The 66,925-nt window shown below is 30.2% G+C and overlaps 3 protein-coding genes across 5 annotated transcripts in view; 2 read left to right on the top strand and 1 right to left on the bottom strand.

Annotated features, from left to right (window-relative positions):
• Nucleotides 1-11,813: 11,813 nt before the first annotated feature.
• LOC111617817 (KAT8 regulatory NSL complex subunit 3-like) lies at nucleotides 11,814-50,399 on the top strand. Of its 3 annotated transcripts, none has more exons than XM_023359128.1 (13): nucleotides 11,814-12,115; nucleotides 24,821-25,044; nucleotides 27,564-27,722; nucleotides 31,273-31,447; nucleotides 34,254-34,355; nucleotides 34,646-34,774; nucleotides 35,237-35,455; nucleotides 36,328-36,399; nucleotides 39,659-39,733; nucleotides 40,638-40,859; nucleotides 43,748-43,948; nucleotides 47,596-47,722; nucleotides 48,559-50,399. In XM_023359128.1, the coding sequence occupies exons 1-13, from the start codon at nucleotides 12,008-12,010 to the stop codon at nucleotides 50,079-50,081; spliced, it is 3,336 nt and encodes a 1,111-aa protein (XP_023214896.1). In that variant the 5' UTR covers nucleotides 11,814-12,007; the 3' UTR covers nucleotides 50,082-50,399. The 3 variants fall into 3 exon arrangements, with proteins under 3 accessions (XP_023214896.1, XP_023214895.1, XP_023214897.1); XM_023359127.1 differs by having other exon boundaries at nucleotides 48,556-50,398; XM_023359129.1 differs by having other exon boundaries at nucleotides 11,815-12,115; nucleotides 24,824-25,044; nucleotides 48,556-50,398.
• LOC111617818 lies at nucleotides 40,904-43,531 on the top strand. The gene is made up of 2 exons (XM_023359130.1): nucleotides 40,904-41,127; nucleotides 41,282-43,531. Exon 2 carries the CDS (start codon nucleotides 41,335-41,337, stop codon nucleotides 43,348-43,350), a length of 2,016 nt encoding a protein of 671 aa, XP_023214898.1. The 5' UTR covers nucleotides 40,904-41,127; nucleotides 41,282-41,334; the 3' UTR covers nucleotides 43,351-43,531.
• A 14,395-nt stretch (nucleotides 50,400-64,794) lies between the features above and the next one.
• The window catches only part of LOC111617815 (kynurenine formamidase-like), a 54,527-nt gene continuing 52,396 nt past the window's right edge, over nucleotides 64,795-66,925 (bottom strand). Inside the window, exon 13 of the mRNA XM_023359123.1 lies at nucleotides 64,795-66,257. The gene's annotated coding sequence lies outside the window, so the exon portion shown is untranslated. The remainder of the gene's footprint in view (nucleotides 66,258-66,925) is intronic.

Genomic DNA, 66,925 nt, shown 5'->3' with positions numbered 1-66,925 from the left:
AATTCCAGTCGGCAAATTTAAATTTTCGCCAATGCTGTGGCGCTGCAATCTTTGACTATGTCCTGGGCTACTCAAATATTTTACGTTTCTGATACTAAATTAACTTCTGAAGTATAATTTTTTATTGTTTTAATATTTTTCAATATATTTATTTTGTACGTACAAAATAAAAAAATAATTTTTAACGCTACAATAGTCTTTGTTAGGCTTAACATCGACGAAAATTCAACGCGAAGCAATATGCAACAGAGAAAAATGTCAAGATGGGATCAATTAATATATTTTTTCGTTTATAATCGGTTATCCGAAACATCGATTTTCCGAACAACCCCAGGCCCCAATTGATTTTGATAATCGACGCTCTACTGGATACATATAGGCTACATGCATACAAAGCCAATAAAAACGATTTATTCTAGCAGATGTGAATGATCGAACTGTGGAGATTGGATGGATGAATTGATGGAATATTTCGGCGTTATCCCATAGAAAGTCCTCTCGAAAGGCATCCCTTGGTATCCAAGGGATGCCTTTCGAGAGTACTTTCTATGGGAATCTGGTTTCTACTTAGGTGTTAAACACGAAAAAACCTGGAAAACATAAAAGCAGCCCGTTGAATCGGCTTGAACCCACAATAAATTACTAGTGTTTAATGGTTTTGTCTATTCGGCCACTAATGGACTTTCTGTGGAAATCGTCTGCTATCCAAATAATAATGAATACAGTATTTTGAAAAATATATTAGGTTCTAAGATCTGAAACAGAGAAAATATTCTGTTTCAAAACATTGAAAAAATCTCACAAAATTGTACTTTGTGATCTGGATTTTCTGAACATACGATAACGGGTTTCTGAAAATGCTTGGTGTAATGAAGAACGGGCCTGGATATATCGAACGGTAGTCCGTCTGATATATCCGAACGGACTACCTCCGAAAAATACCTAGAAATTTTTGACTCGTCCGGATTTGAACCAGGGTTCCCCAAAACAATAGGCTGCAATCTAAACCGTTCAGTCATCAGGCTAATGAATCTGGATTGCGTGGAAATAATTGTGCATGAGCAGAGCTGCAAGTGTAACAAGATCCATTGGCGATCTATTAATATATATATAGGCCATTACGATGATATAACACCATAGAATTTGAACTATGCCAGTTGCATGGCTGAGGTTGTTATGGCATTAGCTTATCTCTAGGAGAATCGAGAACATCACATTCTTGAACAAAAAACTGAAAATTGACTAGTTACAGGTTTCTTTGCTCTCTGTTAGGTCACCAGGTCCCTTGAATGAGTTAGGTTTGGCACATTTAATAAAATCAAAATAGAAGGTTATAAACGTACTGTACTGTACAGCTTACACTTAGTATGCGCACATACCATTACAAAAATTCCAAATCAATAGACAATTTTCTGACCGATCATATCTTTTCGTTTTTGACGAGACGAGAACGAGAAGAGAAGGGATTTCACGACCGAAGACCCCAGCATCAAATCTAGACGGTGGAGAAACTCCAGGAATTTTTCGGGATTGGTCTGTTCCGGATATGTTAGTTCCATCCCTCGTTGACTTGCAATCTCATTACGGGCCTGAATGTACCCATAAAAGGCCCGAAAAAATGTCCTTTTGTTGTCCACAGGGCAGAAAGAACAAAAAGAAAAAAAATATATATCATAAAATTTTGATGTCTATTTTATAAACTAACTTTTAGAATAAAGTGTTTGCTAGTATAATACAACAAAATATTAATACACAAATTGAAAAGAGCTTTTTATAAGTCTATGCTCAGAAATATTTTCGTAACGAATTATAGAAATCATGTTTGGAATACTATTTTTGAATGCGTCTTTTTGTGATTAAATATATATCTTAAAAAGGTGTAAAATGTGCGTTTTGAATTATCATCATCAAAAAATAAGTACATTTATTTCTTTAGTGTAAATTTCTGGCATTTATGGTCTACATTTAAGTGTATCATAAAAACAGTAAATTTCAGAAAGGGTACTTTCCACGATATAAAGTCGTAGTTTATCGTGGTACAGTACTTCTATAAACACGAGCGAAGTCGGTTCCATTTGATGCAAAGACGACACGCTTTCACTCTGTCATACGAGCGGCGACGATTCAATATTAGGATATGATTGAGCAGTTTTTTATATTCAAGGAATAAATTTCCTACATATGAACTTGCTAATTAACATCCCTGAACGAAATTAGATAGATGACTGGCACGACTCTATTGCCAACAGGAAAAATACTGTATAATGTACAGGGGCACTACTAAAAAACTGAGAAAATTGTGACGAAAAGTTGCAGACCGGCATTGTGACGATGCCACAACAAATAATCGGTTGTTAGAATTAGTTATGTGGCCAGTCCATTTGCCATGCCCAAACCCATGACCAACTGCCAGGGTTTGGTGGTGGTTTTATGCACTCGGCTACCGGAACGCGCTTATTAAAATTAAGAAAGTACTGCTTAGAAATAAAAAAAACCCGAGTGGATAGATGTAGAAAATTAAATACTTATACAGTAGATTTTTCACAGGGTAACACTCGTTTTGCACACAGGCAAGTGCGATATGCTACCTGTCGCAGTAATTATATAGCGAATCTCTTTCTCGTTATATCAATGTCGCAGTAATTAAGTAAATATAATAGATTTTAAAATTATATTTAGTTTATTTTGTTAAAATTTTGCGAATAGATGGCGCTACGTGAAAATCAGCACATTTAATGTAGATAAAAATTAATTGATTTACAGAGATTCAATAGACATTTTGGGTGGGATGTACAAAATTATTTAAGTTAGGGATGCGTAAACGTAACTGCCGAGTTTCGTAGCAATTGGTCAAACGGCCTAGGCATGTATAGCGCAACAAACAAACAAACAAACAAACATATACACAGATCATAAAATATAGTTATATTAACGGATAATTTATTCCACTTTTCACTTAAAAATATTATTTATAATGCTGACTTAATATTATATAATTAATATTTAAACAATTTAATACAGTATACTATTCGCCACTTAAACACGAAAGATTTATTATATAAAAGTTGTTTAATTATTTAACTATATCTGAATAAGATTAATATTTATATTAATTTATAAAATCTAACGTACGAAATTAATTAAGAGCGATTTTAGAATAAGAAGGAAAAAGGAAGAAGCTTATTTTTCACTTAAAATGGCAACGATAGGGGAATTTTAAGTATGGCGTAGGGACTTAGGCTTTGGTTTTGTTGGGCTTAATTACTGCGTAAATAAGTTTAAGTAAGATTTTAGAAGTGAATATTTCAAATATATGATCGGAAACTAATCGTGATTGCAATAAAGGACTTTAAATTGAAGGAAGAAGTCGAATAATGTCCTACGCTTCACGATTTGTTTCTTTTGTGGCTAATTCCTATCCGAAACAACAATATAAAAAGATTCCTGAATATGGAAGCGATAGAAAAACTTCAATTTCTCAGGTAATTTCTTTATATATTCTCTTAATTATAATAAAAATATGTTAATTACAATTAATTTAAATTGTCATTTATACACTTGTATGGGTTAATTTGAATATATAGTTTGATTGTTAACATTTTATATTTTTTCATTATATAATCATATAGTGAAAATAGCATGCAGAGTAGTGTTGATGAATTTGCTATTGACAATCAAGAGATTTGTCATTTTTGCTTGGTTATAACGTAGTTGTCGACCACCAGTTTATCCCTTTTGTCAGTGTTTTTAAAGAATTTGATATTATTGTATAAACATTTATTTAATGAGCCTGAATCAATTATGGCTGACTCTTCGGCGGAAGGAAATAAGTTATTTTACAGTTATATTAAATTAGTGAGTGGCGCTACTGTTTCTTTGCCCAAAAAGAAACGTCTGAACTTAATAATATATAGGTTGTATGGTATGAACTTTCTCAAGAAAAGAAACTAGATGGTTATTTGAGATTTGTGGGATTTTAGAAATATTTGTAATCTTATAAAGTCCCACAAATCTCAAAGAATCATCATCAGCCTTACTATTTTACAAAGATTTGTATTCTTTGTAAAATGGTAAGGCTGATGATGGTTTTATCATACACAGCTTTGTTTGTTTCTTACCAGCAATGTAGGGCTTCTTCTGCAAAAGGAAAAGATATTCAGTGTGGTAAGAAAAAGACAGAGATAGGAAATAAATAACCAGAAAAATTATTCTCCTTAATAATTGCATGAAAAGTCAATAAACCGACTGATAGCAACTGTCATGAGTACATTGTACTGTAATAAAAGAAATTAACAAAACAAAACATCGCACAAAGGCATATAACAGGAGACACTCGTCATTCAATATCAAGATTCGTGACACATCAAGATGTAACACATCATAAATATAGGTGTAGATTTATAATATGTCCCGTAAAATATTTGACCTTTCTTAAATTGTGATGTTAAAGAGTATAAAGCTAAATTGCCATATTCTTGACAGTGTTTATGGCAATAGCTATCATAGATATCATACATCAAGATATCATACAGAGATGACATTAAATTTTGTTTATTAAAGGTATTTAATATAAGCATTGTGCAATATTAAATAAGAATAAAGTTAATGAAATAAGTTAAAGAATTTTTAGTTTTTTATGTTGGGACATTAGTTATTCCCCATTCTAAAGGTTGGCAAGGCGTAATCTTTAATCCATTAATAATTATCACAATAGTCACAGAAATGTAATTTAATTAAGCTTATGTACTTAATATAATAATTTGTAAAAGATTATTCATGCTTTATAAATTTGCATGATTTTAATCCGAAAGTGAGAGTTATACAGTGGGTGATTGGTTAACAAACATAATCCATTCCAAGACTTTGTTCGTTATCCGAATTGTTCGTTAATTGATTTGATTTACCATAGGTTTTTATGGGAATTTGATTAATTTGTTCTGGAGTTGCCAAAAAATAAAAAATATATACTTTTTACTACGTTTATTTATATGTAATAGTAAAATACGTATATATGCAGTCTTGCATATATACGTATTTTACTATTACATATATACGTATTTTACAGACTCTTTGTGGGGGTTAAAGAGTCTGTCCAATGTCAATTGCTTTTCTCTTTTCTTCAGGATTTTTCAGAAATAATTAATAGTATTGTAATTGTAGAGATCTCCAACCCCATTAACCTTATTCTGGTTTGGATGCCACTTGGATGATCGTTGTTCTGACATCTCTGGAGTTCTGTCGTCAGATCAGTTTCAGGTTCCATTATGAGCTCTAAAATGCTCTTTATATCTCAGGTGTGATTTTCATTACTCCATTAGCAGCTTGAGACTTCTTGATATATCTTTCACTGCTAAGATTGTGCCTACTGTAGACCTGTTCAAGCCATACTGCCTAGCACCATCAGACATCTTGTGCCCACTTTCTACCTTGGCTATTGTCTCTTATTTGGTTTCTATTGGTGAGCACAGTTCTTGACACTCCTCTTTTCAGGCTCCATAATATTATCAGTTTCTTTTTTAAATAATAAGTTCAGAAAAGTACTTACAAAAATTCAGAGAACAGAAATCAACTAGCCCACAAAAATTATTTAAATGCAAGGCCCAGATGAAATTCAAAATTTGGTATTAAAATGGTGTGGTGAGAAAGCACATTAATTAAGTTATAGCTATGCCAGCTAATATTTACTGTAAAGCGGTAGTAGCTCTTACAAAAACAAGAGTGAGACTGGATTTTTTATTGAAGTGGTATTAAAACGTTAACGAATATCTGGTGGGACAATTAAACTTTCACCTTTCGTAAATAAACCCTGATGCAAAACTTAACAAGTACTCATCTGACAGTCTTGCAAAGACTTTAAAAAATTATTTATCAGAAAGATAAATAAAAAGCTGGAATTACAAGGGAGAGTTTCAAAATTCGGAGGTATACTATCCGATCGATATCGGGTTGAGTGTCGATGTTCACGTCTCCTGCACTCCGAAAGATTTAGAATTGTTACCTGAAGTCAAGGGAAAATCAATCAGTATTCGTTATTTTCTGTTGCATCTTTTTATGTTTGTTCAGTAAAGTGTTCGTTGTTTGATCATAAAAATCTTTCGCAAAAGTGTTAGTTATCTGAACTGTTCATTAACCAATCACCCACTGTATATTGAATTGATTTGTGTTGTATCATCAATGATTTTAAACTTATAGTAAGTTTGTTATTGCAAAAATGATAAATAAATATGAGTGAAAACCATTAAGTTATGAGTAGTTCTAAATGATCAGATACAAATATATGTAGTATGCTCAAGATGCCTGTGGAAATATCTCTAATGTGTTTAGGTGGAATGAGAATGATTCGGATTTTTTAAAATACATGTCAACTATGTACTGAGTCACAATGCCTAAGGTGGTGATATTACAGTCGGTTTGTGATGTGTCTTTTCATGCATTTTGTGACATGATGAAAGTGAGATTTTGGAGTATGGTTCAACAAAAAGTGTTCTGTATCGAAGAAAGATTAAACTTTGTGTTCTTTTGAAGAAGACACCTCAATAAACTCTGGAAATGTTATCTGCAGCTTACAGAGTTCACTTCTTACCCTACATGAAAACACACATGAAAGCCTGAAAATTTGTCAACACAGATGATGTGATTGCCACTGTGAAAATTGCACTTTAGATGGTTGAAAATGAGGGGTTCCAGGATGTTTCCAAAAAAACTATATGACTGCTGGATGAAATGTGTTGCTGCAGAAGGTGAATAATTTGAAAAATATGAATGTTTTCATCCATTATCCACAAACATCATCAGGTCATGAGTCCGTAAGACTGACTACATATACAGGAATCAGAGTTGCCAATTTTTGGGAGATGATTTATCTGCCCCAAACACCTATAGTAATTAGTTTGAAAGAAAATCGTTTTCTTAGGTAGTGAGCAAAATTTCAAGATTTTTCTATAAAGCAGTTGCTCAAATATAAGTACAGTAGAGCATCGATTATCTGAATGCCGATCAACCGAAACGTCAGTTAATCGAAAGCACTTCACTCGGACTACGTTGTGCTGAATTGAATGATTTTGATACTAGATTAACTACTAAAGTATAATTTTTTTGTTTTTATATTTTTCAATATATTTATTTTGCTTGTACAAAATNTACAAAAAGGGACATAATTCAATAAAATATATATTATATTTATCAAATTACTGCCACAATAATTTAGCGCGAAATAGATGCGTTAATAGGTCGTTAATGCGACAGATAGCACATACCAGTTGCCTGCGTGCAGTGTAGCAATGTTTTGTCCCCTTTTTCGTGTCGGTCATGTATCTAACATCGTTTGGGGGAAAATTTTTGTATTGAAATAACATGAATTACGGTACAAATCGGAAGTTCGTATATAGCCAACTTCACATAAACTTCATTCTGGGATACATCCTTCCTCGTACGTCACTCAAGTGTCGAGTTGCCGTAACCAAATAAACAAACGAATTCTAACCAGCGATTATTTATTGTGGCATCGTCATGATGCCGGGCTGCAACTTTTCGAACAGCGGAGGGCAAGGCTGTACACGCTGCCATTGCAAAAAGAAGTGTTCCACAAATAAATGCAGTTGTAAAAGCAAGGGACTCTTGTGAAATTCAAAATGTCATAACAGTTTAAGTTGTTGCAATAAATAAAATTGTATAACGTTAATCACATAATGTATGTGTAAGTTTACTATTGCGTATTATTTTTCTTTTCTGATGAAGAATGCAGTGCTCGTTTTAGGTTCAATAGTTTATTTACATGTGTTGTTACTTAAGCTTTCTCCCATTTTAACTACCGTTCTTCTTCCGAAGGTTTTGGAGATTTCTAACCTTTCAAGTTGTTTCGATCGAGGCACTATTTTCTCTCGATGGCGTCTGTTTCACTGTTTAGAATTGTGTGTTTACTACATCGGGCTATCTCCTTATAGATGTAACAGAAGGCCTTGTGCTAGGTGACTACCACATCGTGTGATAGAATTGCCTAGGCTGAAACATTCGGAAAGGATAAATATCTACAAACTGTTCGGGATAATGACTGCATGAATATAGATAGTCCATTTATATGTTACTGTAGGCCTATAATCATACAATTTAGCAAAATCGCTATAAAGGAAATTGCCTTCAACTTTGACGTTAGAAACAATAATGTAACGAAACGATGACTTCATCTATGTTTATACATAATATGTTTTATATTATCATCCTGTTATTGGACGCCGTTTACTAAAATCGTTATAAAAAGTTTTAATTGGCAAAAATTTGAGCTTTTGTAATTTTGAGTAACATTTTGAATAAAATTCATTTGTTTCCATGCAATTTTATCTTTATAAACATAAACTTAACCGCTCGGACATTCAGCCTTCATAATGGTAGTCTAAATCCTGTATCTATCAATAAAAGACCTAAAAGATTGAATTGGAGAAAACTGGTTTGAAATGAACTTTATTACACTTACATATAGTAGAATTTAGCAAAACTTTTGTAAAAGTTTGGTGGACATCAAAGCCGTTTAGTTTGAATTCTTACTAGTACCTTTTATTTATATATATACAGTAGAGCGTCGATTATCCGAAAGTCAATCATCCGAAACGTCAATTATCCGAAAGAATTCCAGTCGGCAAATTTAAATTTTTGCCAGTGCTGTGGCGCTGCAATCTTTGGCTATGTCTTCGGCTACTCAAATATTTTACGTTTCTGATACTAAATTAACTTCTGAAGTATAATTTTTTATTGTTTTAATATTTTTCAATATATTTATTTTGTACGTACAAAATAAAAAAATAATTTTTAACGCTACAATAGTCTTTGTTAGGCTTAACATCGACGAAAATTCAACGCGAAGCAATATGCAACAGAGAAAAATGTCCAGATGGGATCAATTAATATATTTTTTCGTTTATAATCGGTTATCCGAAACATCGATTTTCCGAACAACCCCAGGCCCCAATTGATTTTGATAATCGACGCTCTACTGGATATATATAGGCTACATGCATACAAAGCCAATAAAAACGATTTATTCTAGCAGATGTGAATGATCGAAGTGTGGAGATTGGATGGATGAATTGATGGAATATTTCGGCGTTATCCCATAGAAAGTCCTCTCGAAAGGCATCCCTTGGTATCCAAGGGATGCCTTTCGAGAGTACTATCTATGGGAATCTGGTTTCTACTTAGGTGTTAAACACGAAAAAACCTGGAAAACATAAAAGCAGCCCGTTGAATCGGCTTGAACCCACAATAAATTACTAGTGTTTAATGGTTTTGTCTATTCGGCCATTAATGGACTTTCTGTGGAAATCGTCTGCTATCCAAATAATAATGAATACAGTATTTTGAAAAATATATTAGGTTCTAAGATCTGAAACAGAGAAAATACTCTGTTTCAAAACATTGTAAAAAATTGTACTTTGTGATCTGGATTTTCTGAACATACGATAACGGGTTTCTGAAAATGCTTGGTGTAATGAAGAACGGGCCTTGATATATCGGACGGTAGTCCGTCTGATATATCCGAACGGACTACCTCCGAAAAATACCTAGAAATTTTTGATTCGTCCGGATTTGAACCAGGGTTCCCCAAAACAATAGGCTGCAATCTAAACCGTTCAGTCATCAGGCTAATGAATCTGGATTGCGTGGAAATAATTGTGCATGAGCAGAGCTGCAAGTGTAACAAGATCCATTGGCGATCTATTAATATATATATAGGCCATTACGATGATATAACACCATAGAATTTGAACTATGCCAGTTGCATGGCTGAGGTTGTTATGGCATTAGCTTATCTCTAGGAGAATCGAGAACATCACATTCTTGAACAAAAAACTGAAAATTGACTAGTTACAGGTTTCTTTGCTCTCTGTTAGGTCGCCAGGTTTCTTGAATGTCACTGAAAGTTAGGTTTGGCACATTTAATAAAATCAAAATAAAAGGTTATAAATGTATTGTACAGCTTACACTTCGTACGCGCACATACCATTACAAAAATTCCAAATCAACAGACAATTTTCTGACCGATCATTTCTTTTCGTTTTTGACGAGACGAGAACGAGAAGAGAAGGGATTTCACGACCGAACACCCCAGCATCAAATCTAGACGGTGGAGAAACTCCAGGAATTTTTCGGGATTGGTCTGTTTCGGATATGTTAGTTCCATCCCTCGCTGACTGGCAATCTCATTATGGGCCTGAATGTACCCATAAAAATCCCGAAAAAATGTCCTTTTGTTGCCCACAAGGCAGAAAGAACAAAAAGAAAAAAAAAATATCATAAAATTTGATGTCTATTTTATAAACTAACTTTTAAAATAAAGTGTTTGCTAGTATAATACAAGAAAATATTAATACACAAATTAATAAGAGCTCTTTACAAGTCTATGCTAAGAAATATTTTCGTAACAAATTATAGAAATTATGTTTGGAATACTATTTTTGAATTCGTCTTTTTGTAATTAAATACTGTATATACCTTAAAAAGGTGTGAAAAGTGCGTTTTGAATTATCATCATAAAAAAAAAATACATTTATTTCTTTAGTGTAATTTTCGGGCATTTATGGTCTACGTTTAAGTGTATCATAAAAACAGTAAATTTCAGAAAGGGTACTGTACTTTCCACGATATAAAGTCGTAGTTTATCGTGGTACAGTACTTCTATAAACACGAGCGAAGTCGGTTCCATTTGATGCAAAGACGACACGCTTTCACTCTGTCATACGAGCGGCGATGATTCAATATTAGGATATGATTGAGCAGTTTTTTTTATATTCAAGGAATAAATTTCCTACATATGAACTTGCTAATTAACATCCCTGAACGAAATTAGATAGATGACCGGCACGACTCTATTGCCAACAGGAAAAGTACTGTATAATGTACGGGGCACTACTAAAAAACTGAGAAAATTGTGACGAAAAGTTGCAGACCGGCATTGTGACGATGCCACAACAAATAATCGGTTGTTAGAATTAGTTATGTGGCCAGCCCATTTGCCACGCCCAAATCTAGGACTAACTGCCAGAGTTTGGTGGTGGTTTTATGCACTCGGCTACCGAAGTGCGCTTATTAAAATTAAGAAAGTACTGCTTAGAAATAAAAAAAACCCGAGTGGATAGATGTAGAAAATTAAATACTTATACAGTAGATTTTTCACAGGGTAACACTCGTTTTGCACACAGGCAAGTGCGATATGCTACCTGTCGCAGTAATTATATAGGGAATCTCTTTCGCGCTATATCAATGTCGCAGTAATTAAGTGAATATAATAAATTTTAAAATTATATTTAGTTTATTTTGTTAAATTTTTGCGAATAGATGGCGCTACGTGCAAATCAGCAAATTTAAATAATGTAGATAAAAATTAATTGATTTACAAAGATTCAATAGACATTTTGGGTGGGATGTACAAAATTATCTAAGTTAGGGGTGCGTAAACGTAAATGCCGAGTTTCGTAGCAATTGGTCAAACGGCCTAGGCATGTATAGCGAACAAACAAACAAACAAATAAACAAACATTTATATATACAGATCATAAAATATAGTTATATTAACGGATAATTTATTCCAGTTTTCACTTAAAAATATTATTTATAATGCCGACTTAATATTATATAATTAATATTTAAACAATTTAATACAGTATACTATTCGCCACTTAAACACGAAAGATTTATTATATAAAAGTTGTTTAATTATTTAACTATATCTGAATAAGATTAATATTTATATTAATTTATAAAATCTAACGTACGAAATTAATTAAGAGCGATTTTAGAATAAGAAGGAAAAAGGAAGAAGCTTATTTTTCACTTAAAATGGCAACGATAGGGGAATTTTAAGTATGGCGTAGGGACTTAGGCTTTGGTTTTGTTGGGCTTAATTACTGCGTAAATAAGTTTAAGTAAGATTTTAGAAGTGAATATTTCAAATATATGATCGGAAACTAATCGTGATTGCAATAAAGGACTTTAAATTGAAGGAAGAAGTCGAATAATGTCCTACGCTTCACGATTTGTTTCTTTTGTGGCTAATTCCTATCCGAAACAACAATATAAAAAGATTCCTGAATATGGAAGCGATAGAAAAACTTCAATTTCTCAGGTAATTTCTTTATATATTCTCTTAATTATAATAAAAATATGTTAATTACAATTAATTTAAATTGTCATTTATACACTTGTATGGGTTAATTTGAATATATAGTTTGATTGTTAACATTTTATATTTTTTCATTATATAATCATATAGTGAAAATAGCATGCAGAGTAGTGTTGATGAATTGCTATTGACAATCAAGAGATTTGTCATTTTTGCTTGGTTATAACATAGTTGTCGACCACCAGCTTATCCCTTTTGTCAGTGTTTTTAAAGAATTTGATATTATTGTATAAACATTTATTTAATGAGCCTGAATCAATTATGGCTGACTCTTCGGCGGAAGGAAATAAGTTATTTTACAGTTATATTAAATTAGTGAGTGGCGCTACTGTTTCTCTGCCCAAAAAGAAACGTCTGAACTTAATAATATATAGGTTGTATGGTATGAACTTTCTCAAGAAAAGAAACTAGATGGTTATTTGAGATTTGTGGGATTTTAGAAATATTTGTAATCTTATAAAGTCCCACAAATCTCAAAGAATCATCATCAGCCTTACTATTTTACAAAGATTTGTATTCTTTGTAAAATGGTAAGGCTGATGATGGTTTTATCATACACAGCTTTGTTTGTTTCTTACCAGCAATGTAGGGCTTCTTCTGCAAAAGGAAAAGATATTCAGTGTGGTAAGAAAAAGACAGAGATAGGAAATAAATAACCAGAAAAATTATTCTCCTTAATAATTGCATGAAAAGTCAATAAACCGACTGATAGCAACTGTCATGAGTACATTGTACTGTAATAAAAGAAATTAACAAAACAAAACATCGCACAAAGGCATATAACAGGAGACACTCGTCATTCAATATCAAGATTCGTGACACATCAAGATGTAACACATCATAAATATAGGTGTAGATTTATAATATGTCCCGTAAAATATTTGACCTTTCTTAAATTGTGATGTTAAAGAGTATAAAGCTAAATTGCCATATTCTTGACAGTGTTTATGGCAATAGCTATCATAGATATCATACATCAAGATATCATACAGAGATGACATTAAATTTTGTTTATTAAAGGTATTTAATATAAGCATTGTGCAATATTAAATAAGAATAAAGTTAATGAAATAAGTTAAAGAATTTTTAGTTTTTTATGTTGGGACATTAGTTATTCCCCATTCTAAAGGTTGGCAAGGCGTAATCTTTAATCCATTAATAATTATCACAATAGTCACAGAAATGTAATTTAATTAAGCTTATGTACTTAATATAATAATTTGTAAAAGATTATTCATGCTTTATAAATTTGCATGATTTTAATCCGAAAGTGAGAGTTATACAGTGGGTGATTGGTTAACAAACATAATCCATTCCAAGACTTTGTTCGTTATCCGAATTGTTCGTTAATTGATTTGATTTACCATAGGTTTTTATGGGAATTTGATTAATTTGTTCTGGAGTTGCCAAAAAATAAAAAATATATACTTTTTACTACGTTTATTTATATGTAATAGTAAAATACGTATATATGCAGTCTTGCATATATACGTATTTTACTATTACATATATACGTATTTTACAGACTCTTTGTGGGGGTTAAAGAGTCTGTCCAATGTCAATTGCTTTTCTCTTTTCTTCAGGATTTTTCAGAAATAATTAATAGTATTGTAATTGTAGAGATCCCCAACCCCATTAACCTTATTCTGGTTTGGATGCCACTTGGATGATCGTTGTTCTGACATCTCTGGAGTTCTGTCGTCAGATCAGTTTCAGGTTCCATTATGAGCTCTAAAATGCTCTTTATATCTCAGGTGTGATTTTCATTACTCCATTAGCAGCTTGAGACTTCTTGATATATCTTTCACTGCTAAGATTGTGCCTACTGTAGACCTGTTCAAGCCATACTGCCTAGCACCATCAGACATCTTGTGCCCACTTTCTACCTTGGCTATTGTCTCTTATTTGGTTTCTATTGGTGAGCACAGTTCTTGACACTCCTCTTTTCAGGCTCCATAATATTATCAGTTTCTTTTTTAAATAATAAGTTCAGAAAAGTACTTACAAAAATTCAGAGAACAGAAATCAACTAGCCCACAAAAATTATTTAAATGCAAGGCCCAGATGAAATTCAAAATTTGGTATTAAAATGGTGTGGTGAGAAAGCACATTAATTAAGTTATAGCTATGCCAGCTAATATTTACTGTAAAGCGGTAGTAGCTCTTACAAAAACAAGAGTGAGACTGGATTTTTTATTGAAGTGGTATTAAAACGTTAACGAATATCTGGTGGGACAATTAAACTTTCACCTTTCGTAAATAAACCCTGATGCAAAACTTAACAAGTACTCATCTGACAGTCTTGCAAAGACTTTAAAAAATTATTTATCAGAAAGATAAATAAAAAGCTGGAATTACAAGGGAGAGTTTCAAAATTCGGAGGTATACTATCCGATCGATATCGGGTTGAGTGTCGATGTTCACGTCTCCTGCACTCCGAAAGATTTAGAATTGTTACCTGAAGTCAAGGGAAAATCAATCAGTATTCGTTATTTTCTGTTGCATCTTTTTATGTTTGTTCAGTAAAGTGTTCGTTGTTTGATCATAAAAATCTTTCGCAAAAGTGTTAGTTATCTGAACTGTTCATTAACCAATCACCCACTGTATATTGAATTGATTTGTGTTGTATCATCAATGATTTTAAACTTATAGTAAGTTTGTTATTGCAAAAATGATAAATAAATATGAGTGAAAACCATTAAGTTATGAGTAGTTCTAAATGATCAGATACAAATATATGTAGTATGCTCAAGATGCCTGTGGAAATATCTCTAATGTGTTTAGGTGGAATGAGAATGATTCGGATTTTTTAAAATACATGTCAACTATGTACTGAGTCACAATGCCTAAGGTGGTGATATTACAGTCGGTTTGTGATGTGTCTTTTCATGCATTTTGTGACATGATGAAAGTGAGATTTTGGAGTATGGTTCAACAAAAAGTGTTCTGTATCGAAGAAAGATTAAACTTTGTGTTCTTTTGAAGAAGACACCTCAATAAACTCTGGAAATGTTATCTGCAGCTTACAGAGTTCACTTCTTACCCTACATGAAAACACACATGAAAGCCTGAAAATTTGTCAACACAGATGATGTGATTGCCACTGTGAAAATTGCACTTTAGATGGTTGAAAATGAGGGGTTCCAGGATGTTTCCAAAAAAACTATATGACTGCTGGATGAAATGTGTTGCTGCAGAAGGTGAATAATTTGAAAAATATGAATGTTTTCATCCATTATCCACAAACATCATCAGGTCATGAGTCCGTAAGACTGACTACATATACAGGAATCAGATTTGCCAATTTTTGGGAGATGATTTATCTGCCCCAAACACCTATAGTAATTAGTTTGAAAGAAAATCGTTTTCTTAGGTAGTGAGCAAAATTTCAAGATTTTTCTATAAAGCAGTTGCTCAAATATAAGTACAGTAGAGCATCGATTATCTGAATGCCGATCAACCGAAACGTCAGTTAATCGAAAGCACTTCACTCGGACTACGTTGTGCTGAATTGAATGATTTTGATACTAGATTAACTACTAAAGTATAATTTTTTTGTTTTTATATTTTTCAATATATTTATTTTGCTTGTACAAAATAAAGAAATAATTTTTAACGATACAATAGCCATGATTATTATTATTAAAATTATAAAAATTTTCGTTAGGCTTAACATAGACAAAAATTCAATGCGAAGCGACATGCAATGGAGAAAAATTTAAACATGGGATATATTAATATACTATTATTGGGATATACTAATATACTATATTAATAATGTATTTTTTTTATACATAATCGGTTATCCGAAAAATTGACTTCCCGAACAACCCTAGTCCCCAATTGATTTGGATAATTGATGCTCTACTGTAATTAAAAAGTGCAAAAACTGCCAAAAAACTGTATTTTCTTCTCCTCCTTTTGTTTTCATCTGGCACTATAGACACTCTTAGAGAAAAACTACTGGGTCTAAAAAGCTCAAATTTTAAACATAAGCCTTTCTTGTTATCAGTAAGGTGATGGCCAAACTTCTGGGTCAATAGGTCAAAGTTCACTGGGGTTTCCATAGAACTAATTCAGTTTTACATCTTAATTGTATGCTTATTAGGATAAAATTACATGGAAACAAATGAATTTTATTCATTCATTAGTTGGCACTAACCAAAATGAATATTGAAAACGTTCGGTTAGCAGCAGATTTGATCGGCAACATGTTCAGTTGGCAATCACTGACTGCTGACTGATCTTGTCTTATATAATATTACAGTTATTAAACAAAAACAATTGATATCTGAACAAAAATATCTGAGATGTAAAAAAGTTTTGCCAAGTAAAAATTTATGACAATTTAGATAACAGTTAAAATTTTTCTTAGGAGTTTTTCTTTGGTAAAGATAAGCTTGGCACTCGGAAGCAGTACTCACAAGATTTTTGCTTGTATTATTATTTCCTACATTTTGCCTCCAAGCACCAAGCTTATTTTTACCAAGAAAAACTGTTAAGAAAAATTTTGACTGTCGTCTAAATTGTCATAAACTTTTACTTGGCAATTTTTTGTCTCAGATATATATTAACAAAACCAAACAGAACAACTTTAAGCAATTGAATACATTTAAATGCAAAAGGTTTAAAGTGATTTGAATTGCGCATATGTGCATTGGTACAGTGTTACCAATCTAATACATGGATGGATGTTCATATTAAATAGTTTTATTGGTTTGGGTATTTGGTGTGTTTTTCATTACATACAACCAGTTTTTGGAAGAAATGAAAGTTTTCTAAATGTATATTATAGTCAATAAAAAAGGCAATAAGAATCTTTTACACAAAATTTTTTTGAACATACCATGTATATGAATGAATGTATTCAATATATTTCAAACAAAAAACCTGTGATAAAATAAACTTTGTATTTGATAATAGTATTTAAAGCATTTGTTGAATGATTAGTAATTTTACATTTGTAAAGTTTCAATTTTTATTTGTTTAATATGCAATGATAATATGTAAAAATAAAAAAACATGAGCGCTTGAATGAGTGTAACATCAACTCTGTTAGCATTTTTTTTCTACAAATGTAAACAAAGAAATTTACAGCTATATTAAATTTTATTATTGATCTTGTTTTTAACTACAGGATTTAAAGGTTTATTTCTGAAATATGATCCAAAATCATAATTTAAATTTTGGAAAGTTAACTCTAAGTAGAAAATCCCATTTTATGATGCCTTTCATCTTGCCCTTCTGGAGGGATTGGTCAGAATGTGTCAATGTCCTGTTCTTTCAGTATTCTAAAATCCTGAGAAGGCATTCTGTAATGTTGGAAGCATTTGAGTTATAGTAAAATAGTTTTTTGTACACATATTTTTTCTCATAACTTGTTAACCACATATACTGAAGTTCTACTCCACATTGTATTGTACTGATGCATTCAATCCACTTCTGTTACTAAGCATACAACAGTTCTCTCTCTATTACTAATATAAAAACTGTCATCTGTGTGTGTGTGTATGTATATATGAATTCCTTATAACTCCTGCAATTTTTGTCCAATCCAAATGAAATTTTGTTACATTCATTTTATGTTCTGATGGAAAGTACAGACTACTTATTTTGTGGAAATGTAAGCTATAGATAAAACTTTTTATTGATTTTGGATAGTGATTGCACTTATGCTGCAGTGATATCAGTGACCACATGACATTCATGCTTGATGAGGAAATTTCCCTTAAGTTGCATTTTTAAATATTTTGGTAAATGGTATATTTTGAAATTGCGTCATTAAATTTAAACTTTAAAAATGGTAGCTGCATCGTGTCACTTATACAACAAATTAAAAAAAAACTCTTTCCATAGTGACCATGTGACATTCTATTATCCAATTGGAAGTAATGATCTAATGAGCCCATTATTTAGAAAGTGTTATAGAAACTAACATATACATCTTTGTTTTATCAGCATGAAATTAAAAAGACTTGCTATTTTGTCAGGGAAAAAAAATGCTTAGGGGAGAGCATAGGAATAAAATTGGTCAGGTAAATTCTAGATCCAAAAGAATAAGAACAATTGAGACCTCTGAAGGTTGTGAAGTCCAGCTTGAGAAACATCAAGTAATAATGGCACTTTGTCAAGGGTTGCAGAAACAGCATCACAATGTCAAGCTTACCTTGAAGTTCTTCTCAATTCTCCAATCTCTAATTTCTCATAAAAAATATTCCGTCATGCTTGATGGGAGAATTTCTAGTTATTGTGTAAAACCGTGTCGGTGATTATTTTTGTCATTTTTGAATACTGTATAGTTCATACACACAACAAGGCAATCTTCATTGTAAATTTATTCAATTTTTAGTTGATACATGTACCTGTTTTTTTGTACATGTTTTGGGCTTGTGTAGGCCCCTCCTCAGCCAACTAAAATTATATAATACATACGAATTACAACATATATAAAAAATTCCTTTACATATGTAAGTGAAATCGTAACATAAATTTCTTACATAAAAACTTTTTCATAATCATTACAGAACATACCTTAGGAAAAATTCCAAAAAAGTTCGAAGGCCCTCCATAATTTTTCTTAACTGATGATCGATTTTAATTTTTATAGTTATTTGATAAAGTAATCATTAGTTATCTTGTTTAATCAAAAATTCTTTAAAGATATACAAAACGTACCTTCCATAGGATTTTAAGAAAATTTCAAAAATGCTCAAGGATTTTCTACAAATTTTCATAACAGATGATCAATTTTTAATTTTTTCTAGTTATTGTGTAAAACTGAAATATCAACCTAAATTGTCTATACAAACTACTATTTGAGTTCAGTCTGTGCTCATCCATCCTATGTTCCTTCCTTTGATGTATGAATGTAAATACCTAACCAGTATATTGACCTGAAAACAAATAACAACCTGAAAAATTACTTTGCAGTCTTACATTTATACTGCTCCATCTTGGTCAGCTCTTGCTACATGCTACCTCAGTTGACCTTGAGGTCATTTAAATATGAGGGTCATCAATTTTAAGTTTTTTCTGACTGCCTACTCCTTCCTTATCAAATATCAAATCTTTGATATTAAAATCAAGCAATTCTAAGACCTAGACACTACATTAATTTATTCATATTTCATGCCAAGGCAAGGCTAACTTTAAAAAAGGCAAATAGAAAAAAAAAATGAAATTCACTGATTTATCACAGAAGAGTCTGATGACATTGTATTAACTCCTAGACCAGTTGTATTCAATCTATGGGTTGTGATCCCAAATGGGGTTGCGGAAAATTACGTTGGGGTCACACTGTTAAAATGTTTGAATACCATTGTCCTAGACTAACGATGATATTATATACCAGTATATCTTTTAGTGATATCTTTATCTGTAAAGGTTAAATTGTTGCCGTTATCCTTTTATATTAAAAGTTCTACTAAAATGCTTCTAACAGCATATTTAGTACAACACTTGTACTAAAATGTAACAATTAAGCAAAAACCATTTAAATCATTACAGTTTTGTAGAAGTGCTCAGTGATTCATTGATGACATTATTATGTGATCATTGATCATATTACTTTTATATAATGATTTTGGTAAAAAAAAATTTCCAATAGGAAAATTTTTGAGATTATTTAGGATATCAGACATCATTCTACTAACATTCCCCTATTCTCTGTTGTAACTTGTTACAAAATTTTTACATATCTCCTTTCCTGTACAGATGTCATATTTGAATGACTCCTTAGATTAAACAATATTCAAAGAATTTCTCCTCAAACTGCATTTATAAGCATTATTTTATAAAACTACAACGCTATAACAAAAATTCTATTTTGATATATGCAGATGGGTCTAAATATAACGATTATGTTGGATCAGCCATAGTTTGTTGTGATAAAATCCTGGCAGATCAGATTTTTCTTTGGTATTTCATCTTCACTGCATAGTTAGCTTTGAAGCATGTTACAGGGATATTCACAATGGGAAGCTTTTTTAGTTTTTACAAAAGTAGCATTCTATGAACTGTGAACATACACTCTGATGGAATGATTTTCAATCCTTATTTCATTTTTGTTAGAACACTTTACTGGTTGGTATTGTCTTTTGAGTATTACTTTCTGCCATTTTTTTAAAACACATAACAAAAACATAAGTAATCACAGCTATATGTAAATACCAATAAACCAGCAAAAAATAAAAGTAATAAAACAAAAACAAATGTTTTCTTCCATTTTAAACAGTGATTCTCAGGTTTAATGAATGCAGATATAAATTAATGTGTTTTTTAAAAATAGAACATAAATTTAAAAGCTGGAAATGTCATGAAATATATGCATGTTTATGTCAAAGTTTAACTTCATGCTTCAGTCCCAATAATATGTTAAGGATTTTACAATATAAAAATAAAAGAATTTTACAAAATACAAAATGTATGTCTTAATTCAAGACTTTTGGGAGGTCATAGAATGCCCTCCATGCAGTTGAAAGAGAGTCCATTTCATTATTAATCTCTATATCCCTTTTAAAGGCCTTGAATACTTTTATTATTCAAGAAATTTCAGGCTGGTTAAGTCATCACGGTGGTGTAATAAACGGGCGTTATCAAATTTAACCTGAATGTCATTATCATCAGCAAAAGTAGCTAGTGCATTTGTAGAGATAACATAAAAACATCTCTAAGCCAGTAGTTATATTAAATTCAAATGGTTGCTGAATTAAATCAAGCTAAATTACCTCTATTAAATGTCTGAAAGCAAAGGATCAATGGAGGTGCATCTGTACAGTAAGCAGCATTTGTTTGAGTTCTGCTTCAGGCTGATTCTTTTCTTCCAGAATTTTCTGAATTGTTTAATAATTAAATTTAGTAAGAGATGGCATCTAATGCCTATCACTAGTGACAAATTACTCAATATTTAATTATTAATAGTAGTGGTAATATAGCCCAATTTAATCAGCAATCATTTGGTTTTCACATAATTGTCAAAGTTTGTCAGTTGAGGAACCAGTCAGTAAACATTGCTCTGAGGAAGCTTTCTGTTAAGCTGTTGGCTTTTGACATAGAATCTACAGTAATGAAAATGAGGTCTGGGAAAAGAAGTGCTTTCATTACTTTAATAAAGATTCAAAACCTGGTATAGCCAAAAGCTATGGATTATGAATACCCCTTATGGAGAAAAGTTATCATTGTTGCATTATTTTTTCTGATTCATTTAGTTTACTCTAGGCTATGTTGTTGTTCAAATTCATTTCATATTCTATTCTAGTCAAAATTTATAAATTACTATATTTATATCATGGGAATTAGATGGAACTTTTATCCAGAGGCTCAAAAAATTACCCTGTGTCTTATTTGTGATGTTGTGATCTATAGGCTAATGAATTTCCCAAACTGCTTTCAGTAGACTGTATATAACTCCAAATAAAGCCTTGCATATACTTTGCCCAACTGTTCGATAAAAAACTGTCAAAGTTACTGGATAGCATAAATACACTAAATATTATGCTGAAATGGGGTGTGTCTAATATTCCATAAAATATGGTAAGTTTTTTTTTTATTCAATGAATTTCTTAAATTTTGTTGTCCCAGGCCATGTCTGTATGGAAATGCAGTTATTTTCTGGACATTTAATGTCTAGTGAAGATATTGACTTTAATAATTAAGAACAACTAGAAGATATATGGCAAAATGTATGGAATTAAAAAACCTATAATAAATTGCATGAGATTTAACCAGTGATAGAAAATTAGACACCATATGAAGTTTGAGAGAGATATGGAACTATTCTTGTTTGAAAATTAGTTGTATATTGCCATCTCAGCATCTCAGTACTTTTGAAGGGGGAACAAATTAGTATGTCACGTTTGTGACTCTGTTCTAAGCATTAAATGCATTTTGACTGAATGTTATGAGTTCAATAATATAAAAGTATAGTATTTTAGCAGTGAAACAATAAATGATGCTACTGTATTAATGATTGTGTCACATTGTGTGAAAATGTTATTTGGAACTGTGTGTTTGAGGTGAGAATGCAGAAGTATATTTTACTTATTTTAACTTTTGTGCTGTTCTTTGTTAATGCATTACAGCATCAAAAGGCTGTGTTAATAGTCTAGATTCATTTTGTTATATATGATATAGTTTTGTGGTGAAAAAGAGGCCTTGTAATATAACATGATGTATGATTATGTACAGTATATATGATTTGTCTCCATTTTCTCAGTTTTTCAAACAAGCATGTGAAATATATGACCCCCTTCTTGTCCTGGTGTATCATGCATATTTCAACATAAAGCATGGTGACCAGGACAAAAAAGGGGTCATATATTTCACGTGCTTGTTTGAAAAACTGAGAAAATGGAGTCAAAGCAAGTAAACCCCTACATTTGCTATTCCAGTGATATGATGGAAGCCAGTAAGTTATGAGGAATGTTATTTTTGTCTGATCACAGCCATAAAGGGCTATAATAATAAAAATAGAAGGAATATTGTCTATTCCAGCAGTTCTCAAACTTTTTTGTCATGGAATCCATCAGAATCCTTCTGATTTTACTGATGAGTATTGATCTATCAATCTTACTCAAAAGTAATTCAATGGCAGATTCAAATTTTGTTCTTAAAGCAGAGATACACTGAGTTTTAATAAGCTCTTTATACTTCATTGTAAATTAAGTCATTCAGTGGCATGGACAGCATGTGAGGTTTATTTTGGTTGAGAATTGAATTTTACACCCAATCAGTGTTCATGTTGATGTCTGGAAAGTACTCTGACTGGAATTTCATTTGCATTAAATGTTCAAAGTGTTTTTTGTGCAAATTGGCTTTGATTTCCAACTTTTGGGCAGTGTTGTTTGTTTGTATAAATGGAAAAATAGAGAAGCTGATAGTTGTTCAGTATACTGTCTTTTCACATGGAAAGTTAGTTTGGTAGTTATCAAAATGAACGACATTATCTTTGATGGTCTTATTTTAAAATGCATTTTAAATTTGATTTTTAGCTTTTTTTTTTTTTTTTATAGAACCCCTAATCCCTGAGGTTAGGGGTTTTATTTTTCTTATAGGGTTCTATGAAAAGGTTATATTTTTCTTATTTTGTTAGGCATTGCATTTCAATATTTCAATACAGTTTATTTTTTTATGATAATTTGGAATCTTTTTTGGTTCTATATGATTTCGCTGTAGTAGATATGGAGAGTGATGGTATTGCATACATCTTTAGAATAAAGTGTCATTATTATTCTTTTCCCTTAACAATAGAGCACTTTAAATGAGAGAAAAGGATAGGTTTTTTTATTTTTATTTATGTTATTTATCTCTTGTCTCATTTACAATATAGGATATGATATAGAGTTTGACTTGCAAAAAGTTTTAATTCACTAAATTTTGAGAGGAAATGGTAAAAATAAATATTAAACATATTTATGTATGTATTTATTACAAGGAGCACTGATAATTTGCAATTTGTGAAAAAATATACAAAGTTTTGACAATACACTACATCATTTTGATAATTTTTGTTTGGAACATGTTTGTTAAGAATGTGTATTGTTATTCAGTTATTCACATAATATTTTATAATATATAACTTTATCAAATTTGAGTCATAGGAGTATAGAATATAATAAAAACTTAATCTTATTGAAAGCATTTGAATTTATATTTCTTGGCACATGGAAGTGACTTTAAAAACAATGAATTAATTGTTTAATTTGGATTATGTTTAACTTGTAATTTCAAGTAGAATCATCTTTTGAAGTGTTCAAATTTTATTTTTAAAGAATAAATACAACTAGAAAACTATTTTGATATTATTTTAATGACTATATAATAATAAAAAAGTACAGCTAAAAAAGTTGCAAGCACTTTCAGTAAAATAAATTTACTATCATCATGTATTGTTAGAGTTAATAATAACATCTTTCTTTAAAGAATATTCATGTTCCCTGTGAACCATATTTCTGAAAATATTTAATAATATATTCTGTCTGTATGTAAATAGTCTATATAAACTGTGTGTTATTGATAGAATATGCATTTTTGTGACAACTGCACTCACTTAATCACTTAATCATTAAATTTTAATGATTAAGTGATTAACTATTGAAACTCAAAAATTATTATAAATTTAATTCTCTTGCATTTAAGAAAATAAATTACTTTGTCAGTTTTAAGCTGGATCTTAGCAAGTTCCTTTTCTTTCCATAATATTTTTTACAGATTAAAGCTAGTGTTTATATACTGAATAAACTATCATAAATTAAAATTTCTTAGAAGAAACACCTTTTACTTTTTTCTCTTGAAGAAATAGTATTTATTAGAATAAAAATTATTGTATAATTTCAATATAACTTTAATAGTAAAACATTTTAGCATGAAATTTTAAATTAGTTCATGTTTAGCTCTTTTAATATAACAAGAGGTATTTTGCTGACATACTGTGCTATAAGTTATTTTTCCTCTCCTGGTTAATAAAATTATAAAATTCTATTTGTATCTCACACTGTGTTATCTTACATGTCAGCAAACAAAATAATTTTTTTATAAAAACAATAATGCATTAAAACATCCTGCAAGTATGTTATTAATTATTGCAAGCATTTTATTTTTTGTGAGAAATAATCTTTATAAAAAAAATTGTAATTGATCTTTTATTTTTAGCAGTTGGGACAGCATTCTCAGTCCAGTCAACATGAGTCATCTAAGTCCAATCCAACTGAACAGTTTTTGCATCAGTTATCTGGCCAGGAAAAAGATCCTGATATTGTAATGTTAGATCATTGTTATGCAAAACCATGGAATGCTCATCCTGATGCAAGTCATGCAAAACCTGCTCGTATGCTATTTATGAAGGGAATACCTCGCTATCAAGTGGAACAATTGAAGTAAGATTTTGAATGCTTATAAACTAGTAAACAAAATTATTAGTCTTAATTTTTTATGTACAGTAGTATTAATTAGTACTTGAACTTAATTTATTCCAGAAGGCTGTTTGAGTGCCAATACGTTTGCATACCAAATGAATTTTTCCTTTAAGGAATAATGTAATTTAGATTAATCTTTTCCAGACCCCAAAAATTATAAATGTATTTTAACTGGAATTTCATTATAACAGTTGTGAAATTTAACACATTATTGCTAATGTGAGATTGTATTCTTTGTTTAGAAGTTTATTTTAAACTTTTTACTTCACGTTTTGTTTAAATAAAATGAAGTCAAAATATTTGCAGATAAAATACATATCTGATATATTATGCTTTATGAGTTTTGGAAAGTGTATAACACTGTACAAAACAGTAAAAAGATTCATAATGTGTATGAGGAAGATGGTCTTAAACTCTGAATATATCAAATGTTGTTTTAAAAGTGTCGTTCTGGAATTCTGGAAATTTTAAACTAAATGATACAAGATAGAAAAGTGCTCAAAAACTATCAACAAAAAAAAATGGCAGGAATAAATTGTTAAAAATTGACATTAAGATTTGTTGCAAGTTCACAAATTAATGTGTGTCAGATATGTATTGTTGAAATGCTTCGACTTGAAATGGCTGCAAAACAGAATGATTGGGCTCTGCATGTATTAAGGGAAAAAGCAACTGAGTCAAATATAATTTTGTCTGATGAGAGTAGATAACTCTCGGATTTTATTTTATTTTTAAATTAGTTACTCATTTTTATCATAGAAAACTTTTTAAGTGACAAAATTAAAGTTAAAATAAAAATGTTTGCTGTTAATCGAAAATTTGTGCTAGCAGGTCATGTTTGTTCAGTCAAGTACAGATTTTTTTCTTGTTTGTGTTTGATTATCAAATTATTCTAGTTCAGAGCAGTTCATATACTGAGATACTGCTGTATTTGGTTTCATACTGTTTAAAATTTTTTCTAAGCATAAGTTTGAATAAAATATAATTTTTATTTTCCTATTATAACATAACATGAGAAAGTATTGTATGTAATGGGATAGACCTGACACTCTGGCTTAACTAGACCCTTGTGCCACAAAAACCCCAAATTGAACCAAACCAACCAATCAGAAAGTATTGTAATCATGTCAGATTTGATCCTCCTGGTATTTTGCAAATGTCAACATTTTGAGATCCTCTGACAAAAAGTTATCTGCAGAAAATTATGGTAACTGAAATGTGATTATAATTTTAAAATAGTTTTAATAATACTGTATACAATAATTTTATTATTAACATGCAAGTTTGAATATGATTATATATAAAAATTAATTTATTAAACTAAGCTGTTAAATATTTTTTCTTAAAATTTTTAATTTATATATTTTTTTTATTCTTTACACATTCCTACCTTATATAAGCATTCTGTAAACAATTTCAATATCAGGAATTTGGATATTAGGAAGTTTTTCATTTCTTTTTTTTAATGGGAGAAATTCTTCCTCCTAAAATTCTTATTACTATATTCTTTAATGGTTATAAATCATTATTGGTTATAAATTAGTTGCAAGGTGAAATATATGATTTACTCTAATTAATATACAGTCATCTTAACATTCTATCAAGGTTCATGCTGCAATATATGCAAGGTTTATGCATGCAAGGAGATTCTTACTCCCTTTTAGGAGTAAGAATTTCCTTTTTACTCCTAAAAAGGAAAACTCCTAAAATCTACTTTTTAAAGGAGTAAGAATTTCTCCCATTAAAAAAAAAAATGTCTATTTAATTAAGTTTAATCAATTTTCCTAAAAGGCAGTAGAATGCTGCAAAAAACTTGCGTACCTATCAATCCATGTTTTTTTAGCATGGTACTAAATGTTACAAATTTCAGTTATCTTACTGAAACACTTAATACTCATTAAAGAATACAGTCATAAACAATAGTCAACTTGTTTAGAAGTTCCTATTAGAAATTGTATATGAATTGCATTTTCTTTTATATTTAGTAGAAGCAATAAAAATGTTATAATGATACTGTATATTTTACTAGTATGACTCAAATTTATTACAAATGTGCTTTGTGAAATTCATAATATAGATATTATTTAATTTGATGTTGTAATGGACATTGTTTATTGCAACATGAACCTTGATAGAATGTTTAGATGGCTGTATATTAATTAGAGCAAATCATATTTCACCTGCAACTGATTTATAACCAATTGAATTTAATTTTTAAGAAAAATAAAATATACATAATAAACTTCATTAAATTGTATTTTATGAAGTTGATATAACTACTACCATATTGAAATGAGTATTAAATTGAACACAATTAAACTGAATTTTTTTGTTTTTATGAAATAAATATTTTGATAATTCAGAAAAGGTGGTGTTTTTGAAATATGCCTATTATTTCAAAGTTTGAATTATTTATTTTAGTTTTGCTTTAGAATAAAAAATTATAAATTTAATTTTTTTATTATTATATTCATCTTTAGTGATCAAGATACAACAGTTGGTATTGATGCTATTCCTATTAAACATATTCCACCGTATGATACAACAAAAAATCGGAATCTCATGAATGAATGTGAACGACACATTAGTTTTATTCGTTCAGACGATACATCAGACGATTGGGAAGAAAGGATTAAAAGGTAAATAGATTTTAAATATATAGAAAATCTAAATGAAATGAAAAATTTTTTATAATAAAAAGAAAGTAAATATATACACTGAGTGCGGCATTAAGGTTTTTATTTTCACTGGTGCTTTCAAATCATTATCAGGAAAATGAAATTTTTTTCTTTTTGAATTTTTGAAGCATTTTTATTTCAAATTCTCTTTATGTTTATAAAAGATGATTTCTTTGTTAATTTTATAATGTTTTTTTTATAAAGATTGTTCATTTGAAAAATGTTATTTTTATGTTTGAAAATTATTGCACTTTTCAAAATTTTGATATTTAAACATGAGTAGTTCGTTGTTCTTTGTTCTTTGAGTAGGTTTTTTCTTATTTACAATCAAATTTTGTAACAGATATGAATTTTACTTTCTTCAGTTTCTGATAAATATAATACATTAAAAAAAATAGGAGAAATTTTCTTCCTTAGGTAATTCACTTTCTTTTATCATAAAGTGTTAGCATTTAAACAACAAACTCCAATTACTATTGGGCCAAAGTTCCTGTGTAATAGGTTGTTCTAAGCAGTTTTATGCTTAATAGGAACTATATTTTATTAAGTTTATTTGTTCTATCTATGAATGTAACTACCAGAGTTATAATTTTTTCTGTATTGTTGTTTGTGACTGGCATAGAATACTAAATAAATTATAAATGGCATAGAATACTAACTAAATTATAAATGGTATAGAAACTTTTAGAGATCATTAATAAACTTCTTAAACTGGAGTTGTGTGTAAAATTAAAGAGTTATAGCCTATTCCAGCAAGAAGTTTTTATTTATCAAAAAGTTTTTGGTTCTTTTAGTAGCCATCATAAGTATCGAACATACATGTAATAGAATTCTTTTAAAATTTAAATTTCAATGTTCTTAACAGAGTTTAAAACATAAATCTATGATAAATAACAAATAACATAAAATGAATTCATAAATACAAAAAAAAATAAAACAAGTAAAGCGGCAAAACCGGTATTTGGAACAAGACTGTCTCGGAGACTCACTACTAAGCAGAATCACTTTGACGCTCAAGGCGGATCTTGTTCTCATTCTCCAATCTTCTTTGGTATCTCTGCTTTTGGGCGCGATCATTCAAACTTCATTGGCCATGACCATGAGGTCATCCACCATGCATTTTCGATGAAATTAACCTATTCAATTTCGAAATTTCTCTCCATTGCATGTCCGCCCGGGTTGATTTTTGTCAATGTGTAATGAAAATTTCCTGTTTTTGAAAAAAATAATCGTGGCTATTGTATCATCCGAAACTATTTTTTTTATTTTGCACAAACAATATACAGTTTAACCCAATTATAACGTCATTGGATGTAATGACAACCCTAATATGACATCAAATTTTTATCGGTCCCACGATTTTACTATACTAGATAATCTATAGTAATATTATAAAGAGGTAATGTTTGTAAGTAAGTATGTAAGTTTGGATATAGCAGATAATCTCCGAAACTACTCATCCGATTTCAAAAATTCTTTCACCAATATTTAGAATGGAACTTCAGGGTGGACAAAGGTTGTATATTATTCCATTAAACATTCATATAAATTAAATGATATCATATATGGTTAAGGCTTTTATGTCCAACAGATGGTGCTACGAGTATGATGCCCTAAGTTTGCTTTTCTGTGAAAATGAACTAAAGCAGATCATCATCTATCTATCTATAGAAATAAAAATGTAATGTTCGTTTGTTCCTATCGATTCCTTTGAAATTTTGACACAATGCTGCATTCGAATACACATGTGTTTTTATGTAATATACGTGTCGAAATTCAACCCCACTGAAGGGAGATGGTTAGGATTAAGGCTTACGGTAATGAACTCTGCTTCTATTTATACTATTTTAGATGCAGGTTTTTGCGTTTTTGATTGTGTTTTAATAGGGTACGTCAACAGAATGTACACTAAGAAGAAATTTTTCGAAAAATTCCCCCCCACAGGGGAAGTGTTCTAAATTTATAATAGATACATTTTAAGCCACAACAATATGTGGCGGTGTCTGCTAGTGTTAAAAAAAAAAAAAACAGGGTGTCGTTACAAGTAGGTTAATGTCATATTTGAAGCACTCCCAAATTTACAAAATTAGATTACAAATTTTATTTAACTTAGAAGAAACTACATGTTCAGTCCTAAGGTCAGAGTTCACTTCTTAGAATGACTGTAGATGGTACTCTCCCCACCTGACTTCGGTGCGGTGAGGTGCTTGTTTGTAGAAAAGGGTTCCATTTTGTATTTTATTTTGACTCTGTTCTTGGTTCCCTGACTACCTACAAGTCTGGATTTTTTTATGTGCAAATGATTTGGGCACCTAATACTCTGTGTCAAATATCAACTCTCAACATGTACTCCTTCATACCTCTAATCTGGTAACATAAAACGACAGTATGATTTTATAAACAAGACATAGTCTTGTCAATAATAATAATAAAGCAAGCATAAAATACAAAAACATTATGATAATTCACCACAAAATTCATTGAATATGTGTCTGTATTCAGGAATTTCTTAATTAATAATAATTAGGAAATTCCTGAATACAGATACATACACTGACACACTTATTTTCGTCTTGTTTTGGTTACTATACCTTGACTCTAGTCTGGCATAGTACACAGCAATCAGTGTCAACCAAGTATAACTCACTAAACCCAATATAAAGCATAAAATACCAAACAATAATGATAATTCACTACACACTAATTATTATTGTATATATTCAATGAATTTAGTGGTGATTTATTATAATTTTTTTGTATTTTATGCTTGCTTTTTATCATTATTAATTGTATTTTATGTTATTTTAGTTATTTATCATAGAGTCATAAGATTATTGAATAATCAATTTCCAGATAGTTATGTAAAAAAAAAAAAAAAAATAATAATAATAATGAATGGTTAATCTTAGATATTGCTACTTATTATGAAAATTTAAATGCAAGATCCAAAGTATTTAAATCTGATGTTTGATGCTTTAGAAGTTTGAATAAACAAACACATAAAACTTTTTTGTATTGTCAACTACAAACGTCAGAATTCTCATTTTATCTTTATTGGACATTTTATTGATGGCATTATTGTCCTTTAGAAAAATTATTTGATGCCATTTCTGTAAGTTTAAAAATACAACTTCTATTCCCTCTGTTGATGGATTTTGATAATTACTAAATATTACTTTCCATTAAGGCAGCTTTCCATTAAGCTGATGGCTTTTGTCATGAATTCCCCTAATGATTATGAAAAACTAAAGCATTTTTCTTTATTACAGAAATTAGTTTTATTGTGTGAACGTCTTATGTTTTATTTATTTCATTTTTCTGTACATCATATTATTATTATTAATTACAGTATAAAATTAATTTAAAGTTAAAACAAATTTTAAAAAATAGGAAGTAATTATAATGATACAAATTGCAAAATGTTGCTGGAATACTATTTTGAAAAATTTTAATTAAAAATATTAATTTTAAAATCATAAACAATAGTTTACATATATATGTTATTAAATAGGAATGGATGGACTACTTCACAAAATCGTCTTTTCAACAAAATAGTGAAAATTCTTCATGCTGATAGATTAGCAAGACTTGCATATGAAAGTAATCAGCATGAACCAGTTTTACGTAGAATAGCAGTTGATAAAACTGCAAGACGTATGAGGCATGTGTTTTCATCTTTTAACTGGGTATGTAGTATTGCTAATTTTATGTTCATTACATCCATATTGATATATATTTATATTATTATTTGTCATGTTACATTTACCAAATAATTTAAAATTCCTGTCTTTAAATAAGTATAAATCAATAACATCTTATGACCTGAATGATCTTAATTGAAAATAATTTTGTATCAAACAAATTTTAAAAATTTACCATTTAGTATTTATTTTATATTATAAAGAAAATAGCATTATTATTGATAAATGAAAATAATTAGTAGTGACAAAGCTGACTTTGCAGAACAATTCTTTAATGCATTTCTGTCTGTTAGAATAAAGGTCACTACACCATACGGTAGTTCAAATGAAAGCATAGCTTAGAATGATTATTTTTGATTTTACAAGATTATGCAAATGGTATATATTATCCTTATATTATCCAAAAATAAATCAGAGAAACATACTTAGTGTATTTATATTTTAGTCATTTTATGCCTTTATTCCTTAATTAATTTTTTCAAACAATAAGGACCTGTAGTGAAGAATTTGTATCTGCATGACATGGTTTCAATATTTTGTATTATTTAACAGAAATTTGACATAAGTTTGTAGACTGGTTGGTTATAATAATAATGATGATGAAAAAGTACAAGAAACTGCAGAAAGCATATAAAGGACACAATACTTATAGACAACACTTATAGGAAAAGCCACATGATGCACAAGACTATACAACACATCACATTGGGTTGCAAGTTTTTAATACAAACTTACTACTTATGTTGACAGAACCAAATAGAAAATATAATGCATCAAATGCTTGTACACAAATACAAACTAGTACAAACTCAGGAATCACACTGTAAATTCAAACCTCTGACAGTCAAGGAAAACAACACAGAAAATTTACTGACAACCATAATCACATACAAAACAATTCATGACAACAGACCAAGCATCACATTTATTGACAAACAAAAGAAAATCATATACATTATAGACACAAATGTTCCAAAAATTTAACATACAAAGTAAATACACTAAAAATAAACCAGCAGTTGCTTAACTTTTCCAGCAACATTTGATGGTGCCATCTGTTTACAATATTGTATTAAAAGAACTTTTTGTATTTTTAATTATTATAAAATGGCAAAAAAACTTAATTTTAAGGGTAGGGATGGGTTTTATAAAAAAAATTGTAAAACACACTAACATCCACACATACAGAAACCCCCCAATTCTTTTCTTGATGTTTCACTTTTCTGAGTCCAAAAATGTAAAAATCTTGGGGAGAGTCATTTTTTTGACTGATCATCATACTTTCCCTCTGTTATGTATAACAGCTGGAAAAGTAAAATTAGTAAATATATGGAAATCATCCATAAAATAAAGCATCTGTGGAGAATGGATAAAGTACCTATTGTGCCAGTTGTATTTTCTTGCACAGCAATCATACCACATACATCTGCACATTACACAAAAGTCTTGAAACATTAGGGCTTCACAGCATCATCACACTACAAAAGGCTGCTATATTAAGCATGTCATAAAGTCAGGAAATTCTTAAACACAGATGTATACTCAACTACTAAAAACAAATGTTATGTTTACATACTGCATATGTCTTGACTTTGGTCTGGCATAGCATTAAGCACTGGTATATATGATGCATAGGGTACACTCCACCAACACAATAATAATATAAATTTTAAGCAAAATTTGCTATCCTGGGTTTTTGACTAAAACATAATAAATATCAATTATGACTGCAGGGTTAGCACCATGTTGAGATGCCATGTCAGGACGGACATCACTGCCTGTAGGGACAGAAATCGTGATGGTGGTTATGTTTTGTTTCATATGCGAGCAGTCGGATTTGGGATGGAGGAGGTCTGAAAGACAGTGCGTCCGAAAGAAGTGCACTCAACTACAGGGGTTAACATCTGCAAATACCCGTTTATTTACATAGGATTATACATATATTTACAGCTATAGGAGGTTATTCATGATTTCAATATAGAGTTATTAGGACTATTATAGCAGGTCCATAATCATGAGATAGAAAGTTTACATTCGATTGCATGCTGATAAATACCTTGAGTATTTAAGTAGCTGATGAGGTTGATTCCTTGTTTGTTGGCGAGGTCAGTGTCGAGAACATCTGGTCTGTAGAGTGTCAGGTATCTTGAACATCCAGAAGATTGATGTGGATCACTTTATGATAGGTTGATGGGATGAAAGTTCAGGTAGTTGGATGTTAGATCCAAGGTGATCAATCTAGGTGGTAATTGGCAGGATGGGCAATGTATCTGAGATCCAAGAAAGAAAAGATGAGTGATGAACTCTGGAAATAGCAAATTGCCTTTTCGATTTTTTGCTTTTTCACTTTTATTTGGGGTCTTCCTCTTTTTCTTCTCTTGTCCATCTTTGGTAATGTTAAGTTTTACATCCAATAGACAAATTTTGATTCCTGTTTATATATTTGGAAGATGTGTCACCTTTGAAAGGAAGTGAATCCTAGGAAAGATACAATCACATCCTGCGATCTTTATTAAGCATTGGAAAAAAAATCATATAAAAATTTTTTTGTTGAATAAAGTTTCCCATCTAGACCGGGTTCTCACACGATAAAGTTTATAACTTTTTATATTAATAAATGTTTTTAAAACAGATTGATATTTAATTAAAACAGTTTTTTGTAAAATTTGAAAATATTTTTTAATGGCTATTTTTTATATCATTTTGAGTATTAATATTATTTTAATTTCATATAATACTTTCTAAAAATATGTTTAAAAATTTTAACAATTTAATTTTCTTTTTGTTTTAGGATATGAAACTCTTACAGTGGTTACATCAAATATTTTTAGAAAACCTAAGCTTTTCATATTTAACAGCTTATCTTGATGTATTGCAGACATTAAAGTCAAAGGTATATTTAATCTATTTATTTGCTAATCATTTAAATATAATGACAAATGCCAATAATTTAAATTTAGATAGATTTAACTTTCGACTGCATAAAACAATTTATTTTAAATGAATAAATTGACTAAGTTAAATTACAAACAAAAGATTGTCATAAAACATATAGTATTTCATATATAATTTGATATTCAAAAATATTTATATTTACATTGTTTTTAATTATTGCATTGTTATTTTTAGATAAAAATTAGTTTTTTTTTTAATTATACTTAAATATCTAAAATTTAATTTTAGATCCCTACTTTAATTGATAAATTGCTGACAATGCCACCATCAAGTAAAGCAGGAAATAATGAAGCATTAAATTTACTACTTAAACGTCCATGGGATCCTGTAGCTTCACTTTTAAATCAGCATAAACCTGTAAGTTTTAATTATTTAATTTTATAGCTTACTGCCATGTGGCAAAGGAAAGATTCAAATGTAACTGATCATATTATTCCATAAGAATTATTAATTTATTTTTTCTCAATATAAAGTTTTATAGATTGAGATGCTAATTTAAAAATATTGTTTTAATAATAATAATAAACAAAAATATAAAAAAACGTTCTAGCATTTTAAATTTTCTGTAGAACAGTTAGTATAATGTATTTTAAGCATATACATAACATAGATTGCTAGGTTGTTATAATAAAACTTATTCTACTGCAAGAATGTGATAAATAACATGTTGATTAGGATCTATTGCTATTGTTAGTGTGAATGCAGTCTTGAAAAATGAAAATTGCACTTATCAAAATATTCTTTGTGCTTTGTATTATAATTTTAAAATTTAACTATACTTGATTTTACTAATATTTTTAATTAAATTTTATTGAATAGAAAAAATTGTCATGTGCACCTTTACTAGTCCTTATACCAAGTGGGCCAAGTCAACCATCTGTCAGTCATTCTAGACGCATGAGATTTTGGCAAACTCAGCTTTCTGCTTTGGGAAAAGTTGTACCAGTAACATACCATGCTGCAAATGGAGGAAGTGGAATGTCTGTTAATCAATGTCTAGAACATATCATAGGTGCTGTTCGCACTAAAATTCTTGAGGTAATATAAACTATTATAGTATTTTAATGATTATATTTCATTAAACAAATCACATTTGTCTTTGACATAAGAAATTTCAATTATTGCATTTTCTACAAACTTTCAGATATATATATATAATTCCATGTGACTCTTTAATAAAAAATATCTGATATATATATATTTTTTTGAATTAAAAAAATTAAATAAAGTGTCCTTTATGTTTAAAAACATTTTGTCTGCTTAATGATTGTACTTTTATTAACATGAAACAATTAACAAAATATTATGACAAATATGAGTTCTTTGGGTTTTTTTTATTATTTTTAAAAATAATAAGTCTGTAGAGGCACATGCAAAGACTTACCCCATCTGGAAAGTGTTAAATATCTAAATAGATTAGTTATGTTAATTTAAGATCCACTTAAGCCAAATGATTGCTGGATTACATCAAGCTATATTAGTGCTACTAATTACTAATTAAATTTCAAGTAATTTGGTCTATAGGTAGACATTTGGTATTATCTCATGATATATTTAATAGTTAATTTATAAGGTTCTGGAAGAAAAGAATCTACCTGTAAATGGAGGCAAACCTGCAACTCTGAATTGCTGTTCAGATTTGCTGCCAGTTACACAATTAGACCTCTGTCCAATCTGTACTTTGGCAATCGTTTTACTTTAATTTAAAAATTGGGTTTATAGGTGTTTATTTATAGCAAGAAAGTAATTTAAATGCAATCAACATCATTTCTTAAGATTTTGTATCTTAACAAATGATGTTGATTGCTTTTAAATTGAAAAAAAAAATTCTTAGTGTGTTATTTTATATATATAATAATTGAAATGTGCATAAAATATTGTAAATTAATATTAATTTTTTGAACTTGTAGCTGAAGAGTCATTTTCCAAATCGACCAATTGTATTAATAGGCTGGACAATTGGAGCTTTAATAGCTTGCCATGTAAGTGAACATATTCTTGAATTTAAGATATAAAATTTCTGCTAAAATTCAATGCTTTAGAATAAATATATTTTCAAGCTTTTGAAAGTTTTACTATGAAGTAAAACTTTCAAAATATTTTGTATTTAAGAAAATAACTATTCCTCATTGTCTTACTATGTTATTAAAACTAGCAACAATACTTTGTGTATGAATGTAATAAAATGTAGTTGCAAGGAAGTTAACTGCTTAAAAGATAAGAATAAAATGAAATTCATTTCAATAATTGCAAGTAAGAAAAAAATTCTCTCATACTTCTTTTTTAGTGTGGAAAAATGCAGCAACTATATGAAATTCATGATTATATTAACATGACAGATTTGTTACAATTCAAAAAGTAGTTTGTGGTTTGTACAAAAAATCTGTGCATAAACATTAAATTTAATTTAACTAATGTATAATATATTTATGTTTGATGCAAAAGATTCTTTATAGTTGACAATATTCAATTGATATACAATATTCTTTGTAATAACATGATTTGGTAACTAATGTTAAGTTTTTGCTATCCTCATTCATGTAATATATCAATGCAATTTGTTTCTTTAAGTTTCTGGATTATTTGTTTGTGTGTGTGTACATATACTAATTAAAAGAACTTGGTGGAAATATTGTTACTAGTGAAACATGCATAAAAGTTGTTGCTGTTTCAGTATCATGAGAAGTATACAATTTTGAAATGCAAAAAGCATTTTATGATTGCATTAATAACCATTAATTGTACTTCATACCTGTTATTTTTGAAATATACAAGACAATGGTAACAGAAATTATCATCTTTTTGTGAATAACTATTTCTTTTTGTTTCTCTACTTGATGTCATCATTTACATGTCTGTGACGTTTTGCTTCATTCAGATTGTTAATTAGTATTATCTGAAGACTATTCTAGAGTTTTAATTATTTAACCAATATTCCATATGTCATCATTTTAATAATTTCAATTTATAAAAAAACATTTTTTTAATAAAAAAACCTTTAATTTAAAACTCAGCGTAGACTGCATATTGTATCAACAAAACACACTCAAAACACCTTGTAAATGTGCAGCTGTATTTTCTGTTTATTCTTGATAAAGGTCATTAAATATGACCGAAAATATTTGAATTTAATAAATATGGCTGCATATTTACAAGGTGTTTTGAGTGTCCTTTAATTTAACTTCTAATAATTAACACTTATACATTAAAATTTAATATTGAATATACTTAAATAATTTTTTTTATGTTTTAAAAAAGATTTTGCACTTCTTAAAAATTTACATTTGGACAACTACGGATATTGAAACTTAACACTACATGAAAGAAAAACTCAGTTTTTTTGCAGTCATTACAATGATTTTCCATATGCACCACTGGTCACAAGGCAGACATTCAACTAATAATTTAGTTCTTCCCAAACTTACAACACCAGATTCCACGTGACAGTAGCTAATGCCTCACTTATTCAATTCTTCAGTTCATTGAAATTATGTAGTAGTGGTGGTATAAATACAAGCCTTTCATGTAGCTCAAAGGAAGCACTCTCCTACATTGCCTGTGAGATCTGGTGAAAATGTAGGAGAGTGTGGTCATTGTTTCAGCACATCCAATCCATTTTTCTGGAGAAAGTCTACAACTTTCCCTCTTTCAATTGAGGCATCAGCATGTCTGCAGCTTGTCATTTCATTGATGATGTCCTCCACAAAGAAAAATGTTTACACATTTTGGTCTAGGAAATCACACAAAACAATCTTGTGAAAGTTTGATAGCTGTTCTATTCTTTGGTGATCACCACTTTATTACCAAATATTACTGTGAAATGAACTGGTAGTGTCAAATCTTTTTAAAACATGCTGTACACAAGAGATTCACCTGAACATCTATCCAAGGGCAAGAGGGATCTTTCCAACATTTCACAAGTGTATACATGAGGTGCATGTTTGTTCCAGTGCAAAAATAAGGAAATCATTTAAGACAATTTAGCATGACATACAAATAACCTCTGACTATAAAAGATAAAGACAACATTGACACAAAAAGTGAGTTTTATTTTATTAAAGAACATGTTCAAAAAAACTTCTTTCAGCAGCAGTTCAAAAATATAAACCATGGAAAGCGAACCTTTTGAGTCCACATCCCATATTATAAGAATACTTAGCTTTAAAGATGCTAATGCATGCCAAAGTTTTAAACTTCAAATAACAATATTTAAAGAAATTAAAGGAATATGCTTTAATTAGAATTAATGTAAAAACGCTGATTGAAAAAGACAAATAAATTGAAATTGTATGATATTTGAGTTGATTTCTCCTTACATGCCACAGATTTACCGCCCCTGATATAAACTGAAGTGTGTGGCAAGATTGATGACACGTAATATCATTGGTGTCAGCATTTCACGGGCATCTTGTATACTTTCCACAAGATCACCAACAGCACTGTGTGATGTTGGTGACGTATCATATACTAATTCTTTTAGGCGATCCCAAAGGAAAAAATCCAGAGGGGTTGAGTCTGGAGAATAAGATGGCCATGGAACAGGATTGGGTGTCCTATCCAGCAGTTGCCAAATCGCTCTGAGTCACTGATAAATGTGTTCCGTGACTAAGGTAGTTTGCTATCATACTGGTATCAAATCTGTTGTAGTTGTGCCAATGGAAAATCAAGCCATTTGTTCATTGTCATGTTGAGGATGCCCATGTATCAATCACTATTCAATGTGCCGTCAATGAATATGAATCAAAAAGCTCCTCACCCCAAATTCCACATCAGACATTTAGAGTAAAACATACTTGGTGTCATGAAAGTTGCATGAATTGTGGAGCATGCTCTGCCCAATGGAGCATTTTATGGACTGATGAGACAGTTTTCTTGGAATGGAGTCAATTTTATGGACTCCATTCTGAGAAAACAGTACCTTGTCAGTCCATAAAATATGCTAAGGAGTTATGGTTCATCATCTGTAACTTTAACATTGTGCTGTGTGGCATCATCTGCATGTTGTGCTAGTTGCAAATAGCAAGAGAATGGATACTTGTCATGGTGACATAATAGCCAGTGTATTTGTGTTTGCAGAGATCAAAACCTAACCTAACTTAACCTAATCAATGCTGGAAAGATCCCCTGGTTAGATGTTTAAGAGAACATCCTGTATATACATTGCATGTCAAATATTATATTATAAATGTTGTTTACATGACCAAGTAATTTGCTAAATAATTTTATTTAATATTTTTTCAGGTTGCATTAGTGGAAAGTGTTACTGCTGTAGTTTGTCTTGGATTTCCATTAACTGGAATTAATGGTCCTCGTGGTGTAAGTAACAGCAATGTTGAGATATTTTGATATTAATTCAAATAAATCACTGTATTTATTATAAAAGAGCTTGTCTCAAAAATTCTTGAAACTAATATCTCAAATACTATAGTAGAAATAATAGACTTACCATACTGCTACTGGTAACATCAAATTGACACTTCTATCATTAGAATGCAGACAAATTGACAATTTCTCTGCATAATTTGTTCTATGACAGATATCTGTGTATTTTTATGTATGGCTGATGAGGGTCTTGTGTACCAAGTTGCATTCTAATGATATAAGTGTCATTTTGATGTTACCAGTAGCAGTGTGATAAGTCTATTATTTCTACTATAGTATTTGAGATATTACTTTCAACTGTATTTATATTCAAAATAACTTATGTCTGAAATTAAATTTTCTATTTCTTAATTCAAATTAAAATTATTTTGCATTTAATTTAATGACATCCCTCAACATTTTAGTGATAAATGTTGACGTATGTACTTTTTCTTTGATATCTTCATTTACCTTAAGTGGACAAAATATAGAAAATTACTGTCATTGTTTTTAGTTTAAAGCAAGAATATTTTCATTTTAAGATATTTTATATTTTAATGAAAAATTTTTAGATTCAACTTATCAGACCAGTAGCTACATTTTCAATAATATTAACATTGTATTTTTTTCTAACATACTTTGATCTAGGAAATATAAAATTTGATAGAAAGATTATCATTTTAAATTAGTTTATTATATTATTATTTCCATTTTATCTGAGATTAGTTTAACTAATTTTATCAAATGATTTATATTAATTATAAAATAAATAAATAGTTTAACATTTACTTTATATTATTTATTTTATAATATTGCAGAGTGTGAAATTATTACATTTATTTACTTAAAATACTTACAGGATTTAGACGATCCTTTATTAGATAGTACAACGCCTTCCTTATTTGTAATTGGTCAAAATTCAAATATGTGTATGATAGATGATATTGAAGATTTTCGAGAGCATATGAGAGCAGAAAGTGGATTGGTTGTGGTAGGAGGTGCTGATGATGCATTAAGAATATCACAAATAAAAAAGAAATTAGAAGGAATTACACAAGTTATGGTGGATAGATGTTTACTGGTATTATCTTATTTTGTGAATTATAGTAATAAGTATTTGAAAATATAAATATCCAAATATTTCAGAGCGAAAATAAAATTATTTTACCCACAAAATTTGTAATAATCTAAAGTTAGGCACACACATCCACTCTCTCCTTGTTTTTATTATGTATTTTTACTGCTTGCTTAAGAAATTTTCTATAATATAGAAAGTTAATTAACAGATACCTGTATACATTTGAAAAAGTTATGTTAATCATGGTGTAATTAGTACGAGTATAAAAAACGTAGGTTCGAATTGTATGCAGGAAATAAATTTATCATATTTTAACGATTTTATAAATTATTCAAATATATGTTTTATACTGTTATTTATTTATTATTTTTTATAAATTGTATTTTTCCACAAAAGCTAATAATTTTTATTTATTTATTTTTTAGCCTAACAAATGGATTGTTTCTGATCGAAGAGAATATTGGAGTGCCATACTGAAATGTCTACGAGTGATTCTAGTACCTATTTATCAGCAGTTAGATGGGGAGACGAAGGATATTATCTCAAAGAGTTCACTCAAAAATTTCGTCTACCCCAAGTTGCCAAAATTATCAAGGGACAATATCAGAATCTAGGAGTACCGAGTCTACCATCTCCGTCTCTAAATAATGTAGTATTATTAGCATCAGCAGGAAAAAGACTAAAAATAGCTGCCCAATGCGTTAAGTTTAAAGATGGAAGAAAACCTGTAACGCACGGACCGAAATTAGCAATACCCGACACATACGAGGGGTGGTTTGAAATCCTATCCGAAGACGGACGTTGTGTTCGGTGCATCGACACCGTTTCCGAATTAGTCAAGAAGTTTCCGGAGATATGTTTAGTTCGCGAGAGTATAAAGGCTTTTGTATGCAAAACTGATGATCCCGAAGCTGTTACAGACAAAATGAAAACAATACAAGTTGGAGAGACATTAGTTCTTGTCAGTGAAGTTGTAGCATCTCCTAGAGGAAAAGCTTCTGGTAGATATTTAAGGTGTTTCACTTCTAGAGGCGAAACTATATATTTAAGTGTGGATCAAAGAGGCAAATTTAGTCCAATTGCTGGCGAAGAAAATATATCCGGCGTACATAGTGTCAAAACGTTAATTTCTAAAAGGTTCCCTATTATGGTGAGGCTTGTGAGCGGCAAACCACCCGTTGGTTTAAGAAATACTTCGCATTTTCTACCTGAAATGCGTCTTTATTCCTTATTTGAAGAAGAAACTATTGTCGCGTTACCCCTTATGAAGGAACAGATTGCTATCACTCTTCCTCCTTCAGCTCACTTGAAAGTTCAAGCACCCAAAAATGTTGAGGGGTTAGTAAAACTTCCAGAATATACAAGCCTAGTTGAAAAATGCGAAAGAATTATTAACGAACTGTCTGATAGGATTCAGTTGTTCGATGTGCCATCGAGTAAGGATTCTCGAAAAGAGAAATCTTCAAATCCATATGTATATTATAGAAAGCACAAAAATAACCATTACAATAATCACTACATTCAACGTAGCATATCGGATCCTGAAGGTACTAACAAGCCTACAAATACAGAAAGACGTTCCTCATCCCCAGGAATTTTATATAACAGAGAAGGATTAGATTCCGAAGATCAGCGCTACGTGGAGATTGATCAAATATATGATTACATTCGAGGATTTTGTCCCCTTCCAGATAAGATAAAAAACGAATATCCTGACGAAGAATTCACGACAGTAGTCAATTCTACATCGGATGTACCAGATAAACCCGAACCACCTCCAATAGAAACCATTCCGGCTAGGAAAGTGTCAACTAGTGATAGCACAATATCTACCCAAAAAATAACCGTAAGCATTATCAACAAAGCTAGCATCGAAGAAGGCAAGCAGGAGCATATTTATGAGAAAATAAGAAGAAAAAGTGATCAAGATATAGTTAAAAATCCATTTAGATCAAACAGCATAGGTAAAATTTATGTTCAGAAATACCAAAATAACAAAACGATCAATAATAAAAACATAGCTCAACACAGATTTCAACAGAAATCGCGTTTATCCAAGCATAACAAGGGATCCGCAAAAGATTTCCCTTTTCAGAAACAATCTAGGTCAAATAAAACTTATAAAAATAATAATAATAAATCTTTAACTACTTCTCCATTGTTTAATATACGTTATAAATCGCTGAACAATTTAGCTTTAGATTTTAGTACTTTAGAATCGAGTAATTCCGGCGGTCAAGCATCATCAGGAGGAGGAGGAGGAGTGGAGACGAACAATCAGAATACAGCTAGGAAATTGCCAAGACCAAAATCGTTAACCAATTTATTTTGGGAGACCGACAAACAAGTAGAAAAATGCAACAAATTTAATTTGTTACAAAATGATATAAGCAGAGGCACGGAAAATCGAAAGTTAATTTTTACTCACGAACCTTTCAATGCGAAACTGAATTCTAATGTTCAAAATAAAAGGTTCGGTACTTTATATCTGTAATAATATTTCCAAAAATATTATAAAAATTAGTGTTAATAACTGTAAATTTGACAAATTTTGAGCTCATGTAAGGCATAAAACATATGCTTACAAATATTTAATTTTTCGGAAATTCATGTTTATGTTTTGATCGCATTCAAAAATGTTTTGCTGTGTAAAAGTCATTTATCGTTTTTGTAAANAATTACTTATTATATTTTCATAAAACTTTATAATTTTTAATTAAAAATGATTACTTTTAATCTAACAAGTAAACTTTGTTTATCAACCTGTAGTTCGCGGTCTACCGCCGTGCAAATTTATATTCCTTAATGTTAACACGCTTTGTAACAAACATAATTAATTATACTGTTAATAAATTCAGTCATCAAAATAAAATTTAACAATTTAAACTTAGGATGAAATTGGTGATTACTTAGAATCAGTATTAACACAGCCACCATCCACTCCTGTTTCATTTTCACCTCATTCAAGAAAATCAAATAATGCTTTGGAAAATGAAACCAAAAAGAAGAAAAGAAAATCATCTAAAGACATAGAAATGGCTGATTTATCCCCGGTTTCTAAACGGAAACCAAGAATTTCTAGTGGAAGACAGGTATAAGTAAATATTTTACTATTACTGTTTCATTTCATTTCATTTTTATGATAAATTTTACACAATGCCTATGAATCACATATTCTATTTGATATTGAGATGATGTATTGAGCTTAGTATTAAAAATGAATCACATGGAATTAAATTAATATAAATATAATGAAACTAATTAAAGTATTATTTGGATGAATATAAATTATAAAGCAATTTCTCCTAATATGATTCATTTTGGATTTCTTAATTTAGTAGAAAGTGAAAATTATTTCAAATTAAGATCAAGGTTATAACCTAAACTTTAAAATATAAATACATGAATCCCTTATCAATTGCAGTTTTTAAATGATGCAATTTATTACCAAGAATTGAATTAATGAAAATATTACATTAATTCTTTAACTTTACATAATTTTTACAATTTAGATTAAATGGAACTTTTTAGTTCTATTATATATAGACAAACAAAACACAAAAAGAAAAAACACTTTTTAAGATAGACTGCTTAAAATAGGGAACTTTTTTAAGCTTAATTTTGAGGGTAGGGATTGATTTTATAAAAAAGATCATGTTATGAAAGGTTAATATAACATTGTGAAAAAATCCAGCAAATGAATTACTTAACTTTCCCAGCAAGATTTAAAACTGTATGTTGTGCTATCTGTTAAAATTGCCTTTAATAATAAAATATCATAATTATTATAAAATGACAAAAAGCTTAATTTTGAGGGTAGGGATTAATTTTTAAAAAATTGTAATGACAATTTTACTCATTATTAGCATTTAAGTTTAACCCTACTTAAAGGAGGTCAAATGAAATATGTTTCATCTCCCATTCTCTTGACCTTTAACTACCAAAATTTAATAACATCAATCTCCTAATACACAAACTTCCTTGCAAAATTTCAGAAATTTTCAACAAAAAACACAGGAGTTGTTGAGCTTCAAAAAGGGTGAACAAAATTGTGTCCTTCACCTGAATTTTTTTGCATTTCTCAACATTTCAAGGTCTTGAGTCCAAAAATGTAAAAATCTTGGGTAGTCATTTTTGACTGATCACCATACTTTCCCTTTGATATATATAACAGAGACAGTTAAATCATAAATTTATTTCTTTCCTAATTGAAAATATAACACTAACATAAAAATCAGTATGTAAAGCATTTTCAAACTGGTGTACCTCTAGATTTAATGGAAAGTAAACTATAAAAATGCATCAATTTTTTCCATTTAATGTATATTTAGGCAAGATAATGCATTTTTTTAAAGTTTCCATTGTTTTAGAGGCAGCTTCTATTACAAGTATCTCATGATGAAAACATTTTTTTAATTGAAATAGTAGAAAATGTTATCTGCCACCTTTTAGGCAAAAGATGGATACCAAGATAAAAGGCTTGTATATGATTTTATTGATGCATATTTTCTCAGAATTTCAAAACTACTGGACATGTATGCTGCATGAAATGAAACAAGTGATGGTCCAAAGGGACCATATCTAGAGAGAGTGATTGGTGTTTAATGAAACTGCAATGGAAAGTCCTTCAAGTTTTCTATGTTCTAAGAGGGCTTAAAATTATTGTGAAGGAGAATAACCATATTTTGTCTAGTTGCAAAATACAGTTGCTTTTTCCATCAATTTTTCATTCAGATGCCTCAATTGTCAGATGTAGTGTTCTGCAGCGATAGTTTGGCCTGGTTGTAATAGCTCATAATAAGCATCCCATGCATATTCCACCATATACAAAAGAGTATCTTAGTACTGTGAATTTTGCCTTTAAAGTGAAAGGTTCACCAGGACTTTCTGCAGTTCAGATTATTGTAGTAAATCCATTTTTTATATCCAGTCACAATTTGATGTAACAAACAAAAGTTCTTTTGTTACTTGAGTGGTGAAAAACAAATTATGATTTTGCTGACATCAATGCTCTCAGACATTACATATGGAACCCATTTTCCTTCCTTTTGTATTTTTCTTATGTCATTAGTATCCTCATTCAATGATTACTAGTTAACCTTTAATCATTTTGTAAGTTCTACACTTGATTGGGTCAAATCTTACAGTAATCCTGATCATCTGAACTCATCTCCCATGAAATCACCAGTCTTAATTTTTCAACTTAAACTTTTAGCTATAGAATCCTCACTATAAGTTTCACAAATTAATCTGGTGGTTTTTGCTGCAGTTCTACAGTGATTAAACAGAGCATAAAATGGCAAATATGCATTTTATCAGTTTCCATTTTTCAAAAAATGTTAAATCTGTGTTTATGTTAACAGTAATGAGTTGTCATGCAATAATTTTCATTTAGGTTGATTGAAACAGGTCTAAACATTCACTTAACTAATGCCATCTGAATGCCACTGATGGAAACTTTTTCATAACTCTTATTATAAAAGTAACAATTATTCTGAAATTCAGTATAAAGTAATTTATTGGTAAAAAATATTCAATTAAATTTTATATATTAAATTATTATGACATTGTTACAATGCTGGGCTGCAATTTTTAATCATATTTTTAAAATTTATTTAATTTAAAATATATGCTCTCCACATCAAATTAGTAGTGTCTTGTCCCTAAATATCATACTTTTCCTGCTAGATGTGTGACCAGCATAACTATTGCTAACTCATTTCAGGGGAAAATTTTTGAATTGAAATAACATGACTTTTAGTTTGCATCAAAAGTTCCTATATAGTTAATGGGGGCTTCCTGCCTTAGTGTTTCTATATCTGGTCTTCGCTTTCATCTATCTAACTCTGTTCTTGAGATTAAGGGAGAACAGACGGATGACAGTGGAAATTTATAGGTCTACAATTTTTTAAATTGCAACCCAATGAAAATTTTTGTAAATAATACATCATATTAAAAAAAATTTGTGAGTCAAGGTAATCCTTTCCCTAACCTGTTGTTCATATAACCTCTGTAATTGGTAAAGATGTGGTTACCAAAATACTGTTTTTATGGAATGGGAAGCCTGTACTTATATAAAATTACGTTTTCATAACTTTTAATTTTTTTCACTATTAATATCTATAATCACATTAAATAATAACTGTAAATTATTTATTTTTTGATGATGATATTGAATGCTGTAGTAAGTTTTAATAATTTATGTTTATTTAGTATTTTTAGTTTCTTATTGTATATATTTTAAAGTTATAATTACATAATAAATAGAAGTATTTCATTACAATGATTTTATTCCAAATATTGTTGATTCACAAGGCAATTATTTCTAATTTTAAATAATTACACGAATAGTTCATCTATTGTGGATTATGGAAATATAAAATTTATATTCTAATATTTAATAAACAAAATTCTACTTGTAGAATATCATTGGATGGTAATTTTATTTTTCATAAGTGTTAATTATAACAAATAACAGTCACTTTTAAACACCTGTATCTATTGGGTATATCAAAGATTATTTATATTTATGATAGATGTTGAAGGCTTTATTTTATATTCATGTATTATTTATTAATCTAAGTGACTATGTTTATCTTTTATTAATTTTAAAATTCTTTTAATTTTTTTTCCCAATCTACAATTTTATTTCTGTTTGCATATCAATGAAAAATCATTTTTATAAATGAACATATTAAAGCATGAAAACTAGAAACAATCCCCGTCTTTTGCATTATAGAGTACAACATGTAATGTTCTGCCAAAAGGATGCAGTTCATCATCATCAAGTTCAACAGATTCATCTAGCACTGGGTCCAGCGCCAGTGATACTACCACCACCACCAATAATAGGACATCGTCAGAGAGTAAGCGTCATCACTGGTGGTTGTGACATCTGACTCTTTCCCTTATCTTTTCATATCTCTCTTTCTGCACTTAATGTTTTAAACTGATCACTTTTTATTGTTTTGCATGATATTTCTATTATTATTTATGTAATATATATTTTTGACTACAATATTTTCATATTTGTCCAGTTATCTCCCTTCACTTTTTATCCTTATTTAATTACAGTATTTCTTAAGCATGCTTGCCAAGCTACCAAAATAGTAAACAGATGTGATTATAATGTAAAATTAAATTGTTTTAGTAAATTTTAATAAAAAAAAAGGTAATAAAATTAAATTTTTTTCTTTACTAAATTCTCATTATTGAAACTATTGAGACATTGTTGAAACCAAAATTTTTTTTTTGTATAAAGATTGAAATTTTAACTAGTTTTGACCTGTAAATTATTAGTAATGCTTTAAAATTTGTTAACTTTTTAAGAATAACTGTAATTATAAAGTAAGTTTTATTTTTTATAGTTTTACAATACAGTAATACATTGGTAATTTTTTATTTGTAAACTTTAAATTCTAATTAATGTTTAAACAGTATTTACATACATACTCAACTTGGCAAGTGTGAATTCTTGCTAATATATATTTTAAAAAATTTATTATCCAAATAAATTTATTAAATCAGTAAACTGTGTCATTTTTGTATATGAAAAAAATATAAGATGAATTTTTGTACTATTATTATTATATTATTATTACAGTATTCATAGTGGTTAAATATATATTAAGTATACAATTAAGTTTTAAAAAGTATTTTCATTTTGTGTTGAAGTGATGTTCATCCCTTCTTCCATCAGCAGTAAAGAAAAACACTGGTCGAAAAATAACAAAGACATCGGAAGAAAGTATTCACAAGCACAAAATAACTCCAAATGCAGATTTTATAGGAAATGAATTTACTAAAAAACATACTCAACATTCTGTTCCTATAAGTTGTAAAAATGCAAAAGAGGAAAAAGAAATATCTTTCTTCAAGAACTCGCCATCTGTTAATCCATCGGCTAAAATGTCTGGTGGTTTATCATTAAATATAGGTTCCATTTCTAGTCTTGGTCAGTTTCGACAGGTACAAGCATTAGCAACTTCTGGACAAATTTGTTTAAGCAATATGATTCCCGATTTAGGATGCATACCATTAGATAATTCACTCAAAGATGGCAAGTTTTCTATTCCCTGCAATGTGACTAATTTTACTGCATCCTCTTCACTTTCAAGTAATTCACAAATGTTTAATAGCCCTAGACATCCTGGTACAGTTACTTTAACTCCTGTAACAAATGTTGGAAGAAAATCAAATTCTAAACAGGCGACAACTCTCATTTTTCCTAGTTCGTCAACTGTTAGTTCGGTTGTTCTTCCTACAGTCACTTCTCATTCTGCAACATCCACAACAGTCCATGTAGTTGATGACAAATCAGACATACTATCAAAAATTGATATGCTCTCCAAAGATATATCTTTTGTAGAACCTGATAAAGAACAAGTAGAAGCAATTCAAAAGTTGCAATATCATGATTTTCCACTTACTACAACTTGCATTATAAAGAATTCTGGTGCATCACCTGTAGTTACCCAGGCAAAAATTCTCACAAGTGGTAATTTAAATTTATCCAAGTTGCACAGCATTATGCAAACAAATTTGCCTTGTAAAAATATTGGAAATCAACAGTCGACTCCCTCTTTATCAGACATACATATAGCTTCATCTCTGCCTTCGTCTTCAACTGTTTTATTATCAGCTACCGATTTAGAACCCACAACATTTGTGATATCTGGTGATTCAAAATCTAGGAAAAATTTTCAGTTTCAAGGTATGATTCTGAAAGGGACCGCATTAACAACTACAAAGGTATCAACGGCATCAAAAATAGAAAATCTTATGAAGAATGAAACCGATTTGATTACATCTATAAGTCATACATCAAATTTACTGGAGAATAATGAAAGTCAGATGTCTGGTATGGAAAAGGAGGAAATTTACCAGGATCCAGAAAGTAAAAGTTTGGTCGAAGAATATTTATTTATAAAAGAACAAAATGACGATCAGAAAATGGACGAATCTTCGGCAATTTATGCCAGTAAAAAAGTAAACGAAAGAGTATCAGAAATAAGTTCCAAAAGTAATTTGTGTGACAGTATGCTTGAAGAAAATGATATGAAAGATGACATAGTGATACAACAGCACAATATTATTAATAATACTCTGTTAGCTAGTACAGTAGATAAGTTTTCTATTTCAAAGTGTAAAATGAATGTGTTAAACACATCACAAAGGGTTCAAGAAGTTGAAATCAATGAAAATATTAAAGACAATATAAATTAGATTTTATTGCCAAAAAGACTACACATAAAATCCAATAAATGGACCATCAGATATTTCTAGTCATCCATCTGAATTGCATTTAATGATTATATTGCACATAAATAATGACTTTGTATCCAGAAGAAAATTCTATGTACAAGAAAATTATTTTCTGAGTTATTTCAAACATTTCGGTTGTTCATACAAATTTTATTCAAGTATATATCATTACTGTTCATTAGTTTGATGTATTTTGTGTTTCATCATATTTACAAAACAAAAGACTCCATAATTGCAAAAAAAAAAAAAAAATAATAATATATATCATATGTTAGTGTATCTGTGAAATATATTTTCTCCAATGAAATACTGTAATGTATTAAGAAATACAATTTTCTTTGTTAAAAAAAAAATATGCTAAAATATATAATAATTTCAACAGTTTCAAAAATATTTAACAATATTGTTTTTTGAAGTTTGAAGTTAAAAAATTTACTTACTATTTTAATATTTTCAACTGAATTCTGAATTTTATTAGTTAAATTAAAGTTACTACATTATCTTTGTTGCAGTTCTAGTTAAAATTATTTTGAATGACTTAAAATTTGCAATGTATAAAACGTTGTAGTGGATTATGAAAATAAAGTAGTGTTATCAATATAAGAAAGATGATTGAATTTATTTGTCAGATATCATCTTGTGTGTGTGTGTAATTTTCTTTTTTTATTAAAAAAATTTCGAATAGAGATTAATAAAATTAAGTCATTTTTGTAAGTTTAATCTCAGAATAAAGTTCCTTAATGCAAATAAATTCATACTGTATGAAAACAGATATATTAAATAATATATGTTACTGAATAATTTAACAATTTTCAATTTATTTAAAGCTTTATTTAAAATAAGAAAATCAAAATATTGTAATTGAGAGATTTAATATCAAAACAGAAATATAGTGACATGATGTGTGCTATCTTTTGAATATTTGTACAGGGTGTCCCAAAAAAATTATACACTAACAGCTGATAGTTCAGTCGATGTTTTTTTATTTCAAGGTTAAAACCATTAGTCTGACTTCTATTATTAATTCTAAACTTTGAACAAAGAAAATTCATTCTAAAATGCTACTGAAAGTGTGCAAAGACAGTTTAGGAGGCTACATTCAAATTAAATGGTACAATTAACCGCCAAAATTGCACTTACTGGGGACCTGATAATCCGCATGTTACGGTAGAACATCATGTTAATTTACCAAGAGTTTAGTGTGGTGCAGCTTATCAAGAGGATTGATTGGACCAATCTTTTTTGAAACTAATTGACTGTTCCCGTTTATTTACATGAACTTCCTGCGACAGTCTGTCATGCCAAGCATTAGAGAGGACTTTGAAGATGAGTTTTATTTTCAGCACGATGGGGCACCCCAAACTACCATCACGATGTTAGATCCTACCTTGAGATCTTGCCAAACAGGTGGATTGGACGAAGGGGTTTCGTAAATACCCTCCGCGTTCATCAGACTTCACATCACAACTATCTCCATTAAAAAAAAGTCTAAAAAGACAAAAGTCTACGCTATGAAACCTGCAACAGTTGCTGAATTGAGAGCTGCCATTGAAGGAGAATGCACACAAATACCAAACGAAATGTATCGCGATGTTTGCGATTCCATTTGCTTCGCGTTGTCGGCAGTGCCTGGACCAGAACGGAAGTCAGTTTGAAAACAGGCGTTGACAAAACAAATAATGTCTAGATTCTGTTACATTTTGAAAATAAAATATATTAATAAACACCGACTTTATAATTAAAGTGTGTATACATTTTTTGGGACACCCTGTATTATATTATCATCATTGGTGGTACTTAAAATCAAAAGTAATAATTAAAAAAATGGTTTCTAAATTAAAATGTTAACAACAAAAGTCAAATTATTGAAAGAATATAAATACTTGGTTTATAAACTTGTACTACTATAAATTTACATATTAGTTACTAGAATATAAGCATGACTAAAAACAAGCATTACATTTTCTTCTCATTCTTAAACAGATTGTATTGTATATTTAATATGCGATTAGTATACAGTATATTCTGAAATATAAGTTAATGAAACGTAAATAATAATTTATCAAATAGATATTTTTGATAAATATATTGGGATTCATTGCTCCATCTTTTTAAGTTTAACATAATAAGGAAAGTATGTATGTTTGATATACTGGGCTGACAATCCAGATAAATTCAACATAAGATGTTTCCATCTACCTGTATCTTGCACATAGGATATTAATTACAGTTGTCCCTCGATAGTCCGACGTTTTTTTAATCCGACATGCTCAGTAGTCCGACGCACCTCCCGTCAAGGTACCCGTCCCCGTTACGTGTCGGCTTGCACAGAAGCATGTCGCGATGTGAATCTCCCCATCCAATTCTTACTCGATGACACACATTTCGTGTGTTTTATGTGAGCAGTTCTGTTCAAACAGTTGGAGTAGAGAATATTGTAAGTTACTGCTAGCAAAACAATGCGAAATATGTAATTAATTTCGGTAATCCGACACACCTTTGGTCCCATACCTGTCGGATTATCGAGAGACAACTGTATTGAGATAAATGAATTAGTAGCAGCAGAATTCATAAGCTGATTAGTTCTATCGAGTTGGATTAATATCACTAAGATGACTTAACTTACGACTTGAAAATGACCCCGCACAAAACTTGAGAAATGGGAAAGACTTGACCGAATATTTAATATTTTTTAGTTCTAGTGGTCCTGACAGTCTCCACAGATAGTGGAAAAATGTTCATTTTTGGAGTTATCGAGCATCCAAGATGTAAAAATAGCGTAATTCGCGCACGTGTTGTGAAGCACAATCTTTTTCATTTCAAAAAGACGTTTTCAAACGTCATTGATATTCGGCGATAGATTTTTAAAAGCAATTTATACGTATTCTCATCAGATTTATTACCGCCAAATACAGTACTTCACTGTTCAAACTACATCTTGTATTTTCCATCTATTCGAGCCATTTGCCGTTGAAGAAACGATCATCGCAAACCGTAACAATGGAAACGACTTTTGAAAGATTTCAATCTGACTCATTCTGTTTATTAGGCTAATTTGTAAATTATTATAAAAAATGTTAATAAGGAATTATCATCAATTCTTTTCTCATTTCTCTAAGATAGATGAGGTATTAGACAGTGTAAAATATTTTTTATACATTCCTCAAAAGTGAAATCGCAACACCACGAAGGAATGCGCGTAGATTGCACCTGCAAATTGCAGCAGCAGTAGAGGATATGCAAAGTTTGATTAAGTTTGCGTACGCATCGGATCATGTGATACCCAGTTTCGGGCTATAAAGACCAGCAGAGCGATCTCGGTTTGTCGATGCGCTCGGTTGCTACGCGTGTTGGGCACGACGACGAGCAACGGGAGATGCCATTAACCGCTCAACAGGGCTGCACGTCTGGCGTGGTGTCGTCATTCCAACTGGATCACTGAATAGAATCGAGTATTGCAAGAGTTGAGATAGAAGTTATAGTTAAACTATGACTTGTGATCTTATTCGCAATATAAAGCTAATCGAAGCATTTTATTTTATGCAGCTATTTTCGGATATTGTTATTTTCCCGAAATTTTCAGATTCAAAAAGAATTCAACGAGTCATATCCAGATATTTAATTGCCAGATTTTGGTCGATAAATTTGCAATTAGTATTTGGTTCAATAGTGATAAAGTCGGGTTGGATGATTGTTTAAGGAATCAATATGCTTCAAAAATACATGATCTCTAATAAGTATAATAAAGTAGATCGAAAATTATATAAATAAATCGATAATGAATTTATTATAATCATCATACAAATGCTGTAAGAAAGATACTACCAAGTTATATAAAATTTGATTATAGACAGTTTAATCTATTTAAATTTGATTAAATTAATACACTCAAAATAATTCTAAGAATCTATTACACCTATTTCAAAAAATTAAAAAAAAGTCATAGATATTTAATAAGAAAATGATTGAAATTTAAATCACATGATATAGACATTTATTTAGCGACAATTAAATTCGGGAATGGTGTTTTTAGGAAAACATCATCATAAAAATACAAGATAAATATATATAATTTGATAAAAAGTTAGATTTTGGTCCAACTCTTTTACTTTTGGAGATGTCAAGGAATTAGAATTGCCAGTTACTCATTTAAATATTAATTTGTATATATGATGTATTTATATTTATTATTAATTTTTAAACATTTGATCTCTTTTTACACCGAAATAACCAATCGAATTTATCGACGAAAAATGGATGGAAAATCTGCTTTGCGGGGATTTGAATTGATCAGTAACAAAATCTCTTANTTAAATATTAATTTGTATATATGATGTATTTATATTTATTATTAATTTTTAAACATTTGATCTCTTTTTACACCGAAATAACCAATCGAATTTATCGACGAAAAATGGATGGAAAATCTGCTTTGCGGGGATTTGAATTGATCAGTAACAAAATCTCTTATAAGCTAATTTTTATATATAACTACGCGAAATTAATGCAAAATTATAACAAACTAGTTTATTGATATTGAAAATTATAAAATCGAAGAAACATTTTTAAATTTATATGTAGCGATAAATTTTAATTTTTGGTTCACACACAGCTGTGAATTCAGTTCTTTTTTTATATTAGCACAATCGCATATTTTAGTGAAAATTTCCAGCTTTTTCGAGTACATTTAGGGTTTGTTTTTAATAATATAAGTTTTACTAAACTATGTTTTTAAAAAGAGAGATGATATTTTTTTAAAAAAATCCGTCCTGTGGACGCTAAGAGGGCCTTCTAAGCAAAGCCTTTTATGGTTCGGCCAAGTCCACAGTTGACGAGGGATAGGTCCCGACATATTCGGACGGACTACCTTCGAAAAATTCTTGGGGTTGTTTTTTACTCATCCGGATTCGAACCCGGTTTTCCCAAAGCTGTAAGCTACCACCTTAACCTTAAGTTTTATGAATATATTTAATCGTCTGTTTGCGTGAATTCATTTGAATTATAGTATCTATCCAAAGATTTACTCGGATAATTCTGATTAAGCGATTCAGTCTAAACTTATTAGAAAGATGAGAATATTTAATTAGTTTGCACTTCTAAAGTAAACCTTTTAATTTAGGCCTACCTTTTCAGACAATGTAGAAATTTGTGTAAGAGTGATGTACAGTTATTTTTGCCATGGTCCAAAAAAAGCACAATTGAGAGAACTTCCAGAAATTTTACTCCTGGGTCAAACCATCCAGTATCATTAAATGCTGTAGTTAACATATTACTTGAACATTGAATACGTTAAAATGTGCTTTAAAAATGTTTTACCAGAAGATTATTAAATTTTGATGCCTTTATGTTTCCATCAAATGTTTCATTGGTAGAGTTTCTCCGGTTTGTTTTACTAATGCTAATTTGCAAATCAAATCTAAACAACCACAAATGCAGAAGTTTTATGGAACTGTTAATCAACTTTTAAAAACAATAATGGGTCGTTATATAAAGCCAAATAATTTGAAATCCTTAAATGTATTTGAAATTGAATATCGAAATCCATCTCGACTTCTTCCATTAGAAAATACGTGTTTCGGTTATAAAATAGCCGTGGCAAACGATTTGTCACAACAACAAGTGAATCTTTTATGTAGTAAAAGTTTGAACTTTTACATTGTGAGTCTTTTTAATAAATTCTTTGAAATTCTTAAACCAGAAATTGTTTGTTCAAAAACTATGCCAACAATAGCTACTTTGGTTGTAAAGCTTCCAAATTTAATTCCTCCTGAATCTGTTCAAAATTAATCATAATAGAGGACTCTTCGTAATATTGATCTAGAATAAATAACAAATCTGTAACAGAGTTTTGGAAATACATTAATAACCAAAATTTAATGCATTAATTGCTATAATATACAAATCTCCCTACAAAATTTCCAGAAATTTTCGACTAAAGGCATGGGAGTTATTAAGCTTCAAAGTGGGTGAACAAAATCGTGTTCCCCACAAACATTCATACATACAGAAAAAAACCCCGAACTTTTTATGGATTTCTCGATATTTCAAGAAATTTCCTGAATCCAAAAATGTAAAAATCTTGAGGGTCATTTTTTGACCTTTCCTCTGTTCTGTATAAAAGAGCCTGAAAAGTAACTAGACTGAGAAAGAAGCTAAAAACTAAAACCATAGAAGGTTTACTGTTTACAAAGTCTCTAATGTGCGGTGATGAGTGCTAATCTTCCAGATAGAAAAAGAATCAAATGAAAAATGATATTTACAAAAATAAATTTTACGAAGAAGGATCAGATTAATACTAATTCAACTTAAGAAACAAATATCAATCAGAATACGTGGGACATAAAAAGTTATGGAATTTATTATATACGCATAAATTTGTTTGAAGTGTTTACGTTCATTTCAAATTATTTTGTATTTTTTAACGTTGCTTAATTTTTTTATTTTATGCAATAAATAGATTTTATCATCATTACGACTGATTTATTAAATGCATATTGATACAGGCACTGTACATTTACTTTTCATTTTTAAGCTTCTCTTGTATATTAATTTATCACAGCTAAATCCACAGCTAAAATATTAGCTGGAAACATTGCTTAGAATAAAGACATGGTCATTTAGTATAAGGTTCGCGCCTTTGTCATGTGAAGTTTTTTAAGGTTTTTTTTTTTTATTTAAAACCTTTTTTAATCTAGCCGTTGCTTTAATTAAAATATTATGGACCTACACAGTATAGTACAGTACATACAGTACTTTAGGCAAACTGATGCCATAATGTTTCTTGAAACGTTTTACCAGTTTCCTACCTGTTTCCCATAATTGGAAATAAGTATCCAGACACTTATATATTTGAATAACAGCTTTGATTTCATAAAAATCAATAAGATGTGGGTCCACCTTTAATCCTGACGACATTCCGACCCTCTTGGGTATATTTGGTATATTTTCTAAGTTACTGGTAATAAATCGCCAGTATTTTGGACCATTAGACTGTAGACAACTGTAGAGAAGTTGGTCATGTTAGTCTTGCCCTCACACGACGTTACGTTTAGTGGCCTCAATGGGGTTCAGATCAGGGCTCTATGCTAACCATTTCAGCCTCTGAACTTCGATTTCCTCGTACCAGGTCTGACTGAGCTTGCTCTATGACAGGGAGTGTTGTCATCTTCATAAAAGAAAAAACCATTCCCAAAGTGCTGTAAGTGTAGGAAGTGCATCATCATCTAGGATAGCCCAATATTTACTGCCATTCATAGTTCCAGGCAAAACGATCAATGGGAGAAGTCTGGACCAGCAGAAACAATTCCAACTGTAACTTCACTTTCAAACTTCGTCGNCACCTTTAATCCTGACGACATTCATAAATGACCCTCTTGGGTATATTTTCTAAGTTACTGGTAATAAACCATTATTTTGAACCATTAGATTGTAGACAACTATAGAGAAGTTGGTCATGTTAGTCTTGCCCTCACACGACGTTACGTTTAGTCGCCTCAATGGGGTTCAGATCAGTGCTCTATGCTAACCATTTCAGCCTCTGAACTTCGATTTCCTCGTACCAGGTCTGACTGAGCTTGCTCTACGACAGGGAGTGTTGTCATCTTCATAAAAGAAAAAAAAAAAAAACATTCTCAAAGTGTGTAAGTGTAGGAAATGCATCATTATCTAAGATAGTCCAATATTTACTGCCATTCATAGTTCCAGGCAAAACGATCAATGGGAGAAGTCCGGACCAGCAGAAACAATTCCAACTGTAACTTCACTTTCAAACTTCGTCGACGCATTCTCATGGCATATACCACACTCATACACTACCATCAGATCGGTAGCGTGAGTAGCATGATCCATCGCGCCACACAATGTCCTTCCAGAAATGGTTAATGAAGACATTCTTTACACTAGGAAAGGTAATGCTTAGCATTGTGGATGTTTGGCTTATACGCGGTAACCCTGCCATTAAAACCTAACTCATGCAGTGCAGTTCTTTTCTAACTGCTTTTGTACGTACTCGAACTCCTTTAGTCTTCTGGAAGGATTTAATAATATCACTGGCCCAAGCATGGCGGTCAGTCATTACTATCGGTTTCAACATTATCTGGCCACGAGGTATTATTGCATTCGAGCTATTGCAACCACACTATGCCATTCAAAATCGACAGTGGCAGATGTTATTAACCGAATTTGAAGAAACAAGAGCATCCCAAAGGTAATCCACCTTTAGGGATGCTCTTCTCGATTTTAGATGGCATAGTGTGGTTGCAATAGTTCGAATTGGCTGTGGAATATCGAAATCCATCTCGACTTCTTCCATTAGAAAATACGTGTTTCGGTTATAAAATAGCCGTGGCAAACGATTTGTCACAACAACAAATGAATCTTTTATGTAGTAAAAGTTTGAACTTTTACATTGTGAGTCTTTTTAATAAATTCTTTGAAATTCTTAAACCAGAAATTGTTTGTTCAAAAACTATGCCAACAATAGCTACTTTAGTTGTAAAGCTTCCAAATTTAATTCCTCCTTAATCCGTTCAAAATTAATCAGAATAGAGGACTTGTGAAGCACAATCTTTTTCATTTCAAAAAGACGATTTCTAACGTCATTGATATTCGGCGATAGATTTTTAAAAGCAATTTATACGTATTCTCATCAGATTTATTACCGCCAAATACAGTACTTCACTGTTCAAACTACATCTTGTATTTTCCATCTATTCGAGCCATTTGCCGTTGAAGAAACGATCATCGCAAACCGTAACAATGGAAACGACTTTTGAAAGATTTCAATCTGACTCATTCTGTTTATTAGGCTAATTTGTAAATTATTATAAATAATGTTAATAAGGAATTATCATCAATTCTCTTCTCATTTCTCTAAGATAGATGAGGTATTAGACAGTGTAAAATATTTTTTATACATTCCTCAAAAGTGAAATCACAACACCACAAAGTGATGCGCATAGATTGCACCTGCAAATTGCAGCAGCAGTAGAGGATATGCAAATGATTAAGTTTGCGTATGCATCAGATCATGTGGTACCCAGTTTCGGGCTATAAAGACCAGCAGAGCAATCTCGGTTTGTCGATGCACTCGGTTTCTACGCGTGTTGGGCACGACGACGAGCAACGGAGATGCCATTAACCGCTCGACAGGGCTGCACGTCTGGCATGGAAAACAGTTCCTATATATATAGGAACTGTTTTTGCAATGAATCCCAAATTGTTTAAGTTTAACTTAATTAATAAGGAAAGTAAGTATGCTTGATATACTTGGCTGGCAATCCAGATAAATTCAACATAAGATGTTTCCATCTACCTGTATCTTGCACATAGGATATTAATTATTGAGATAAATGAATTAGTAGTAGAATTCATAAGCTGATTAGTGCTATCGAGTTGGATTAATATCACTAAGATGACTTAACTTGCGACTTGAAAAGGACCTTGCACAAAACTTGAGAAATGGGAACGACTTGGCCGAATCTTTAATATTTTTTAGTTCTAGTGGTCCTGACAAAGTCTCCACAGATAGTGAAAAAATGTTCATTTTTGGAGTTATCGAGCATCCAAGATGTAAAAATAGCATAATTCGCGCACATGTTGTGAAGCACACTCTTTTTCATTTCAAAAAGATGTTTTCAAACGTCATTGATATTCGGCGATAGATTTTTTAAAAGCAATTTATATGTACAGTCGACCCCCCTATAACACTGTTAATAATTCCGTTTTATATGAATTCCATATTGTACGAGTCACTTAGATTTTACAAATACATGTGCCGGGCTGTGAACGGTTCACATATTTGTAAAATCTAAGTGATTCATACAACATGGAATTCATAAAAACGGAATTATCAACAGTGTTATAGGGGGCCTCACTGTTCAAACTACATCTTGTCGTATTTTCCATCTATTCGAGCCATTTGCCATGGAAGAAATGATCACCACGAAGCGTAACAATGGAAACGACTTTCGAAAGATTTCAATCTGACTCATTCTGTTTATTAGGCTAATTTGTAAATTATTATAAATAATGTTAATAAGGAATTATCATCAATTCTTTTCTCATTTCTCTAAGATAGATGAGGTATTAGACAGTGTAAAATATTTTTTATACATTCCTCAAAAGTGAAATCACAACACCACAAAGTGATGCGCATAGATTGCACCTGCAAATTGCAGCAGCAGTAGAGGATATGCAAATGATTAAGTTTGCGTATGCATCAGATCATGTGGTACCCAGTTTCGGGCTATAAAGACCAGCAGAGCAATCTCGGTTTGTCGATGCACTCGGTTTCTACGCGTGTTGGGCACGACGACGAGCAACGGAGATGCCATTAACCGCTCGACAGGGCTGCACGTCTGGCATGGAAAACAGTTCCTATATATATATATAGGAACTGTTTTCTTAATCATTCTGAATTTAGTTTTTAGCATATGGATAATAATGTTTTAATTACAGAAGTATTTTTTAAAATTTTAACCTTTAACCAAATTGTTGCTCTTTAGTAATTTTTTTTAGTTTCAAATGAAATAACAGTTCCAATATATATATCGGAACTGTTTTCTATATATATCCCTATTAAATTTAGAAAATCTAATTACTATTAATATAAATCTTATACTGCATAAATATAAATATTAAATTTTAATTATTTTTATTTGAAACAATTTTATTTTTTAAACAGTGCACAATTTTTATATTTATTGAAATTAAAACAAAATCTTATAAATGTTATTTAATCTTAACCGTTTAACACAAAATTATCTATTTAGCTTACTCAAAATATGGCAATTTCATTGAAAAATATAATTAAATTTAGGGACATTTCATTCTCTATGCAAACAGTTTTATTGGGCAAAATGATACTCAGATCAGCAACTGTTTACAGTCCACGAGTGTTTGTTATTAGTTTAAAAGTTGCGTTGAAAATTGCATCAAATGCATTAAAATCTAAAGGAATTTACAAATCAAACAGGTGTGACCTTGTCTCAGTTTCTAAGTTGTCATAAAATCTGTCCTCTGTTGAAATTTCTGACCGAAAGCTCTAGCAAAAGTTTATGGGAAAATTTGTGACTTTGGCACATTTTATGTTCTATCAAAAGTGACTTTTCTCAAATTTTCTGACTTTGGGTCATCTTTATATTGATCAAAATGAGACATGATCAAAATGAGATGCAAAATGTATATTTTTGAACAAATTTAATATGCTTTTAGTGGCTAACAAAAGTCAAGAGTGAGACAATTAACATATAGATTTTGAATATAACTTATTTGATTGGTTTAACAATCAACCATCACTAATTTGTTTAAACAGTTCTGAATATTCAATAATCTGTTTTGTTTTGTAAACTATTTGCTACTCATAAGCAAATTTAATAATAATGTAATGTCAATNAGTAACGCGCCACTGAAATGTTTTATTAAGGTTTCTTTCTGACTATGGTCAGAAAGAAACCTTAATAAAAGACTTCAGTGGCGCGTTACTCTATGGGCAATAAGGGAAATTGCCTGGGACCCCAACAGACAGGGAGTCCCAAACTAATCTTTTATAAGAAAATACTTCCCCGAAAAAAAATGTTTAAAGTCAATACTGTACATGGGCCCGTTAATTCAAACTCGCCTGGGCCCCGTGAAGCTATAAAACGCAACTGTTAGACCAGTGTTTCTCAACCTCTAACGAATCGTCTCCCCCTTCAACGTAGTATCGTCCCTTCAATAAAACCGTTACGTAGTATCGCCCCCTTAACTTCAAAATTCCGATGCCGAGGACCAAGGCTAACGCCAAATTCGTACTGCATTGAATAGATTGGTGACTAGTATAATGTTATTTGTTTAATTATTGTACGATATAACGAATAAAATATCTAACTATTCTTAATATAATGTTTTACTATATCGCCCAGAAAATTGTTTTTTGCCCCCAAAATATAAATTGTTACAAATCACCCTCTCAACATGAAAAAACGCCCATATGGGAGCGATATCGCCCCCGTTGAGAAACACTGTGTTAGACTTCATATACAGAATTCTAACGAGTAGACTCCAGTTTATGAAATAGAAGACATTAAACAGAAGTTACCATGAAAGAAATTGTTTCCTCATTGTAAGTTCCGTTTAACATTTGTTATTTATTTTCACAGCATTATATCCTTTATAACCTTTACACGACATAACTAAAAAGAAAAAAAAAAGATNTATATATTTTCCTAGCTGTTACTTTACATTGTGTAATTTTTTACCATCCGTTACAGTCTTATTAAATGTGTCAGTTCAATTCGTTTAGAACTAATTATCATTAAAAAAAATATATTCAATATTGGAGAAAAACATCTATATTTCCTATCATCATTAGAGTATGAAATACAGGCTATTTAAACTTTGACCTCATAAACTATTTGCCTATGATTAAATTTTTATTATACGCTGGGAGGATTTTTTTTAACCGTTATCTTTCACAAAGATTTCCTGATTTTTATTTCATTTGTGGATTCGGAAATGCTTCACCAGTATCACGATTCAGATATTTATTTTTTAAGTCAACAAATTATATTCAGCAATATGAATTTTACACACGAAATGCATTCTATGAAATGAATATTACCGGAAAACCATTCGACCGTGCTTTATATTTTATACCAAACATTGATAGAAAGAAAACTAACAAAAATTATAAATAAAATATTTAGTATTAACAATCTTATTTTTTAAGATAATGAATGTATATAATGTATTAATTTAAAATGAAAAAAAGAAAAGAAGGTTTAAAGATCAGATTGTTAACCGGTTGACACTGGGTTAATCGGAATTGTTGGATGTTATAGTTTACATTATAACGTAGGCCTATACACGGAAATGTTTAACATTACATGAAGCTTATACAGCAGAACTTTATTATTATTATTATTTCATAGTTTATAAAAATGCAAACTATAAAAAAAATTCAATATTTTAAAATGCAAAGCCGAACTGGGAGGAGTAGCCAAACTAGACAATTGATTAAGGCTCGGATCTGATAGATTCATCTAAATCAACTTAAATTTTAAATATATAATGAACCAATAGAGTAATATTCGCAGCTTTTCAAATAGGATCAAGTAATAAATATAACGAAATAATTGACTTTTTTTGTGAGTCTAGACCACTAACTTTTCTCAGGATCCGAAATTCCCCCAATCCCTGCCACGTGTAACATAATGGAAATAGTATAAGCTCTGTTTAAACCATATTATAATTATTATAATTAACATTTGTGCGGGAATTTATTCTATATTTTATTCCATATATAAACTCGACAAAATATAATAATAATAACTAATAAAAATCTGAAATTCGAATCGTATGTCTAGCTAGGGACGGACTATATATAAATGTATGGGAAGATTAGATTTTAAACGTCGAGGAAAGTCACTTAAAATATTTTGTTATCTATTCTTATCCGTTAAGATTTCAATAATATATTTCCAGAAGAAAATGAGAAACCAGAGATCACTAACCCGGTGACCCTTGTTTGGGATAAAGTTAAGCTTTTTGTTATATGTCACAGTTAAACATTTCCGTGTATTGTTTCTACGTAACGAAAATAACTTTCCATCTTTTGGACGATTTCCTAAATTGATCCATTCAAATATAAGTTATTTTCCAGGTTGTTACTCTCCAGACAGCCTTTCTTTCCGATTAATTCGAAAGTAAAATTATTATATATTTATATTTAACTTTTAATATTTTGAAAAGTAAATAAAATGAGAACTAATTTAACACTTTAATTTCTATATTTATATAAAAATGAAACTAATTATACGAATATTCAATTGAAGCTTTTAAAGCAAATCACTTAAAAATTATAAGTAATTAAACTAAAAATAAATATTATATTTTTAGAATATTCATAAAAGTAAAACAAGTTTCGATTTAATTATTCGAGATTACCAAGAAACGTCTTTAATCATAAAGCGTGCGAGTAGGCCAACTTATCCTTATCTCGAGATCGTTTAAATTACTTTTAAACATTAAAATAATTATTTCCGCCATCTTAGATACAATAATGATATTCTATAATAAAAAAAATGATCATCTTTACATTCCATTTTTAAAGATTTAACCGAATTTAAAGTTAAAAGAAAAATCAGTCTTAAAATATGTTAAAGTATCTATTTAACCCAACAATACAAGAATATAGATATTTTTTAAAAATAGAAATCAATTTATAAATGTTTCCGTTATGGAAATGTGACCGAGTGATGGTCAGAGAATATGGCAATGGTAACGTGACATAGGATAGTCGTCCCGTTTCCTACGTTATTCAAACGACTCTCGCCATCGACTGGATCGGGGATACGTCCAGTCGACCTCAATCTACCGGTAACATGCCCAACAGCACCCAGCTGTATATTGCAATTGCATTTTCCGGGTGATACAAACAACCTGCCTACACTCAACAATCGAACGAATGAATACTGAACTTTGAATATCCAACCCCCTAAGATACCATGACGCTTCTNTTAAAAAAAATAAAAAGAAATAAGAAATAAAAATTACATGAAATGATTAATAAAGTTTACGATTATTAATAATTAGGAAATTTATTTAAAATATTGTATTTCTTTAAGCTGTAAGCTTACAACATTCCTATTATATACATGGGATGAAAAAAGTGCAAATAAAAATACCAGCGAAATTTCAATTTTAAATTTAAAATATACTTAAAAAATATTTTAAATTAAAACATTTTTTATAGGATTATAAGATATCATACGAGATGTTTCGTTCAATTATATTAGTTATATGATTAAATGTGAAATGAGCATATCACAAAGCACGTTTTTTACGAGCAATTTCACGTGTTGCTATTAAAATTTATATGCATATGATTCTGTAATAGGCCTAATTTCTTTCACCGATTATCACTTTAATATCAATTATTTAGGACAAGCGAATTATGTAAGAAAATTTTGCTCTAAAAAGTCTCTTTCTCTCTCGCTAAAAATTATACTCGTTCGACGATTTCGTTAATCGGCATAAAAAATGCTTCCCAGAAAAACTTTCCTGTACACTTAATTAAATATTCACAGTTACACATTTTATTATTTTTAATTGTATTAAACAGAATTATTTAAATTTTCTCTTCTTAATAGAAATTTTTTTTCTTCATATTTTAGTCACGTAGGGATTATATTGTTTATTCTTTCTAGTACGAAAAAATAAAATGTATAATTTCGGTGGGTTAAAGGGTATTGATAAATTACGGTGACCGAGATATGTCTATTAAATTCAACGAAGCAGTTGATATTCGAATCAGTTGAGTGAACCACTTGATTGCCTTCACCATTGATGTCAAGATTGACAGTAGGCAATTCATTGATAAGTTTCAAGCTTCCGCTGTTTTATAAAAGTATATTTATGCTCAGACAAAATATAATTACAAAAAAAAAGTAGAAAATACAATAATTTCATTCCTCTCTAGCTTTTTGGATCCATTGGATGAGTATGAATAGAATTTAGACTAGTCACACGCGTACATACCTTACTGATGTACAATTGTTTTGAAAGTATTTAACTGTAAATTATAAAAATTATATCATATTTAATCCAAGAATATTCGAATTTAAGATGCATCCTTGCAACGCTCGACGATATTTGTAGAGAAAGAGGTCATATCGGAACAATAAAAGCGAATAAGGAACTAAGGATCATTAAAAAGTGGATGATATGTCGTGAATCAGTGCACAGACGTGAAAACGTGATTCGCGATTTATAATTTGATAATGGAATGGGATGAAAATAATAGGATAGGGAAAGTATTTCCTAGTTTCTCTCAAGAAATATTCTATGATTTTAGATAAGATAACTTCGATGATGCTCCGGATTCCACCTCCCTTATAAAGTCGAATCGATACGAATTAAAGCATACAAATTAAATATAATATACGTGTTTTTATGTTTGAAAATAACAAACTTGATCATTTTTGTAGGAATTTATATGAACCTGTAACATTTCTGTCTACATCCATATCCATTAAAACGCTTTTATTCTGTCTTAGAACAATTACATTGCTTCCCATATAATGTAGAAACAAAACGTTACTAACCGCATTTTTCTATAATGGATAGTTCTTAGGATGTTGCATGCCTCGCTGATCCCTGTTTAAAAGTGTAATAAGATCTTTCAGATTACTTTCATGCTTTCAATAAAAATGTTAGAAAATATTTCCTCCAATAAAATCACATTCCAACAACAAACCATTAATTAAGCTCTTAATTAATGGTTTCTTATTGAGTGTAGGTGACTAAACGCCATGGAGTAGCTAATTTTATATATCTGATATATCCAGAAAAATCAGTCTTAAAATATGTTAAAGTATCTATTTAACCCAACAATACAAGAATATAGATATTTTTTAAAAATAGAAATCAATTTATAAATGTTTCCGTTATGGAAATGTGACCGAGTGATGGTCAGAGAATATGGCAATGGTAACGTGACATAGGATAGTCGTCCCGTTTCCTACGTTATTCAAACGACTCTCGCCATCGACTGGATCGGGGATACGTCCAGTCGACCTCAATCTACCGGTAACATGCCCAACAGCACCCAGCTGTATATTGCAATTGCATTTTCCGGGTGATACAAACAACCTGCCTACACTCAACAATCGAACGAATGAATACTGAACTTTGAATATCCAACCCCCTAAGATACCATGACGCTTCTACACTTCAGGTAAGGTCATTTTTACTTCCTTAATCTATTAAATCTGTACAGATTTTATATATATATATATATATTTTTTTATTGTGTGCTTCTCTAC

Source organism: Centruroides sculpturatus, unplaced genomic scaffold (assembly GCF_000671375.1).
Source record: "Centruroides sculpturatus isolate CEXI.00-Female unplaced genomic scaffold, Cexi_2.0 scaffold207, whole genome shotgun sequence".
Lineage (NCBI taxonomy): Eukaryota > Metazoa > Arthropoda > Arachnida > Scorpiones > Buthidae > Centruroides > Centruroides sculpturatus.
This window is presented reverse-complemented; position numbering and strand designations above follow the sequence as displayed.

Coding starts and splice junctions, on each gene's coding strand:
- LOC111617817 (XM_023359127.1), top strand. CDS start 12,008: ATGTCCTACGCTTCACGATTTGTTTCTTTTGTGGCTAATTCCTATCCG. Junction 35,456..36,327: donor TTCGCACTAAAATTCTTGAG/GTAATATAAACT, acceptor TTGAACTTGTAG/CTGAAGAGTCATTTTCCAAA. Junction 43,949..47,595: donor GAATTTCTAGTGGAAGACAG/GTATAAGTAAAT, acceptor TTTGCATTATAG/AGTACAACATGTAATGTTCT.
- LOC111617818 (XM_023359130.1), top strand. CDS start 41,335: ATGTCTACGAGTGATTCTAGTACCTATTTATCAGCAGTTAGATGGGGA.